Source organism: Coptis chinensis, chromosome 4 (assembly GCF_015680905.1).
Source record: "Coptis chinensis isolate HL-2020 chromosome 4, ASM1568090v1, whole genome shotgun sequence".
NCBI lineage: Eukaryota > Viridiplantae > Streptophyta > Magnoliopsida > Ranunculales > Ranunculaceae > Coptis > Coptis chinensis.
The window spans coordinates 20671438-20743526 of record NC_141459.1 but is presented as its reverse complement, the minus strand read 5'-3'; the positions used below and the strand labels follow the sequence as shown (position 1 = coordinate 20743526).

The 72089-nt window shown below is 35.9% G+C and overlaps 4 protein-coding genes, 3 long non-coding RNA genes and 2 pseudogenes across 9 annotated transcripts in view; 3 read left to right on the top strand and 6 right to left on the bottom strand.

The window, feature by feature from the left end:
• LOC147502512 (uncharacterized) overlaps positions 1 to 155 on the bottom strand; it is a 1061-nt gene extending 906 nt beyond the window's left edge. The window contains exon 1 of the long non-coding RNA XR_015221720.1: positions 105 to 155. This is a non-coding gene — a long non-coding RNA (uncharacterized LOC147502512). The remainder of the gene's footprint in view (positions 1 to 104) is intronic.
• A 21229-nt stretch (positions 156 to 21384) lies between these two features.
• LOC147502511 (uncharacterized) lies at positions 21385 to 21885 on the bottom strand. Its single transcript, XM_086604552.1, has one exon. The coding sequence runs from the start codon at positions 21883 to 21885 to the stop codon at positions 21385 to 21387; it is 501 nt and encodes a 166-aa protein (XP_086460678.1).
• Positions 21886 to 22095: 210 nt separating this feature from the next.
• On the bottom strand, positions 22096 to 25380 carry LOC147502510 (uncharacterized). Its single transcript, XM_086604551.1, has 9 exons — positions 25306 to 25380; positions 25208 to 25252; positions 24392 to 24487; positions 24180 to 24230; positions 23958 to 24085; positions 23661 to 23774; positions 23414 to 23527; positions 22497 to 22583; positions 22096 to 22388 (listed from the first exon to the last, which is right to left on the bottom strand). Exons 1-9 carry the CDS (start codon positions 25378 to 25380, stop codon positions 22352 to 22354), a joined length of 747 nt encoding a protein of 248 aa, XP_086460677.1. The 3' UTR covers positions 22096 to 22351.
• A 590-nt stretch (positions 25381 to 25970) lies between these two features.
• LOC147502509 (uncharacterized) lies at positions 25971 to 26874 on the bottom strand. The gene is made up of 3 exons (XR_015221717.1): positions 26801 to 26874; positions 26279 to 26695; positions 25971 to 26028 (listed from the first exon to the last, which is right to left on the bottom strand). It is a non-coding gene; the product is annotated as an uncharacterized LOC147502509 (long non-coding RNA).
• A 3704-nt stretch (positions 26875 to 30578) lies between these two features.
• LOC147502506 (uncharacterized) lies at positions 30579 to 42543 on the top strand. 2 transcript variants are annotated; one of them, XR_015221716.1, is made up of 8 exons: positions 30579 to 31897; positions 32160 to 32999; positions 33686 to 34033; positions 36127 to 36228; positions 36354 to 36485; positions 38190 to 38249; positions 39239 to 39303; positions 42402 to 42543. It is a non-coding gene; the product is annotated as an uncharacterized LOC147502506 (long non-coding RNA). The 2 variants fall into 2 exon arrangements; XR_015221715.1 differs by having other exon boundaries at positions 36127 to 36485.
• LOC147502508 (large ribosomal subunit protein eL32z pseudogene) lies at positions 34884 to 36133 on the bottom strand (annotated as a pseudogene).
• On the top strand, positions 40170 to 41111 carry LOC147502507 (uncharacterized; annotated as a pseudogene).
• Positions 42544 to 44455: 1912 nt separating the features above from the next.
• LOC147502505 (very-long-chain aldehyde decarbonylase GL1-9-like) lies at positions 44456 to 45354 on the top strand. Its single transcript, XM_086604549.1, is given in 3 exon segments — positions 44456 to 44931; positions 44933 to 45293; positions 45295 to 45354. Coding segments are annotated over 3 exon segments (546 nt in total). The 5' UTR covers positions 44456 to 44806.
• Positions 45355 to 69049: 23695 nt separating this feature from the next.
• Positions 69050 to 72089, bottom strand: part of LOC147502504 (MA3 DOMAIN-CONTAINING TRANSLATION REGULATORY FACTOR 2-like) — a 3404-nt gene continuing 364 nt past the window's right edge. Inside the window, exons 2-4 of one of the 2 annotated variants that reach the window (XM_086607292.1) lie at positions 71423 to 71841; positions 71251 to 71342; positions 69050 to 71072 (exon numbers count right to left, since the gene is read on the bottom strand). In XM_086607292.1, the coding sequence (XP_086463418.1) occupies positions 69243 to 71072; positions 71251 to 71342; positions 71423 to 71708 (2208 nt within the window). In that variant the 5' untranslated portion in view covers positions 71709 to 71841 and the 3' untranslated portion in view covers positions 69050 to 69242. Of the gene's footprint in view, positions 71083 to 71250; positions 71343 to 71422; positions 71842 to 72089 lie in introns of those variants that run through there. The other variant, XM_086607293.1, reaches the window with a different exon arrangement.

Below are 72089 nucleotides of genomic sequence, written 5' to 3'. Positions count from 1 at the left end.
CATTTCAAGATTAACAAGAGACAAGGAAAACAACTTCTGATTTTTCAAGAGCTAGAGCACGTGTGACATATTAGAATTTATAAGAATATTAGATCAAGGGTCACCTATAAAGGGGAAACAGGTTTTCCATATATTGAGTACTACCCTTTGTTCCCATGATTCCCGTGCATGTATGATTAGTACTAAGCCAACAAGAGAGAAACTTTGCAGAAACCGGAAAAGAAACCCGTGTATAACAAGAACGATTCAGTTTATCCACCTGATAGCAAGTATCTAAGAGAAGAAAAATATAAAAAAAAAAAACTAGTTGTCCTATATCATATCTAATAGGATCCAAGTATTTGATTATCTGCATATATGAAACCATTGCATCCAATAGATTATCGCAGATCTCTTTTTTCAAAATAAATCCATTGGATACCCGGTGATGGCTCCCTACTTCCAGTGAAATCTATATTGCAAATTGAGCTGCTACGCACATCATCACCTGAGCCATTTGGGATCCACAGATAATCATTGCAACTTTGCTGGTGTTGTTTGACCAAGTGCTTTGTGTAACTCGCACTCTGTGGGAAAGTTTAAAAATCCATGCAAACTTTTACGATCAGTCACACACCGACGGCAGACTCGCTTCAAATTGGTGATCCACCATCTCATAATAAGGGGAAATGTTCATACCCATGTTAGTGAGAGCAGAAAAACTATGTTCATTGAAGTTACAAAGGTGAAAAAACCCGTAGATTTTCCTCTAGACCCGGCCAAGGTCAGGTGCATCAAGTCCCATCATATCCAAATGGTTTTCATTCCACAACCGGTTTTGATTATAACGATCATCGCAGTAGTATCCATGGTTAGATCTCCAAATCCAAATGCCATTATGCTATCAATATTGTTACTTTGAACCTGAAGATAATCTTGACCAATAAACTGGGTTTTCAAGTTTTTCATCCAAGATCGAACACAAGTAAGAGGTAATAAGCTAATTTTGGTGAAAAAAATAAAAAAACTAGAACCACAGGACATCACTTATTCAGTGACTTGCTTTTTTCTACATTTAACATCACTTTTAAAGCGGTTTCATATTTTCTAATTTTCAAATTGTTTTTAAAGTGATCCCACTGTTTAGAGAGAATTGAATGCTCCCACTGTTTACCCAAGTGGTCAACCCACAAGTTGCCATTACTGCTATTCATCAAAATCAGGACCACAAGCTCCGGACAATTAGCTAATTAAGACTCTTAATCATCTTGGTGCGCACTAAACATTGGACAACATATTTAGGTGACGGAGAGTAAACAAGCCATTTGGGCCACAACAACTATTCGAGTAGATATGGAGTGGGGACGCACCTAGTTTGTCCAAAGCTCCTTCAGAAAATGGAGGTGGATTGTGCGGTCTGCATGCTGCCACTAAGATCATGAGAAGGATGACCAGTGCGATTGCATCAGCTAGGGATCTGTCAAAAGGTGCACTGAACACACATTTGTCACAGAGCCAATGTCCTAAAAGTTTAAAACCTCAGGTTCTTCCCCCGAGAGGCTGAATTCGGGATTCATTCTCTAATATTAAACATCAGAAGTATAACTCACGGTGAAAACAAATTTCTGAGTGAACCGAAGTTCCCGAGGAATTTGACCATAGAGTTGATTTTCTAATAGGTCTCTACAATATAATAGCATGGTTAGATTGGTTCAGAAACATTACACATGTATGTTAATGTAATAAAATAGGAAAAACTGGAGGTTCCTTACATCTCCATAACACTTCTCAGATTTCCAAACTCTGCCGGAATGTAACCAATCAATCTGTTCTTGCTAAGAATTCTAGTGGATAAACATACAAGGCATTAGCTATAACTTGATTTGCTCTTCACAAACAAAGAAGTCCAAAGTCTGTTTCTATAGGCCATTTTGTCAAATTCCTTTATTATAGATCTTATGGCGTCAAGAAAAATTGTGGGTTGACATCTAGTTACACATTACACAAAGAAGCCCGACCTCTCATTTAAAATGTAGAGAAAAGTATAGATAAACCAACAATGCAAAGGTGCATTTTGAACCTGAAATTTATAATTTCAACTTTGACATGTATCCTAAAGCAAATTACTTGTGCTTTGGCATGTATCCTCTACTTATTTGAGCTTCTTTTCAAACTCGGGTGTAATTGTTCGAAAGTCAGCCTCTAAACCTTTAAGTAACATCTCAACAGTTGGCAATGACAAAGTGTCTATTAATTCATCCAAGAAAGTCCGATAACAATCACAAATTTCTCTTGAAATGCACTTTAGGTAATAGTTTGGCTACATAAATCCTATAACCATTATGAAGAAATGAAATTGAACAAATATACTACTGTTTCAATGTCAATATCATGACCTATTTAAGCCAAGAATACATAAAGACTAAATATGGCGATCCTTCTTTGATTGGTAAACAGTGACTAGTATTTATGTATTAATGTATGTGGCATTTCCGGGATAACAGGACACGATTAATAAGCCAAGAATCAGGTAGGATGGCATTTGTAGGATGGCGAGACATATGACCAATACATAAAAAAGGTAATGGCTGTTAAAAGGATAACATTGAACTACTTAAAAAATTGTTGAATAACAGGACTCACAAGGACGTCATGCTCTCAAGTCTTTCAAAACCAGGTGGGATACCTCCACTCAATTTGTTGCCATAGAGATTGTTGCCATTAAATCATGCTCTCTATTTGAATATTCACTTAACCAATATAGGACAAACTATTCAATTCGTAATCCAGTAAATTGGAAATGATCTCAAATGAACACTCTAAAAATATTTACGATCCACTATATTAAGAGGTAATATGATATGCTAAAAAAGAGCACCCCTACTAACCTTGCCACTTTGAAAAGAATTGAAACATGTCTTTTTTTCATCTCCCTTCAAAGAAATCTGTCAAACAAAGCTTAAACTCGAGAATTGAGTAGAAAAAATGATAAAAATAAGCATAAACATGAATTGGAAAATAAACCAAAAATTGATATAAATACAGTCCTTTGATCTCGTTCTGGATCAGCCTCTGCCCTCTGGCTCCACTTCTTCCTTCTTCTCTTTATAGCGTCTGCAGGAAATGGTCCAAGGCTCCACCATCCTCCCTCCTCCTTTATCCGGGCTTGGGACCGGCAGATTGCAAAACCAATTATATTGATTTTTCACAGCGGAGTTAAAAATGGGTTAATACTTTCTTCAACCTGCTAAGCAAACAAGCATACATATACTGCAATCAAATTTAATAAATAGATATAGTACGAACATATTAAAGTCAATACTCATCCATACCAAAAAAAGACCATAAGTTTGTCAAGTCACTATGACATCCATATTAAATAAAAAACAAACGACATTCAAAACATAAAGTAACCAAACCATACTGAAAAATTCCACGTTCAAAAAGTTTGCATATCCCAAACAACTTATTAAGAAAACTGCATCCTTGACTCGAGCCAAATTAAAGGACCTCCTGCACTAAATCCATCCAAAAATCTAACTCCATCTTGGGGCCCATCGTAAACAAGAGCATCACCAACTAAGACTTCCTCTATGTAGACCTTTTTTTCACCTGCGAGAACTTTTCTGCCATTGCAATCTCCAGCTGTCTCTGTCATGACATACCCCTTAGCAACCACTACACCATCCCTATCTAATAAAGATACATTTGGTGAGGAACCAAGTGTCCCAGAAGGAGGATTCAAATTTGCAAACATATTCATCAAGTTTTGTTGAGTCGAGTGACGAATAGAACTGGAACCGACTTCAGTTTCACGGTGTTGTTTTGGCCACGGTGGTTGAGCAAATCCGATGTTCCATTGCTTTTGGACATTTTAAGTACATCCCGACACAATTTATAGTAACAATTAGTTATACATAATGATATTGTATGCAATAAAGCACAAGTGCAAACTGCAAACTCACCTTTAACACGCCCATGACATTAACTAAGGAAGACTTCATCTCATTCATTTCCCCCTTCAACTCAGAATGGATGAAGAGTTTGCTTCTTTGCAATAATGCCTTTGCAATACTGCACGTTGCAATTGCTTCTTAGACTTGTTGGAGCTGATTCCACGAAGTTCTACTCCCTTTGTCGGGCCCAAAGACTTGAGACAACTCATCATTATCGAAGTCTACTTCCCATTACTGCCCTCACCACCGCTTGCTTCTTTTCTTCTTTTTATGAGAAGCCTCCACTTGTTCCTACAATATTAACCACCGATATGAGTAATACAATATGCAACATAGTCTATATACAATACCAACACAGGGTAAGTTCAAGCTTCAATGTTATTAAAACTTACATAATGGGTCCGAGCACTCGCTAATATAGTTCCATCACGACGGCTCATGTCCTTTTTTTTCCAACTATCTACCTGTCCATGTTTTCTGCTAGGATCTTCTTTATCCTACAAAAAAAATCCTTAATAGTTGTTAGCATAACGTGATAAGAAATCGTTAGTGCAAGAATAGACACCTACCATTTTATCCAGTTTATGGGCATATGTGTCCCGCCCATTAGTATGTCGATATATATTCTTTTTGGCATTCTCTGCATTCTTTGTGTTTCTAGCTCTCACTTCAGCGGTACTCTCATTTCTAACAAACACAGCCCAATGATTTGGGTCCTTACCATCTGGGCATGTTGTAATAGCTTCTTCCAGCCCCAAGACTTACCAAAATTTCTTTCCGCAGGGCATACTTTGCTAATCTGAACTTTTGGGGAAAGTCCTTTTCAACTTCTCGGCGTGCCATTGCTTGGGGAACATTAGGCTCAAATTCTTCCTACATGACCAAAGTGACTTTTGTTTATTTCATATTAAGTAAATTTCCATACATAGGGCTGGACAACATGTAGATATAGGATTTGAAAAACATACTAATATTCAAGAATAATGGATGCTATCATCGAAATTAAAGTACATGTAAATCTTACCATTAATTTATTCCAGACATTATCCTTGAAGCTTCCATCTATTTTCCTCCAATCCTTGTAATGAATTGGAATACGAGATCGAGCATAAATACCAACCTGGGTATTCCATTTGGCATAGTTAATTAGGACCCACAGCGACGCCATCCTCATCGAACTCTATAGGTAACTTGGTAATCGTTGGTGAGTTTCCCGAAAGCTGAGATGTGTGAGAGTCTGAAGTTGAATTATGAGATGGAAGTGGGACTGAACTCGATGGCTGGGAAGCAATAGATTGAGAATGACCTAGTGCCATTATTAAATAGCCTACTATATGACAAAAAAATGTTAGAACAAATAGGTAAAATTAGCATACCACAAAAAAATGACAAAGTTCAAAAGTATACATTTATAGAGACTATTCTTGATTAAAAAAAAAGATAAAAAACAACTCAAACACACCTTTCACCCAACTACACATACAAACTTCAAAATAGAAAAAGTTTATATATCTAAAAGTAGAAAATGAGAAGTTCGCATGCAACTAAAAATCTCACAATATGATAGTGCAACTATTACAATCAGGTTAGACTTTCCATCAACGGCTGCAAATTAGGTTGGTCCTCAAGAATAGATTGGAAGTCAATTGGTGCATCTAGTTCATCAACTCGACTTGTCAATCGCCTAGGCGAATTTATGACTACCCACCAGTTAGGATTTCTCAAATCCTCCGAGTAAAACACCTGACTAGCCTCAGAAGCAAGAATCACCGGCTCATCAAAGTATTGATCAACACTCTTTAGCCTATTGAGATTAACCATCACCAAATTAGAATCTGGACAAAGTTTACAACCATTGGTCTTGTCCTCCACCCTCACCCAATTGCAGTAAAAGACAACATCTTTGGAAGGTCGATAGTCCAACTCTATTATCTGTTCGATAACCCCATACCACTTAGTCGATGCATCAATGGGATTTTTGTCTTTCCTACTCGACGTAAACGTAGTGATTGCTTTCATGCAAACACCACTATCTTGTGTGGAAACTGTTTCGTCATGCGACCTAGTAGAGAACACAAAACCATTAACACGGTACTTTTTACATGTTTTAGCTTTGAACAATGGTCCTTGGACAAATCGCCATAAGTCACAACTGCGGTCTTTTGCAACCAACAACCTGTGAAGTAAAAAAAAACGACAATTAGAAAGATAAAATTAAAATACTAATTGTAATATCCTACTAAACTAAATTATATATAAAACAATACCTTGTCATATAACCACACAATAAACTCAATCTGTATCTCCACTTCTGTCTTTGCTACCCCTTTTCTTTTGGCACGTGTAGTTGCTTGCAAGGCACGATATTCACTACAATTTGTTTATACAGTTTGACACGACTATTTATTACGACTTTTAAGACTAGTAAATGTTTGAGTCAAATCTATCAAAAACAATCAAACCGGTAATGTTCATCAAGCTTTTCGATGTCGAGTCGAAAAAGAACCCACCTACGGATTTGTATCCATTGTTCCTTGCCTAGGATCACAGTTTTACCCTTAAGTATAGGCCTCTCATCACTATACTCTCCATCTTCATCTAGAAACGCCTCACGAGTAGCTTTGTGATTTCCATCCCGAGAATTTTGCATGTACTCCATAGCATACCTAATGACTTCGAAACAATATAGGACTCCATGAATGGAGCCTTCAACATAACGTTTATTGCTCGGAATATTTTTACACTCCTTCATTGCCCTATTAAAATAAACAAAACCAAAATTGTACTTTGTAGTTTCGTCGATAATAATTGCCACTAAATAAGAAATAAAAGTTAAGGCATTTTACATACCGTTCAAATGGATACATCCACCTAGGATACACAGGTCCACAAATCAACCCTTCATCAGCCAAATGCACCAAGAGGTGGATGCTGATATCAAAGAAAGCGGTTGGAAAATACTTTTCCAATACACACAATGCCTCTGCAACCATGTATTTGGCATCTTGGATTTCCTTTCGGATTAAGACTTTCGAACATAGAAGATTAAAAAATAAGCTAATCTGATGAATAGCTCTACGCAAATCATGGTGTTTTGGAAAAGCGTGCTGAAGCAAAACTGGAAGCAAGTAACACATAATCACGTGATAGTCATGTGATTTCATTGTAAGCAAACCAGGAGGACTCAAAGTGACAATGTTTTTTAAGTTCGATGAAAAACCTGTAGGAAGCTTCAAAATTCTTCAAAATTGTGCAGAACTCAAGCTTCTCATCTTTATTCAAGACAAATGGGGCCATTGGTTTAACAGATCTCCCTGTGATTGGGTCTGTTTGCATCCATTGACCACTATGAATCCCCATTTTCTTCAAATCCTCTCGTGCCTGAACTGTATCCTTTGTTTTGTCTTTCTTGTCAAGAATCACATTTATTATGTGTTCTGCCACGTTCTTCTCATCGTGCATCACGCCAATAACATGTCGAATTTTATGCTTCGGCCAATATTCCAGTTCAAAGAGAATAGACCTCTTATACCATGCTTCAGTAACTTCATAATCTTCATCATCTTCATCATCTCTAATAGCAACCACATCCACATCATCTATACTCCGTTTGGTACCTTTTAATACTTTCCCAGGTACATAATGGACACGACTTAACATTTTCTCAATTACTTCTCCTTTTAACCTTGGCGGAGGAGGGTTTAAATCTTTTGTCTTAACTCCTAAGTACTTGCCTTGCCTAAATGGGTGATCAGATTTAAGAAACATCCGGTAATTTGTATAAACGATCTTCCTTGCATTCCGAAGATGCATAGACGGAGTTTCATCACCACAAATAGGACATGCTTTGTAACCATGTGTTACACAGCCTGATAAATTGCCATACGCTGGTAAATCATGAATACCCCACATCAACATAGCTCTCAAAGTAAAATGCTCCTGTTTGTGCATGTCATAAGTTGCCACCCCTTCTTTCCATAACTGTTGTAACTCATCAACTAGTAGTCTAAGGAATACATCGATGTTTTGACTCGGTGCCTTCAGCCCAGGTATTAACAACGACATCATATGGAACTCAGATTTCATGCACAAAGACGGTGGCAGATTATAAGGCACCACGAAAACAGGCCAACAACTATAACCGATGGATTGAACACCACGTGGATTGAATCAATCGATTTGCAATTCCAAGCCAAACATTACGCCCTTCCTTAGCAAAATCTGGCCAATCATCTTTACATGTCTTCCATTGAAGGCGAAGTCGATTGGATGCCTCATATAATTCCAAGAAGGTGTCGCTTCATCGTGCATGTCATTTCACGTGCTATCCATGATATAGTGTACAACCTTTTAAGTCTAGGAATCAAAGGGAAATGTCTCAATACTTTTCTCTTTCTTTTGTTTCTTTCTTTCCGATTTCCCTCCTTTACTTTGTACCTAGGCGTTTCACATTGAGGACACCTTAATGTCAAATCACCTTGATCTTATAATATAGCATACAATTATTTTCACATGCATCTATACACTCGGCTTTCATTCCCGGATCTTTCAACATTGCCTTCATTGCGGGGATACTTAGAAGGCAAAGTGTTTCCATCCGCAACCACGTTTTCAACATATATAAAAGTGCGGGTCACACTATTTCCGACCAATTATAATCGCTTCTTCTTCAAGTTATGGAGGTCCACAGCTGCTAAAAGGGTTGTGATAGGAGCCTCACATGAGGGGTATAATTTTTCTTCTGCTTTTTTCTTATATTCATTGTACCTCTTACCCAAATCAGGTTCTAGAACAATAGGTGGTTCAACATCTTCGGCTTGACTTCCATCGCCTCCACTCAAATCACCCACTAATTCTTCATGCATGCCATAAGCAACATCAACAAAATTCCCTATCCCTAGTCCTTCCTCACTATTTTCTTCTTCAACTCGGTTTACCATTCGATCCTTATATGGGTTCTCACCATGTAAAACCCATACACGATATGTTGATTCTATACCATTATGAATCAAATGTTTTCTAACTATATCATACGCAAACCTTTTCCTATTTCGACATTTGTTACATGGGCAAAGACACGTGGTCGACGTTTTGTCTTTGCCACTAGCGAATAGAATAAAATCGGAAACCCCCTGCCTATACACACTCCCAAGTCTGTCATTTTCATTCATCCAATCTTTTGGAATCGGTTGAGACATTCTACAAGTAGCACATCAAGTAAACACAAGGAACAAGTGACAGGGTCAATGTCATTTCCTACTAGCCTGGCTTTTAGCACTATCTGTTTATGAAAATTTGATGCATAACGTTCTATAAATATTAAACTATCTCGGTAAACAAGCTAAACGGTGCCTACATTTTAACCATTAAATTACTAAACATGATCAGATGTACTTCAATTGGTAAACACAATTAGATACGAACTACTTGGCACTGGAAGGATTAAGTGTGGACTGATTTCAAACGCTTTACTTTGAAGGCATTATAACATATAAGCACAAAATGCAAGACAAAATAAAAGACTTCTCATTCCCCCCAACACGCATACACTCTACTCAAGATATACACCTTACTTCATTGTAGTTCATTGTAGATTTTATTCCAAAGGCTCAGCCAATAGGATGCGGACTGTCAAATCACTTCGATACAAGTTTGAAAATTTTGAACTTGCTTCAAATATGAGTTTGAATTTCAAAAAGAGATACTTTGTGTGCCAGTTCAGATTTTATCTATTAAAACCCACAGTTACCAGAAACAAGACATGGGTTATTCTTTGTTTAAATATTTCAACCCATTCCAGCATGAACTCTAGAAAACCCTATCCATGCTATCAAACTAAAAAAAAAAAGGGAGTTAGATACTACTAACAATCAGTGGCGGAGCCAGGATTTTGTTCCAGGGTGAGCCAATGAATGCTACAACTTCGTAGATAGATAGCTTGTAGGAAAGTAGAAACACAATTCACAGACACACAGCTACTAGTTATCTCAGTTTAGAGTCGGATGGTGTGCATCACGATTAGCTAGTTCGATCTACATAGAGACCACATCTATTAGACGAACAAGAATACAAAAATAATATGAAAAAATGCCCAAAAATTAGAGAGCTTGTCGTTCTGCTGTCTCTCCATCGTATCTTTGTTTTCTATTTTTCAAAGAAATTATTTTGTTTGAAAGTTCTTTCTAATTTTGCATTTCGATCTCTTCTTATGATAAACTCAATTAACCCCGAAATTAAAGGTGTGTCTATGACCACAGAAAGATCCAACCATTAGTTAAATTTCTCAATTTCCAAAGATCCAAAGGTCACATTTCTCAATTTCGAAGGCAACCTCTTTTTAATCAAGTTATCGCCATTATTTCAAAAATTTGAGAGAGATGAATAAGATGGAAATAATAAATACAGAGATGTTAATGAGAGTTCCACCAAAATAAAACGAAAATACTTATATAACCCACCACTTTGTTTGTTGATTCTCCCCTCTCATTAATATTTCCACAATCCAATCTTTTTCTTTCTTTTATTCAGTTGTCACTCCATAGAAAAGAGAGAGATTGATTGAAAAAAATATTTCTAAAACATGCCTACTGGTTTTCTGGATTTCAATGTAAAGTTTGATTGAGTTTAGGGAGTTTGAATTAAAGAAATGGAATTAGATTATATTAGAGAAGCATTTGGGTTCATTTTTAATTCACTACCAAATTACTCCCTCAAACACAATATACACCATTAAATTTTTTGCTGAAAATGAAAATTATCTTATCTATAAGTGAGGGAAGTTATGGAGGGGTGAAACTGGGTTTGTTTTTCAAATCACTGCTTTTTCGGGGCTGAATATATGGAAAGGAGTACTCCAAACAAAGTAAATAAGTAAAGTTAGTACTCTCTAAAAATAACATTGATTTTTCTGCTAAAATCCAGGGTGAGCCTGTATGCACTCGCCCCCTAACTCGCCATCGCTAACAATCTAACAATCCACAAACCAATCCGACAATGGGTAGCTTTAATCTGTTATGTGAGATGATAACGGGACGGTTGTTACATCGGATGGGAGTCTATCATTTCGATTCGAGCATACCTTGTTAATCACTCAAGACAGAGCTGAGATATTGACCCAGTGTTAGAATCATTCAACCGGTGAAGGGGAGGACACTAACAGATGATTCCCTTTTATTCAGAAATTTGTCATCAACAGGACTGGTGGTATTCATTATACAGACCGTGTGTGTGTTTGCTAACATGAATATTAATCTAACAATCCACAAACCAAGAAAAATATAAATCATAACATAACTAAAATAAGTAATTACTAATTACATACAGAAGAGCAAAATCAAACCACAAAAATCGAATTTTTAAATGAATAACACAAGTAATAAAAATCGCACCTTTGGTTATAACTGTAGCCAACCAACACCCAAGTTAATTTCAGTTGTGATATCACCTAGTAGTAGTGTGAAAAATTGAAAAAGAGATATGAGATGATGAAACATAGAAAATCATAGAAGAAGAAGGCGAAGGAAGTCGTTACCTAATAGCGGCAGCGGGCGATCGGTAGTCTTGACTCCAAAACTTGTTGAGCGATGAACTTGAGCGAGAGGCGATGAAAAGAGCTTAAACTTGTTGAACGATAAACTTGTTGAACGAGAGAGGCGATGAACAATATAAAGCTTGTTAATAGTAATCTTAAATAGGAGAAAAAGAGCGCGATAATTTTGGTCTTCCCTCTCACCGAAAATTATATTCTTTCCTCTCACCGAAATTTTTTATTTAGAAATCTTAAATTCTAATTTAGTTATTATTTTAATATTATATTTAATATTCACGATTTATTTACGCTTTTTGTCCAAACAAACAATTTAAAAACGTAACAAATTAATTCTCATATTTGGCAAAATTAACGTAACACTTTATATATAATTGTAACGCTTATAAAACGTTAGGAACCTAGTTACACTTTAAAAACGTTACTAAGCAAAAAACTGGAGCGTTACTAATATCCTGTTTTGGTGTAGTGGCTGCAATTTGCAAGTATGCGGCATTACAGCTTGAGGGGGAGTATCAGAATATGTCAGTATTAGAATTTGTCTAATATGAAAAGTCCCATGTTTCTATAAGTGTGGCCATCCGTATATAGTAGTTTCTATTATTATGTTTTAGTTTAGTATAAGTATGGGTGTAATATGGGGCGGGGCGGGTCAACCGCGGGTCAAATAGTGATGGGGTGGGGCGGGGCGGGTCTAGGGGATACAAATCCAGTGGTCCCCGACGGGGCGGGGCGGGTGAAAGTGTCATGTCTTAGTACCATCACCCGACCTGTTGGGTCAGCTTATGGGGCGGGTTTTGGGCGGGTCATCCGAGTCGGGTGGAAATTATCATTTTAACCTAATTTCACCCAAAAAAAACTTTATAATTCTGCAAGTAATATATTTCCAATTCACAACATAGAGAAAAAAATGAAATCAATCAATAAAAAATAAACAAATATAAAAAAAAACTTGAACTTGAACCCAAAACCATATCTGCAAATTTGAAACTTCTTTCTCGTGATTTACCATTTGTAAATTGATTATTTTCCATAGCATGATAAAATAAATATGGGAGCGAGATTCTATGGTACAAAACAATAAAATATAAACTAAAAGAATTAAAAATTAATACAAGGATGAATGATTCATCTTCTCCAAAATTCGAGAGTTGAATTTGAACTTTTGATATTTGCCAAATGTTCAAACTTGAATATTTGAAATTGATGTTGAACTCATAAGTTTGTGTTCATATCTCTCAAATTCCTACAAAAGTTAAAACAAAATATAAACAAAATACAAAAATATTAGAGTTAGAGTATTGAAATTGTGCGGGTCAACAGGGTTGGGTCAACGGCTTTTGACACGGTGCGGGTCGGGTGGCTTGACGGGTCGGATTTGATCATAGAACCTACACCCATAGCCCGACCGCGTAAAAACGGTGGCGGGGAGGGGCGGGTCTATTTTTGGGTCGGTGCGGGTTTGGGTGGCGGGTGAAGACCGGGTACCTACCGGATGATGGGTCAATGGTTTTTTTTTACACTCCTAAGTATAAGTATGTAACTCTGGGTAGAGAACAATCAATATACAATGACTCTAACCCTATTATTGTAGCCTACTCTCTTCTAAATTCTTTTTCTTCTTGGTTTTTCTCTCATCATTAGAACAATGTCACAACTCTCCTAGTATCACCACTAATATGGAATTCTAAAGTTTGTCCATGGTGTATCTTCTTTCATATGTTCACCTTTCAGGTACTAATTACATCTCAAACTCCTATTTCTTATACTCCCCCTCCCTGTTCTCTTGTGTGTGTGTGTGTGTCGCAGGGGGTGGGGGGATGTAAATACTTTCATCTTATCATATGTACGCTCTTTGAACTGGCAGTCACCCATCTCTTACTAACCTTGGGATCTGGTAATTGAGTGAAATTGCCAAAACTACTATTTGAAGGAGGAAATGATATTTCCAGTTACTGTGTTTATGAATTACATATAATTTCTATTTGTGAAGGGTTTACGCAAATTTGAAATATGCAAGAAAAATAGTGTTTTATGATAGCTTCTAATGTACGCTCGAGCATAGTATCCTTTTTGCCCCTTCTGTTTTAAAACTATTGGTTCTTTGCTTAATCGTCTTCTTTGTGTGTTTTGCTATTACAGTTTGATTGAAATTTGTGATTCATATTATTTGTTTTGTACTTGCAACTCATCCTACCTCCCAATTTTCGGCTAGGTACAAAAATACCAATGATAATTGTAGCTTGTGCTCTGTTTGGCCTCACACTCTCAGCTGTTTTGACTGGTGTTGTACCACCGTTTACTGAGATGTTTGTGAACCTTACAAAAATTGATTGACCATGACAATTGTCTACCCGTTAGGGATGCGAAATCGCGTACAGGCATTGGGTCGGCACAATTCTCGACATTTTTATGTGAGCTGTCACTTAACAATTGAAACCCAAAGTCGCAGGAAAATTTGGAAGAAGAAGAAAAAAATGCAAAAATTGAAGAGAAATTGTGAGAGAAAAGAGAATGACAACAAAGTTTGAGATAATTTTGAGTTTTTCACAGTGAATTACGAGTGAACTTGAAACCCAATATAGCACCAATGAACTTGATACAATCAGGCATGCCCATATCCTTTTTTGTTTAAGTTTTTGGATGAATTCGACCAAACTTCAGAATACTGTGAGGGAGTTACATCGGATGATTTCTTTTGATTTGTGTATTGTTCAACAGATGGTATATTAGCACAAAACCCTTTACAGGCCCAAACATTTGGGCAAGAGGTTCTTGCTGAAGCTATAATGCTGCCTCAAATGCTTCCATTTTCCACTCAAAGAAGACACTCCCCACCCACCTTCGCAGACAAAGGCCCCTTTTGCACCCATTAATTTCCAACCATTCCAACTAGCAATGAGTTTCACCTGACAAAACTTTAATTCTTCGTATATGTAAGAATGAATTACATGTTGTATTTATATACAATGAAAACAACAGAATAACAAACTTCTAACTGAATTCTAACTGCCTAACAACCTTGACTCAGATAACTAACTCTGACTTTGTTTGTTACAGACAAACTTCTAGAACATGTTTGTTACAGAGAAACTTCTAGACCATACTTATACATCTAATATCCCCTCAATTTGAAGTATCCTTGGTAAGACCGAAAAGCTTGCTTTGTAAATATAAATGACGCCTGCGGAAAGGCCTTTTGTCATGATGTCCGCTAATTGATCCCGTGTAGAGACATACTTGACTTCAAGAGATTTTACTTGTGACCAAATCTCGACAAAGTGGTAATCCACCTCTATATGCTTGGTTTCGCATGGAAGGCGAGGGGTTTGAAGCAAGTGCTATGGCACTTATATTGTCACCACCACAAGATTGGAGATTGATATAATGGTATATGAATATCTCTAAATAGATGTTTTAACCAACTTAATTCTGCTTTTGTGTGTGCTAAAGACACGTATTCAGATTAGGTTGAAGATCTTGCCATCGTGTTCGTTTCTTAGCGCACCATGATATAGGAGTATAACCATAGAAAACAACAAATCCACTTGTTGATTTTTTCCGCGGGGAGGAGCCGGTCTGCGGTACCGCTTCAAAGTCCATAGAGTGACTTCTGAAGTTTACAAACAAAGTCTGGTCTGTCCTTGTCTATGAAACCTGGTGGTTGTGCCATATACACCTCCTCTTTAAGTGTTCCATGCAAGAATGCATTACTGACATCAAGTTGCTTGATGCTCCAATCATTATGCACTGCAATTGTTAAGATTAATCTTATAGTAGCAGCTTTAGCAACTGGACTAAAAGTCTCTGTGTAGTTCACCCCTTCTTGTTGACTGTAACCTTTAGCCACAAGTCTTGCCTTGAATTTGTCAATGTCACCATTAGCCTTTTGTTTAAGTCGGAATAACCATTTGTTTCCTACAATTACTTGATTAGTATAAGGTACTAAAATCCAAGTATTTGTCTTCTGTAGAGCATTGAACTCCTCTTGCATTGCTTTCCTCCGTTTTCATCTTTAATGACTTGATCAAAACATGTAGGAACCTCTGGTAATGGTGTTGTTGTTGTTGTTGATGAATAACATGCCGGAAGTGGATGTTTGGTAGCACAACATGAGACAATAATCTTCTTTTTCACAACTCCACATTTTCCTCTTGTGTTCATGACATGAGAGTTAAGATTGTTATCTTGAGGATTTTGAATAACTGGTTGTTCAATAATAGATTGATGATGTGAAGGGTTTGAAGTTGTGATAGAAGGAGTATTTGAATTGGATGAGATATCAATTGACACATCAGGAGTGATTGAGTTATGATGTGAAGGAGTCTTAGATGATGAGATTGAGGTAGTAGTGTTATGATGACTTGTAGCAGGAGAAGTAGAAGTGTGTTGAGTGATATGTGCTGGTAAATGTTCTGAAGAAGTAGGATGTGAAAGAGTAGTATTTGGATTTAAAGATGAGTGAAAGATGTCAAAAGGAAGATTAACAAAATTTGACTCTGAAGATGCAGGTTTTGATGAAACACTTTTTGAAATGGTTTTGAAAGGGAAGTTAGCTTCATTAAAAACAACATTTCTGGACACATACACTCTTCCAGTACAGGGGTCAAGACATCTATAACCTTTGTGGTTTAGACTATAACCAATGAAGATACATTCCTTACTTCTAGCTTGAAACTTATTTGTGGTATATGGTTTTAACCAGGGGTAGCAAGCACAACCATAAGATTTGAGGTAGGTGTAGTTTGGTGGTTTTTTAAACAGTTTTTCATAAGGAGACATGAAGTGGTGTTGTTTAGAAGGAAGTCTATTGATAAGAAAGATGGCAGTTTGAAAGACATCAAGCCAATAGGCATAGGGTATAGAACTTTGACAAAATAAAGTTCTACCAAGGTCTGTTATATGTCTATGTTTTCTCTCTACTACTCCATTTTGTTGTGGAGTATAGGGACAAGAAAATTGGTGAATAATACCGATTCAAGTAAAACGCGTTTCAAAGGAGTCACTGACAAATTCTCCACCAGCATCACTTCTAAATATTTTGATTTTTCTATCCAACAAGTTTTCTATTTGAGATTTATAATGTTTGAACACAATATAAAAGTCAGACTTGAGATAAAGTGGAAAAATCCAACAATAACTTGTATAGTCATCAACAATACTTGCATAATACTTGAATCCAGAAATAGAAACAAAGGGTGAAGGTCCCCACAAATCTGCATGAAGAAGTTGGAGAGGACCACTCGTTTTTGAACTAGAAAGTTTAAAAGGCAACCTACTACTCTTGCCAAATTGGCAGTTATTACAAAAAGTGTCATGTGACTCTTTATTCAAAGGAAGGTTGAACTGGTGAAGTACTTTGCTGAAGATAGAAGAAGCTGGGTGACCAAGCCTTTGGTGCCAGATCACAGGTACTGCTCTCTCACCAATGAAGGCTGATGGTGATGTATGAGTGTTGGTGAGAGTGATAGGATAGAGGCCATGTTTATGAGGTCCCTGAAAAAGGATCCTCTGTGTTTTGTTGTCCTTTACAATAAAGTGAGATGATGTAAAAGTTAGAGAACAGTCATTGTCTTTTGTAAACTTATGAACTGACAGCAAGTTTTGTGAAATTTTTGGGACATGTAAAACATCTTTAAGTAGGAAATTTAAATTTGACTGAGGAGGTTTAAGAAGCATATTACCAGTATTGGCAATATTCAGTGCTTGGCCATCTCCTACAGTCACTTGATCAAATCCATGATATGCATGTGGGAAGCTCAGATTTTCGTAGTCTGCAGTCATATGATTTGTTGCTCCACTGTCAGCATACCAGTGGGTATTAGACCTTGATGTTGAAGCTTCACTTCTGTTTGCAACCATAGCTTTCAAAGTCCTTGGTGGAATCTTTCCCTGATAGGCAAAATTCATCCTATCATAACAGTCTATTGCATAGTGTCCAGTTTTCCCACAAATCTGACAAATTGGCTGTTGCCATTATTGAACCCATGACCACTTTGTGATCCATTAGCTGATCCAGAATTTACACCTTTGCTGTTGTCATTTCCATTTCCGAGTTCGTTCATGGTCGATAATTTCCTTGATATCCATTGCTTCTACCTCCATATCTTCCACGGGCATTTCCTCTTCCTCTGTATCCTTGAGTAGAACCACCTCTACTAGTACTTCCTTGATGACCAGAGTAACTATTTTGATTCCAAGTTCCATAGTTATTTCCTCTTCCAGCTGCAAATGCATGTGTAACATTTTCAGTTTGAACCAAGTTAGTATGTTGTTCATGAAGCATTATTTCTTCACTTAGAAGCAGTCCATGTAATTCATCGAGAGTGACATCCTCTTTTCTTGTTCGGATTGATGTACAAAAGGCTTTGTACTCATTAGGTAATCCAGTAAATATGGTTATTAATAGATCTCTATCATCAACAATAACCCCAGCAGCAGAAAGTTGATCTGTAACTTCTTTAACTTGATATAGAAAATCAGCCATGTTCTGATTTCCTTTCTTCAATGATTGTAGTCTGAGTTTCAGCTGATGAATATGAGATCTTGAGACAAACGAGAACCTCTTTTCAAGTGTTTCCCACAAATCTTTAGAAGTTTTAGCACCAACCACATACGCAAGCAACCCTTCAGAAATTGTTGCATTCATCCAAATGAGTAAGTTTTGATCCTTCTTCATCCAATCACTATACTCAGGATTGATAGTTTCTGCTCCATTTTCATCAACAACAAACTTCACTGGACATGGTGTATTACCATCAATGAACCCTAACAGCTCATAACTTCGAAGAATTGGTAAGAATAATGACTTCCAAAGCACATAATTGTCTTTGGTAAGTTTGATAGTGACTAGATTTCCAATGTTACTGAATGAATAGGTAGTCATCTTGTTTTTGATAATGAATTTGATATAAAATCGATACTAAATGAGTTTTGATTGAATTTGAAATCAAATGCTTGATTTCATCAAATATTTGTGACTATTAATATGAATTTGACGAAACTTATCTTTGAATTGAAGATTGAATCACTTGATAGAAACAGAATGAAGAATAACCGAAGATTCTTGAATACTCATTGAAGAAGAAGCTTGCTTCACCATTAATGGAGTTTTATGCAGAAGAAGAAGACTCGTTATTTTGAGTTTTGAGGATTAGGATTTTTTCTTGTCTTTAGACATAATGGCTCCGATACCATGACAAAACTTTAATTCTTCGTATATGTAAGAATGAATTACATGTTGTATTTATATACAATGAAAACAACAGAATAACAAACTTCTAACTGAATTCTAACTGCCTAACAACCTTGACTCAGATAACTAACTCTGACTTTGTTTGTTACAGACAAACTTCTAGAACATGTTTGTTACAGAGAAACTTCTAGACCATACTTATACATCTAATATCACCGTCCCAAAAAAAGAAAAACTATACACACCGTTTTTTTTTCCTGTTTTTTTCTCTGTCTATGGGGTGTGGGTGGGGGTGGGTAAGGGTGGAATTCGAGCTAAACAAGCCGAGCTTTACCATGCTCAAGCTCAACTCACTAATTACACGAGCTTTACATTGAGCTCAAGCTCGGCTTATATAGTTAAACGAGCGAGTTCGAGCCAAGCTTAAACGAGCCAAGCCCAAACCAAGCCCGAGCCGCTCAGTTATTTACACTATAAATATGCTATCTATCTATATATATATATAAAAGCTCACACCTTACCCAGGGCCGGCTCTGAGTTCCTTGGGGCCCAAGGCGAGCACAAAATATAGGGCCTATTCAATTACAAAACCTTTAATTTGGTTTTCGGTGTAAACTTGTAATATCATCAAGATTCAAAGAAAGCGCCTTGGCTTCAGTGGGTTAGAACTTTGCATTTTTTTCATTCCAGCGTATGCATTCCTCTCCATTTTTAAGAATTGAACGAGCGATGATTTAGTTTTTGGGCTTGGACCATGTAGATCGTTGGGCTTATAATCTAATACATGAATAGATTATTCAATTATTGGGCTTGGACCATGTAAGTATTGGTTTGGGCTGGCTTGGAGGTATGTAACATACAAGTGTTTATTGTTTATCTAGGGGCCTTTTTTCTTGACCTAACTGTAGGGGCCCTAGGCGGCTGCCTAGATGGCCTTGCCCCAGAGCCGGCCCTGACCTTACCTCTCTTCCCTCATCTTATGTCTTTATTTTCCAAACCGTGTATTCTCATACACTCCTAAAAAAAACCAACTTTATATATTAGTTAGACCTCCCTAAATTTGTTACATTCTCCTCTCTTTATTTTGTATTTATTTGTGCCTCCTCAAATATCAAAATACACGTATAAACAAATTTCTAAGAAAAACCTTCCAGGCTTCCATACGAATCCTAATGAAACAAAATTCCTAAAACCTACTAAACCAAAAACTCACTCACTCTCAAACCTAGCAAACAAATTTTTTTAAAACTCTCAAACTTGACCAGTGGGTTATTGTATGGTGTCATCAATTCAGATTCCCGACCTCATCGAAATCCTGATAGCAAATGGTATATCAGCTCAAAGGTAACTCTTTCCATCATGATGTTTGACTCAATCCTTTTAAAATCTGTTTTGTTTCATCAGATAGAAATTGAGTCACATGTCCATTTCAATATTTTGGATTTAGAATCCCAACTTGGCGGACTTGAGCAGAAATTTAAGATCCTACTTAGAGATCAAGTTTCGTAGATCATACTCTCATTTACTGGACCGCCGCGTTGCAAATAATAACTGATCAACTATAAAAAAAATTCTACAAAATTGCAACTTAAAGAAGGTATTACAAACTGGTGAAACATCTGAAAGTAGAATCTGATTTTGAAAATATCAGGTGGATTAGAGATGACGATTCCGAAGATTCCACGGGATGGAATTATAGACAGGAAAGTTTCTACCACTGATTGTGTGGGTCTTGGTTTTTCGGGTATCGGATAAGAAGCAGAGTAGAGGACTTCCAGCAGGGTTGGTCCCAATGGAGAATAATTTTTCAGAAGAGGTTTTGTCTAAGGTGGAGGTGATTCTTGGAGGCACAAGCAACTTTGGGCTTACTTATAAAATATACATTTAACGATACACATTCACTATATACTACTAGCAAGATGCACGTGCTATGCACGCGATGTCAAACAAAACTTAAGAAAGAGTGTAAACATAATTTGCGTAAGCACACTTACAATTGACATTATGCCTGAGCAGACACATTGGCAGCCATTTAAACTGGCAGTCGTTTAAAATTTGAATTGAATGGAACTCCATGCCTATTTGATTTCGGACATCGTAAGCAATAAACTTCTAAGTATAGCTCCAAATCACATGTACTTTGAGCCTCTCATCCTAGCAAGGGCACGCGTTGTAAAGCGACATAAAGATAAAAGGTTAGTGCATCAAAAGCATCTATGTAACGTTATGCATTGAAACCAATATGTAAACCTTAGGTAAATAGGTAATATGCAACCGTAGGTATTGAATTGGAAGAATGGGACATACCCTCCAAAAGTTGAGTCATTTGGTTTGTTAATCAATCATCCAAAATGGAGTTACAATGGCATAATATTTAATATGGAGTTACTCACAGTCTTTTTTTTGCTCGACTGCATACAGTTCATGATTCAAACTATCCTGTTTTAGAAATTATCCATGTTTCGAGATACTTCTAGCCTTCTAGGGAGCCTAACATGCTTTCATCTTCAAGCACAAAGGTGCCCTCGAAGCTATATGTCAGAATCTTGGAATTACAGAATTTGGTTAAAGAAGGATTATCATACCTAGGTCAAATTTGAGATGAGAGCCTCCCTTCGAATTGGGTCCGGCCAAAATAGCCCCCTGGGGAAATTATGACACCGCCTCCGGCACATACCACCGACTCGGTGAAATATCTTCATCTGTACCTACGAGCGTGTACTCTGGAGGAGGTGGATAGTCTTTTCTTCGGCAGAACTGGTTTGCCGACAGAACAAAGCCACCTCATGATCTTCAGGGTTATGTAAAGCAGGAAGTATTGTTGGATTGGAAACTGTAAAATCGAAAACTTCTTTCCAGTCTCTAACATTCTTAGTATGCTCAGTATCATAATATCCCAACGGATTCTCCTCATCTCTACTCACCTTCCTTTTCTCCTCTGTTGACAAACCAAACAACTTTTTTGCTTCTAATTCAATGCGTTTCGGTAAATCAGAATGTACACCGTGGTTGATCACTTGAAAAAATCCCCAGTCCTTGCATGCATTCCCTATCTCACTAACCAATGAGCTGATGAGTTGTTGATCATTGGACAACTCTGAGTTATTCAGTGGTGATAGGTCTATTACTGGAATCCCTCCTGCCTCAGTAACATTAAGTTTTGGTCTGTGCTTGTATTCTTGAATGAAAGCTGGATCAACTTCTCCCATGTTTTTTACAGCCGGGATTAGCAGTGAGTAGAGAGGGGATCTCCGGTTTTTTTTTTTTTGGCTCTGATCTTTTTTTAAGAGAGAGAATGAGGGCAGATTTCTTTTTTGATAACTGAATGAGGGGAGATTTGAGAGAGACGTCTGTGATTCACGTGCTATTTTATTGTCATATGTCAAATATCTAAAGATCTTGATATTAATGCGACTATGTGAGTGACATGATTATATATGTAATACAATACAATTTACATAACGTACAATTGGATATACAACAGAAAAACTACAACTGAAGAGTGTTTCAAAGTTCAAACTATGCAAACTAAATGGCCTCACTACACTTGATTGTCAAAATTCTTAGGCCACTAAGCGTATCTATGGGAGTCTAAACTATGGCAATTGAGTTAATCAATCTTTGAAAAGCTTTGAGGTTTACAACTTGCAAACACAATCCATATAATGGTTCCAGTCAAGTAGAAGAAGATAGATGGAGCAAATAATGACAGCTGCAAAGATGGAAAGCAAAATAATTAAACAGCTAACTCTTAAAACTTTAACGATGTTAAGGTGGATATAATCAACAAAGTTTACTCTTAACAGATTAGACAACTTACACTCCATGAATGGGTCGAATCAAGGAGATAACCTGTGAGTGCAACACCAACAATTCCGGGTACGGCCCCAACGGTGTTCGTAATTCCCTGAATGGAAAACATAATTTGCCATGAAGTTACAAAAACTATTCTCAATTAATATTCTTGCAGCTTCTGATGTAATACTACTGCCAACTTCATCTGTGGCGTGTTTGAAAGAAAATTTCAAGTAAACCAATATACCTGGCAATATACACTGCACAAATAAAGATAATCACTGCTTGTACTGGACCTCGATATAATATAAACAACCCATAGCAGTTCATTTTATAAAAATTACAGTGGAAAAAATTCAGAAAAAAAAAACCCTGAAAAATACTTCAAGTATGAACACATTTTATGCACCGACTTTCAAGTCACGAGGAAAAAATACCTGAAAAATACTTCAACAACTTCTTTTTTAATAATATTGATTACTCTATAACCATAGCAAATTGAATGGCTTTCCCCTCCGCGAAAACAGTGGTAAATGCGTAAGAGCAACCATTCTAGATAAAAAAAAAAGTGCAAGTCTGCTGAGAATTTTTTTGTCTCACAATTAGGTGGGAAGACAAAGGTGAATGCTTGGTTGCATATCTAACATATCATAACGTGATAGTTTACGACAGGAAAGTCAGCATCACCAAATACCATAATGGTACGTTTGATTATCTTTTAATTAGAAAGATGAACATAACATAACCATCCTTATCATCAGAATATATATATATCCTTTGTAGAAAATATTCAGCTAAAAAAACATGAATCAATCGTATCACTATTAAAAACTTCATATAACATCTTCACCACCTTAAATTTCCCATAGAAATATAAACACAGAGTATATTATACCGCTGAGTTAGCAAACTATCTATTTTCACACACATAAATGTACTTACAACTCCAATAACTGAAGGAAGCCAGCCTTTATAAAGTGCCCTCGGGCCTTCTTCCCGGAGAACAATTGATAGAGCATGGAACATGCCTCTATACTGGTAAGGTGATTTCTCTGTCTGTACAAAGAGGGAAATGAATGTAAACATTAAAGTTTATGATGAAATCTGAAAAAAGAAAAAATAGTTAAAATTTTCATACACACAGGGACATAGAAATTCCAATAGATGCATGAAAGTCATAATTCATTACCTGTACAGTGAGTCTACCCCGCACCATGTCCATTGGGTAAGTAGCTGACATGGCAATGATTCCAGCACATTGCTCCAGCTCCAAGACGTAACAGAGGAGTTAAGGATGCATCTTCTGCAAAAGATAAGAACCAGCCAGAAAATTGAGATCTTCCCTCTCCGTTTCTATGCTATTTCATATCTAGCTGAATCTCGATATAAATTCATCAAATGATGTTACAACAATCAGAATACGGAGAACATGGGGATCAAAACAAAATTTTGAAGAGAAAAAACCCCAAATTCATCACATAAGTACCTTGGTACTGCCCAGTTGTGTACAACAATTCTCCTAAACAGTATGTCTTCATAACGTATTGAGAAACTTAAACAATAATAAGAAATTGACTGGAGAGGAGTCAATTTGCGACAAACAACTTCCACTATCTGCTTTGGTACAATCATAAAGAAAATATTATGACGTCTAAAACTTAGAACCAACAGTTCAACTATCAAATTAAGAGCAAAGCAAGACACATACCTCTGGTGGTAAGTGATTTGACAGCAAAGCATTCGTCCTTCTAAGTATAAACTGAAAACATATCCACAGTCACAAGGGGTAAAAATTCTTCCTCGTAAAACCTATTACAAGCTACTAATATTGTGCAATTCACAACAATAACAATTTTGAGTTAATAGAGTCACAATCTTGAACAAAATTATATGTAAATATTTTCTTTCTTATAAACTTACCTGATTCGCTTTTCCACTTAGCTCTTTAGAGCGCTCAACGCCTAACTTTCTCTCATCTTCAGAAGCCGTAGGCTCTCTTCCACTAACAATAGGTGCCTATATGTCGTAAAATCAGATACATGGTAAGAGGGTGAAGGCCATAGTAACGGTTGATACTCTCTGATAAGAAACGGTCTATTACGTACTAACACTATTAAGACAGTAGAGAAGATAAATGAAAGGGCCTCAAAAAGTGTTGGAGGAGGGTACAACCTCTTATTTGTAGTAGTAGTATATAACCATAGCCGAAGAAGAAAAGATTGTCCATAAACACAATTGACAGAATAGATAACACTTACCTTGGCCCAAAGCAACAACACACCTAAGACACCCATACTGTACAAAAACAATTTTAATATAAAAAATTGTTTCCATACACAAACCTATATGTCGTGCATAATTTAAAGTAAACCAGAAACAATTGGTGGAAAAATACCTGTAGAATGCTTTGAACTTTAAGTATCCAAAGCACTCTAAAATTCTTGGAAGCCACTAAAAAGAATGGAAATTGCTGCCAATCACATACTTAAACAACTAATTAAACACCATAGTTTCCATATCCATTTAGACTGTGGGTTCATTTTTTATACGAATTTCACAGCTAGTTGGCAAATTAATTAATCTTTTCTCCCCTGTCTTGGCCTAGTGCGTGATTTCACACCAAAAATATTTAACCTCTTTCCAATTATGAACAACTCGATAACCCCCAGTTTCAAAACTAATATTATAAGAAGCCCTATTAAGGGATAAGCTATGGAAGAAGGTAGGAATTTTTACCTCTGATACATGACGGCCTAACCTGATTCGCAAGCAACACTTGAACTAAACTGCCTTTAAAGCTTACTTCCAGCTCAATGGAGTTATAGGCAAGGCACCAGCTCTTCTTCCATCCCTTGTACATCAGTACTAAAAATCAAATACTTCATATGTGTTAGTGTTCTAAAGGACATCTTCGAAAGGGATATAAGTGTTGGGACATCTCCACCTCTCAATTTGAAGACGCTTATTTATACAAATAATGAGAAAAGAAGCAAGGGCATCAACAATGGTAAACAAAATCATCAAAATCATGTACCAGTAAAAAAAAAGCTAGAGTAATAAAAAAAGTTATGAAAGGGAAGCTATCATAACAAAAAAAAACAACACAGTCTCATTTTAATTTCACCAACAACTATTCATCAAACCAAATAATCTAATGTGTGATATTGAGAATGTACAGCGTGATAACGTACTCTTAAAAATACAACTCTTAACGTGCAAAAATTGTAAGCGGCTAATCAAGAAACCAGATGGAAGATTCAAGAATTAAAATCCCAATGTGAAGCCCATATTCAGAAGTTTAAGAAACAATTTAAGAGAACCTGTCCATTCTCAGATCGGTGACAATTGAATCGTATTTTTGAGTGCTTCAACAGATAGCATTCGGTCTTTGAAGTTGGTCTTTGTGACAACCTGCAATGAATAAAGATAAGCAATTCAGTTAATAGAATAAGATAGAACATGAATCTGAAAGTTTTAATGGTACAAAGACCATTTACATACATTGTGTAGAAGCTCATGGGCTTTCCTAAAACACTTCGTCCTATGCATATCATTCCCTTGTCAATACAAATGCAAAATAACATTTCAAATCAGCATTTTTTAAATTTAGTTCTCTAGCTGAATAGGCAAAAGTTTGTCAAGAAACCGATGCATTCTCAAAAGAACTCTGACCATAAAAAGGAATTGTAACAGTAAAATAAAAACTTTAACTAAAAAAACTGATGGTGCCAACAGCTAAGCACTGGCAATGCTCTTTGAGGTCTCTCAAGATAAAAACAGCAAGGAAAAAATGTTTTGGCCTTTCACCTTTTGGGCTTCCCTCTGTGGCTTCGATTTAGAATCCTCCGACTTATTCTCTTGGACATGGCATGTCTCATTATCCAGCTGGTGCAACTGTTGTAATGGATCTAGTGATCCAATCACATGCTTCTGTGTAAGACCAATAGTGATGTACTGCAAAGAAAAAAATAAAACTAACCATTTTTGAAAAAAAGACAAAAGGCCAGAGAGAGAAGAGACGTGCACTCATTCCTGACAAAAGCCAGAACCCATTGTTCCAGAAATGTGGCCAAGCACGCCCTACTTTTTTTTTTTTTGCTCATGAAGTTTCCATGTGATCGAAATTCAGAGTGTTTGATGAGCAGCAGAGATGAAAATCTATCTTCTTGGCATCCCACACGATCAAGGGTGTAAACAAATGCTTGTTGAAGAGCCTCCAAATACCTTTTCAACAAAGAAGACAATACCTTAAAGAGCCACCAACACGGTAAAACACATGCGACTCTAAAGTTCGTAAGCAATTGACGGCAATCAAGAATATAGGCCTACCTGAATTGTCTTGACCGTAGGCTTTTGATGGGCTCCTTCCTCGGCGACCACGCTTAGAAACCACCACGCATAACAATTGAAATTGGAAGTTGAAAGAACTGGAAGTTGAAATTGGAAGTTGAAAGAACTGAAGTCCTTCTTTAGTTCGTTCGATCTAACCAAGATCTTGGAAAGAGTTCATGAAGAAAGGAGGGAAGTTGAAAGAACTCAGTATTAATTGGAAATTAAGTGGGTATTAATGGCAAGGCAACACCGCGTACATGTCGTCAATATAGGCGTGGATTTGGTTTTTGCCCTGAATTGACATAAAACTCCTTTGTCTGTGTGTTGTAATTGAAGGGTATAAATAGAAATAAAAAATTAAATGACGAAATAGTCTTTTTTAAAGACATTGAATAATATTTTTTTGTATTTAATCAGGGGTATTAGGTGGTAGAAAAAAGGCTGGTCTAATTTAAAAGGCCAGGTTAATTATGGTGTATTTTACTAATAGAGATATATATATTTAATAGATTTTTATACCTAAAAAAATACTATACTATAATGTTTGAGTTCATCTTTGTCAAGTGTAATATATTAGTAAAATTCATATATCAAAATCATAATAATCGGTTCCAGTTTCGGTTCGGGTACCCACGGGTTTTTAACTATTCGGTTCTAACGGTTCTGATTCTTTATCGGTTCGATTTTTGAAGACCCATTTTTAATGGGTCTAGCATTTTAGGACCTGGAACTGTTCTAAACAGTTCTGGTTTCAGGTAATCGGACACCCATGCACACCCACAATTCTGTATAATTATTTTTTATTTCTTGGTGTAGAGCATATGTTTTTTATGGAGAAATTGGGACACTGGAGGGAATTCAAGACTTGAGGTGGAAGTTCAGTGGGCAATGCTACGGAGCAATTGCGCTATCAAAGTGCTAAGCATATTAAAGTGTTTATAACAAAATTATAATTAAGATCAGATGGAATAGGAGACAACATAGTGGATGACACACTAAGATTTCTTAGGATCAGGCTTTTTCTTAAACGGACTTGTCCGTTAACGAACATATTCGTGAGCAGCTTATATAGTGTCTTGAACAGCTTATATAATGTCCTCAACAATTTTTTAATTTACACTTATTAACTGTTTTGAAGACACTATATAATTTGCTCAAGACACTATATAAATTTTCATTTGGAAGAGCTTGAGAAGTTAAATCCTAAGAAGTGTACTTTGGCTACAGTACAGGTGTAGTTTTTCTATTGAATTTTCATCAATAGTTTTGTGTTGGACACCATCAGGTTTTGCTCAAGGATGGGAGGGAAACGTGTGGGCAATGGTGAGGCCTTATTTACCCATTTTGCCATTGTACATTCTATTTCCTTAAATCACAAATTGAGTTTCTATAAGCTTCCTGCCTACCTAATTTGTGTTTTCCATGATTTAAATATCGATAGTGTTCTTTGTTGAAACTCTATTTGAAACCGCCATGGTTCTATATTTCAAAACTGTAGAAATGGTTCTCTGATGGGTATTTTTGTAATTTAGACTCTATATTATTCATTTAATTAAGCCAAAGAGTAAATTAAATTTTCTATTATACTTTATATCATAGTTGATGTTAATTGCTATTGTTTGAAATGCTTCCATACCTTTTATCGGTTTATTCCCATGAAAATGTTATGTATTTTGGATTGTTTCTCACACATTATAAGTTTATGGAATAGTAGAAAGAATCTTAGTTTTACTTTTTATTTAAATAAAACTGATAGAAAGAATCTCATTATATTTTTCTATGAGATATATGCCTTCATTCCTTAATACTTAGTCTTATTGTTTGCTATTAAGAGCATCCATAACTTTGGTTTTGATGGCTTCATAAATTTTATGTATTATAATTTCATCTTCTTGCAGTTTGGTCTCATTCAACTTCTAGGATTGTGATTAGATCATTAAGATGAGTTTGTGTAGTTTTGACATATCATTTAATGCATGGATGCACGTCCTTTTCATATTTGATGCATGCCTTTCCTTCACATAGTAATTAACTTTTGGTTAAGGAGCATCTACATGTTTTTAACATGTCATATACTCCACACAAATGGAACTCGTACTTGACACCCTTATTTGGCTTTGTGCTTTTCTTTGTTTCTTATTCCTACTTTGGAAATGTTTGTTCTGTTTAACATTCATAAACACGTCATCAAACATATGTCAATGGTGATCGTGACATTTATTTGGTAAAAGAACAGCACACACGAAATCTGAATTGGCTGAGATTGATGGAAATGAGTAATGAACTCAATATGCATGCAAAACGAAAAAAAAAATGTTCTTCAGAAGGCAAGATTTTTCTGATCATAATTCAGGGGCCAATTCAAAAACATTGGATCAGATAGATATATATGTAATTGGTCAATTTTTTATTTTTATTTATTTTAAATGGTTAAGATGTGTTAAGTTCTTCCAATATATTTTAAACAACTATGACATTTCTTTCTAAACAAGCTCTCCCCTCATCAATTGAGGGAGAGTTTTGAGAGTGTCCACGTGGGCAAAGCTAATTACTATAAAATAGGGAGAGCTAAAAAAATTCATCTATTTTTTTGGTGTCGGAATCTAACCCCAACAAAAACCCCAAACTCTCTCAAAAAAAAAAAAAAAAAAAAAAACAAAACAAAACGGAAAATTGTCGAACTCAATGGAAGCACAAAGGCTGAGCGTTCTTGTAGGGATGAAGGACTTCAGTTGCCACCTCCACATGGTGGTGTATCTCTAAAACCAGAGCAAGGCAGAATCAATCATGGTGCTCTTGGCAGACGATTGAACAACAGAAGTGCTAATGACAAAGACAACTGCACTGGTGAAGGTGAAAGAGATAGGCGTTTGAGCCCAAAGGCTAAAATGGTGAGTTCAGGAGCCAAAAAATTCATCTACTTTTTTTGTGCCAGTCTTTCTCCACTAACGAGAAGAGGTAAACCCCAACAAAAACCCCAAATTCTCTCACAAAGTCAAAAAAAAAAAAAAAAAAACTAAAAATTGTTGAACTCAATATACCTTTGCCAATCAATTTCCCACCCGACTAATAACATATTACGAGAAAAGATGGCACTTCACATATTCCTTCTCCTTTCTCTAGAAATTGATTTCTATCTCTTCTCAACCTTAATGTTTAACAGATTTTGAAAGGCAAAGGGTTTTGCTTTAGTGTAGTTGAATCCATACAATTTCTCCAGTCGATGAATGATTTCAAGTTAATTGTTACTTTTTCTTCTTCGATATGTGTTTTTAGGACTTGCGTTTGGATAGTGGATTTCTGGTGTTGTATATGGAAGGAGAGAAGAGAAACAAGAAAACACCGAAAAGAGAAGAGTTTGTCTTTTGGGTGCACAAAGAAGGTCATGTATCGGATAAAGAAAGAGAAGAAAAGTCTCGCGAAAACTAAGAAGAGTCAATCAAAATTAAAACGAAAATCCCAGGTCCTCTTTCTTCTCCGCTAACTCATTCAAAACCCCAAAACCTCTTACTTCTCCTCTCACTCATTCACACGCTGAGTTGTTGTTAGACCAATTAATAATGAATTGAAGACGGCCTCCTGGATTGGTCCTTTGATCACATAGTTGTAAGATACAAGGTCTGGTTTCAATTTAGCTTTCTGTAGCCCCTTGAGGATCTCTTCTGCTTTCCAACAGTCTACGCGCATACATGTGAACCCGTATGCTAAGACTGCTAGGAGGATGGCACTTCTTGCCAAGGCGGAGTGTGTTAACTGTCACATGAGGTATATTTTTTTCAGAGTTTCTTTCTCTTGGTCTGGTTTGTCTCATCTTCGTAATTCTTTAATGAAATGGATTTGTCAAGAGTTGATTCAATATTTTCCCACAACTATCTGTATATTTCAACTTCATATTCTGATGATGCTTATTGACATGTATTGCGTATACAATGCTAGACACTTCATGAATGCATATCACATTACAGATATTTTAATCTACTAAATATACTTCTTTTATTTATTCAATTTCTATATATTTGTTCTTGGTAGTAAGGATGCAATTAGGTATATCATATGATCACACATATAACTGTGCCACCCACGGAATATCCTTTAAGGAACCAATATACCGTGTCCCCAAATCTGGCTTTCGTGGATGTAATCACAAAAATTTGTATTCAGCATCATAAACATAAATCTTAATTTTTTATAAGCTGATAGTAAGTCATTGCTACCTTTGTTCTAATTAAATCAGATTCTGAAAGCTTCATGTGTATTAAGATATGCTACAAGTTTGATACATCTGCAGGAGCCTGTTCATTCTCCTTCAATCTCTTATTTGTAATAACTTTAAGATTTTTCAGCACCCATTCCCAGTATGAACTACATATTAAGATTCTTTAGCTTTTTGCGCGCACCAATTCCTAATGACACACATGCTCCTGCAGATGTATGAACTGGAATTAACAAACATGTAACTTACATAAAGCGTCACAGACAACTTTTGGCCCCATTTGTTGATGAAAACCATCTCTAAAAAACGTATCACAGTATTATGATGTATCAAATCCAAGAGAAGACTTCTTTGATAGAACAAAGACATCAACATAGTATCTAACTACTACTAATGTATTAACTAATTGCTTTGCTTTCATTACTGTATAGCTTCAATGGTATCAAAGGGAACATCAAAGCGTGCTCTAATTGGTCATGAGATAAAAACCCCACAGCCTTTTGTTTCGACAATTTTGTCAGGAAATAAGATTGTATCTTTGAGAGGTTAAAATGAGTCAAGGACTACATTTGCTATATTTGCTATATTGGATATTTGGAATTTTGGTTTGTTTGAATGTTTCTTTGGTGAAAGCAGAGGATCCTTATAGATATTATACATGGACTATTACTTATGGTACACCTACTCCTCTTGGTATTCCTCAACAGGTTAATTTTCTATACCATTTTTTGTTAAGATTTGTGTTGTGAGATGTTAGTTTTTTCTTTGTAGGTTATACTTATCAATGGGCAGTTTCTGGGTCCTCAACTTGAAGTCGTGACGAACGACTATATTATACTGAATCTCATCAATAAACTAGATGAGCCCTTTTTGTTAACCTGGTGAGTTTTTCTCTGCTTCTTTACATGTAGAAATTTTCCAAATTATCTGTGGGCTTTACATGGCTATAAGCATTTCACATTCTGTTTTGAATCATAGGCTATTAGACTGAATAGTTTGTGAACTGATTCAGTGTCCTGTATGTATGTTGTCATTCACGTTGAAAAGACCACTAAACAAATCCAATGTTCTTGGTAATTTGATCTTTTAACTATATGCACTTAAGAACTTTTGCTTATTTAGTTCATTTTGGTGGGAAACTAGGAATGACATTAAGCAAAGGAAAAATTCATGGCAAGATGGAGTATTAGGGACTAATTGCCCGATTCCTCCAAACTCAAACTACACATACAAATTCCAGACAAAGGATCAGATTGGAACATACACATATTTCCCCTCAACTGCAATGCATAAAGCTGGTGGTGGATATGGAGGTCGGAATGTCTACAAGAGAGCCCCAATTCCACTTCCATACCATTTTCTCGATGGAGATTTCAATTTTCTTGATAGGTGATTGGTACAAGACCAGCCATAAGGTAATTAGAGCTTATCAGTTCCCCAAAGTTTGGTTGTTTATTAAATTTTGCATTTTAGCTGCATTACTTAATACAAAATTGTAACGTTTTGCAGCGGAATAACTATTTGTCTGTTGGTGTATATAAGTTTTGAAATGGCTTCTTATTGAAATTTCAGGTTTGATTCACTCCCACCCAATATGTTTGATGAAAAGATGCTTTACAATTTCTATCAAGAGTTCTCCATTATTTTGCATATGGTGGTTTAGGTGAATCAAACAAACCTACTGGGCTCCACAACATAATCTCTAAATAGCTTGAATAGGTTATAAAAACTTACCAGCTAGCTAGGAGCCTAGGAGGAGAACTGTGTTTTGTCAGAAGACTTATTTTAGTGATACTTATCAATCTCCTTTGTTATTTATTTACGCATTGACTGGATCATAATAGTACTGCAGGTAAGCTTATACTCTAATGCATTTCTTTGTTTCAGGTACTCTGAAGTCTTTGGATTCAGGGAACGCTCTTCCCTTCCCGGATGCCGTTCTAATTAATGGTCAGACTCATTCTTCATTCAATGGAGACCAAGGTACGCACCATGCTTTAATATTCTTTGAGGTACTTGAATATAATAAATTATCTTTCAACAGTCAAAAATTTAGTTAAGTTCACATTTAAATTCTGTTTTCCTATATGATTGATGTTTACTTTTTATTCAGGAAAAACTTACACGTTCAGGATCTCAAATGTCCTCACCATATCGCTCTATTTTCCAACCTAGCAATATTAGGATCCTAAAAAAAATGAAGTGCTAATAATTAGAAACACCTCCCTGCATTTGTTAGTTTCTCCTTCTTTCATTAGTTAATTACTATAACCTCCTCAAAATTAAACCAAACAAACCGATAATATGAAAAGACACCATTATTCCGCTATTCCGTATGCATCCGCTACACAGAGATCAAAACTCTATTCATAAATTGCCACTTACAAAAAGCAAAGAAAAATAGGGTATAGAGAATTAGAGATTAAAGTTAAAACTTCACATACCCCCTTTCTTGCATTCATTTTTTCACCTTTCTCTTTGTTTCCTTAAACCCACGAAATCTTAAACCTATCTTCCCTCCACTCCCATAATTATTTTCTGTTAAAATCTTCTCATACACCCAAAAAACTTGAACTCTCTTTAAGATACTATTTTTTCTTATTAAAAGTTCCATTTTTTTTAATACTAATAAATTTTTCGATTAATATGCTATTTGATGAATTTTCCAGAAAATCAAAGCTTCAAAGTGGTCTTTGCATCTCTGGCAATCTTTGGAAATCTGGTATGCCTACCGCATAATCTATAACCAGAAAAGGAGTACAACCAAATTTATCGAGATTTTTAGGTATATGGTTTTTCTTTGGATTGAGACAATACTGGAGTAATTTACTCATTTTGTAACTTATGTGCATAAAATCTATAAGTTGTCCTTACTGTTTCTTCATACTTATTGAATTTTTGCAATGGACATATATAGTGTACGTCTATTTTGAACGGAAAAAGTGAGACTCAATGGATCCAAAAGATGAGATGGAACTAATCAAAGTTGATATCTATGTTTGGATTTACTCAAGTAGGTAAGACAAGCAACTATTATAGATGGGACTACCAGATTTTCTAATCAATTATTCAACGAGATCAGTTTCATTTGCAATTCATATTGGGCATTAGAAATCGAACTAGATATGAAGGGTTAAGGACATACTCGCACCTCTGATATAGATATCATCAGTAAACGACACTTTAATGTGAGGAAATGCATGTTATTGTGCGTTTGACAGTAAATCAATGTATTTGATAGTACACATTTACTAAAAATACTACACATGCATACCTGTACGATAATCAAATTATAAAAAGGAACCATAATAAATAGTAGTCTTTACATGATATGTATGTATGTTTAACTTAGTGATAATATCTAAATCTGGGGGTGCAATTTGTATAGCATGTGTTTTTTGGTAATTTTTGTAGAATACCAAAAGTTTGAATTTGAACTCTTAGGAAATCAAAATCGTTTGGAAGGGCTCATATATGGGTGATCATTGTCTCATTCATTTAAATAGAATTGAAGCATGATGAGAATGCTTTCTTAAATTAAAGCTAAGTGTTCATGTTGATGAAAGTTTTGTTTTTTTGTTTTTTTTTTTTTTGTGCATCGAGACTTAAAGGAGTTTTTAGTGCCCTAGGCCAACCATTAATTTATTTTCAATAATATAATGCAAAAGGAGCTTAGAATTCAACAATATACTGTAAGGGGTTTAGAAGGTGTTTTCTATAAGGGATGTTGGGTTTAAAAATCACAACTGAAGTTGGGACTAGAGACTAGAATTTAAATTAAGGGCGATTCAAAAGCAAAATCTGAACGACAAAAGATAAAAATAGCTGCCACGATGTATGACCAAGTGCAAAAAGTTGTTCTCTAGATCATTCATCTTCCTAGCTACGCAACCTAGCAGTTTGTTTGTGAGAACAATATCAAGCTGTGCAACTCGCTCAACAATCTCCTTCCTCTTCTTGGTGGACACATTGTGTGCAATCTCAGCACAGTAAGTCTTGTTGTGCATCATCAGGATCTCGAGGTCTAAGACATTGTGCACCAAAAATTTCTTGAAGCCATTTGGTAAGTAATGGCAAGTTTTCTTATCTGATCCATAACCAATGTTGGGCATAAAGGTAACTCCCTTGAACTTTCTTCTGACCCGAGAATCAATACCTTTGGGCCTTCTCCAGTTTTGCTTGACACATATCTTATGGTCACTCTGTGGCCCGCTATGATAAACTTCTTGGTACGCTTCTTCACTATCTTCTTTGCCAAAAGTGGTATTGCCATTTCTTCTTAAAAGTGGATTTGGTCGTCTAGGGTTTGGTTTTTGGGTCATAGCCCCAATCATGTGAAATTGGCGAAGGATATGATGAATTTAATGTTTCTTCATTCTCTTCCCTAGAATCCCATATAAACTGTTTTCTGTCAACAAAGAAAACTTTCCAAGCAGCTTGATTGCTTTACAGCATATTGGGTTTGATGTGAAAAAAACTCTGTTGGATCGGAACTTGAAATGAACCTTTGATTTAAATCAAATGCTTAATTTTCACATAACCTCTCTTTTGTCATTTTCTTTTCCACTTTTTTGTTTAATAGTCACTTATTTTAAGATTAGTCCCATTTCTACATAAAGATTATTTATTTTACATTTTTTTTAGCAATTGGGTATCTTAATTTTTGTTTCAGTTGAATGAGTGATTATTTTTTTTGGGTGAATATAAATAAGCTAGGCATAGTAGTGAGCCAATAGAAGATTGTTGTAAGGCTTTGGCATCAGTACTGCAATTTGGCTGATGGGTCGAGTTTGGTTAGGTGCCCCTGATAAAGTGTTTGAATTATAGACACTTGATCCTAAATGAGCTAAAAGGTTGGAATTTCAAGCACTGTTGTTCTAATTGTGATGAGTGTTTTTTTTATGCTTGCAATTGGTTATTATTTATACAATGAGAAAGAGTTGAACTTTCAAATGTAGTAATTCAATATTTGGGTGATTTAGTAATACACTAACACATAGATTATTGATTCCAATAGTTGTGTAATTATTTAAATGGAATTAGGTAATTCAATATTTCATTGTTTTGTATGACAATTACTTTTGATGTTATTTTTTATATTTTGAGAAAGGTTAATGGAGCAGCAGACCATAAGTATTACAAATGGCATATATGAAATGCTCGAACATTAATTTTGGATACCCTACTCTTGGTCCATACACAACTACTGAAGGTAAAAAAGGGCTTTGCACATTTACATCATTTTAAAGACACTCTAATATCAGGGGAACTGATTTTGTAAATGTGAATTTTCTATTGTATGTGGAAATAAAAATGGCATGGATCTCTTCTTTCCAGTTCAAGTAGCCTTTCCTCCTGGTATCATATCCTATCAAAGTTCTATATGGCATATATTAAGATTGTCGAGCCATTGTGAGAATTCATCAGAAGCATAAAGACGCACTTTCTCCTGCATTGACCATTGTGCAAGTGAGAAGCGGTTCTACTTTTCATTTATCTCCATGAGTGTTTTTTTTTTTTTAATCAAGTAGAGCAACACTTGGGTGCCTCTTAGTCCCACTTGGCCTATATTTTTACCCTACGCCTTATAGTGATGAGTAGCTATAACTTAATGTAGCAGTTGGACTGCCTTTCAGTCTTTGTAAGTTACGTAATAAACTATTTAAGTTGTGAAGGACTTGACGTAGCTAAGGAATACATGTGAGGTTTAAACCGAACTCTTAATTGAAGCTTATTGATAAGCTAGATATGGTTATGGGTTGGTAAATTGCTTACTAACGTGAACATATTTATTATCAAAATGTTTATAGGAATGTCGCATGATATGTCAGGCTCTGTGGAGAATTAACACATGCATAACATTGTAAAGGCTATCGTATATAGATAATTATAGCATCTCAGTAAAATGGCCATCCAAACATTGTTTGGTTAAGATACATAAAAATGGCATTAGTATTCTTTCCTTCACTTTTTTTATTTTTTGTTCAGGCCACATTCTACATATTTGTCTTTGATGGACTTCAAATATAAGTCCATTAGTGGAGTTCTTGAATTCTTTGGGAAAATGGATCTTTGAACAATCTTGATTTATTAACGTACTATTCATATCTAATGTCATTATGATCTTAAAATTTTTTATATGATTTAATCATGTTTTAGTATAACTTGCATCATCATTGTTAACTGTTAAAGGCTCTACATTGTCTACCCTCTTTGAGTGTTTTACTTTAAAAAAAAAAAAAAAAAAAAAAAAAAAAAAAAAAAAAAAAGGTTTATCTACTTTAAGGAAGGGTTGTTAGCAGATTATGCTGATTTATTTAAGTCAATTGAATGAAGAAATACCCTCTATCAACTTAATGGTTGAATTAATTTTGAACATGGAGAAATGGATATGTCGTAATGACTTTATTCTAATCGATCGGAGTGATTCAAGAGACTCATTTTATTGTTCAATTTTGAGTTTCTTTAACGGTTTGGCAATTTATTTCATACGTGATCGAACTGGGTTTGTTTGAATTGGAAAACAACTAGATTATTTGAAGATACCATTTCCATGGATGAGCACCTACTCATGGTTGCATTAGAATGTTACTGGAATAACTAAATGAATCCATCATTTAATGAAATCAGGCTAATATGAAAAATGGTAGAGTTTAATATGGCTGCCTAATTAATCAAATTTAATCAATTACATCATGAATATTGGGCTTAGTAGGCATACCATTGATGGCAGAAAAAAACATTTTATGCTTAAAACTCAACTCAACCCATGCAAATAAACTCTCCAAGTGATCGTTGTTAGACGACAAACTGAAGGTGGTGAAGCCTAAACTTGAAAGAAATTGTTTTTTTCTCTCTCAACTAATGTGTTGCTTGCTAAGTGGAATAGCAAATGGAGCTGTGTAAGTTATTATAATTTATTGTGCACAAGCAAATAATTGATTATTTCCTATTAGTTGGTTTGCCAAGTGTTTGTTTCAATGTCTCATCACTATGTCGATTTTCTGTGATTTTCATTTTTTATGTAGGTTTCAATATCACCTCCCATATTTTTATTGAATACCTATTGCCTATTGTTAAAGTGTGCAGTGCTTATGTTCCTTGCTTGATACGTTGCTTTCTTTATTTCCTTAATACATTTTGTTTTTTTTTTTGGATTTTTGTTATTCATAGTGCTACCGAAAATGTGGAGAGCTTCCATTGGTCAAATAACTGGATTGAAGAGGTGATCAGGTAGGCTTTCTCCTTGGATATGTTACTGGAATGTTGTTGATCATGTTAGTATTTTTTTAGATGTTTTTTTTATCCATATTTAGTAGAGTTTTAATGATTGGATCCTTTTTTAAAAGATAACACATTAGTTACCGCGCATTTTATTAATTATATAATTCATAATTATGATATAGATTGCCTAACTAAAGGACTGGCCAACATGGCCATATGCTTTTTTCATGTTGTAAATGTTTTTCTTTAAGTTGGAGAGTTCTTCAAGTTGTGTGTACCGAATTTCTGGAAAAGCCTTATATGCTTCAGGGTATTGTACTATAATTAGATATGAATCTATAGAAATTTTAGTGTGTGGGACATGTCGGCTGCGCATTGGCATACTTAGTACACCCATAAAGAGTTGTATTTAGTGAACGTTACATAACTATGTAATGGCCTGGGGTGGGTAGTCCTTGGTTAAAACCAATTTAGGGTATCATTGTTCTCACTTGCATTTTTAAGTTTTGGTTGACATGGCTTTTTAAGTTTTTCAATAGGATTAACTTTTCACTTTTCACATCTTATTATTATAGTATATGACTTCTACGTGAATTTTAAATTGTAATTGGATTAAGCATGTTAATGGTTATAGCCAGTTTCCCAGTAACCCATGCGAGTTTTTTATACCACCTAATAACAATGATTGTTAAAAAAACAAACACACACACATGCTTCAAGTTGAGTTTGTGAATATGTTCCTACCTAAGAGACTTCTAAGCAGTGAGTGTTAACTTTTTATTCTTATGATTCCTTCATCTATATTTATTTATTTTATTTTATTAAAAAAAAATCATTCAAGTGTTAAGTTGGAACTCGATGTCACTAAACGACTTCTTTTCAGATGTAGTTGTAAGAACTCATATGGAAAGTTATTGTATTCTGACACTCTACCTTATTTACTTAAGTGTCATTTTACTTGATTGATTAAAAGTAATAAAGTGTTTCTTCTTATGTAGTGTAGCAATTGCTCTAAGAAAGTTGAGGAGGAGGATTTCACTTCTTTGTAGTTGATAAAATCTTGGTACCTAGATACTGTTGATTCTCTTTTATTAATTTAACTAATTATTGTTTAATTGTTTTGAAGTTTAATGTGTAGTGTATTTATGCACAGAATGGCAGATATGGACGGAATCATTGCATCTGGACTTTATGTCAAGATTTGTTGAACAAGCTTTTGATTTTTTTTTTTTTGGGTAATTTTGACTTAACCCCCCACAGATGGGTAGCGGTTTGACTAAACCCCCCATTTTTAAAATCATTTGAGTTTGCCCCCCATTCCGTCAATTTTGTGTGTAACAGACGTTGGTATTTTAGCTATTGACCATTTTACCCTTATGAAATAGATGTTGCATTGCCCCCCACATTAACACGTTAAACCTAGCTTTGCGAAAACCCCCCAAATGTTGCCATTATTTAATTCTTGCACTCTCTCTCTCGTATTTTACCTATTGACTATTTTGCCCTTTCTGACAAATTAAGGGGTTTTTTTTTTTTTTTTTTTTTTTTTTTTTTTTTTTTCTTCGTTAAAACAAATTAAGAGGTTTACTATTAGTTAGTGTAAACCCCCCAAACGTCAGTATGCTATTTGCATAAACCCCCCAATTTTTTAGTTAACCGTAAACGAAGAAGAATAATGTAAAGAAGAAGATGAAATATGATAATAGAACCTGAGATCGTTGATTTGTGTTGCTAACCTCACAAGTATAGTACCCCACTAAATGCTCCTGCCATGCTATCCAAAATCAGTACTAGATTATGATTTATTTGATGTTGAATGACAATTTGATAATTTCAGTGTTGGGCTTCCTATTTAATTAGATCTACTTCGGCAAACTTATCAAATTAAACAACAAGACACAACATTGTATGGATGCTGATCGAATGGTAATGACGGGCAACCATTCCGCCCATGATGACGGGATGGGCTTTTGGAAATTCATGTTGGCGAGCTCAGTTGTAGACATGGTTGAACACATGGCAATGTTCCCAGTTGACACTCTCAAAATCCATATGCAAATGTTCGGCACCACTTCCACCGCCTCATCATCTGCCCACCGCCACAATACTGGTAAAGTTTTTACCTCAATTATGCGAAAAGAAGGTCCATTAGGCTTTTATTGTGGCATAGGTGCTATTGGTCTAGGTGCCGGTTTAGCTCCGCGCTTTTTTATTTCACGGTTTTACGGTATCTAAAGAAAAACTAGGCAGAAATAAGCTAGGACACCACCCGTTAGCCCACATCACAGCATCAGGCGTGCTCGCGATGACTGCAAGTGATGTAGTATTGACTCCATTGGATGTGGTGAAACAAGGAGGTTGCAATTAAAGAAGAGTCCTTATAGTAGAGTTAAGGATTGTGTGACAAAGATGTTGAAGGAATAGGGGTTTAGAGCTTTTTATGCTTCGTATAGAATTACGGTTGTGATGAATGCGCTTTTTACGGCTGTGCACTTTGCTACTTACGAAGCGATGAAGAAGGTTTTGAGTGAGATATCGTTAGAGAATGCGAGTGAAGAACAAATCTTGGTTCATCTAACGGCTGGTGGAGTGGCTGGTGCTTTGGCTAGTGCAGTTACCACTCCATTGGATGTTGTCAAAACCAAATTGCAATGTCAGGGTGTGTGTGGTGCTGACAAATTTAGCAATACTTCAATCCGAATGGTGCTCAAACAGATAGTTGCAAAAGAATGGCCCCAAGCTCTGTTGCGAGGATTGAAGGCAAGAGTGTTATTTCATGCTCCTGCAGCTGCCATATGCTGGTCCACGTATGAAGCCATGAAAATATTTCTTCATCATGTTCATGAGAGCTCAGTACCCTTCCAATTGTGAGAACTTTGGAAACTGAACAAATATGTCCCAATCGTGAGATTTCTTCTTCTTGTTTACTGTTAACTAAAAAATTGGGGGGTTTATGCAAATATCATATTGACGTTTGGGGGGTTTACACTAACTAATAGTAAACCTCTTAATTTGTTTTAATTAAAGGAAGGGAAAAAAAAAAAAAAAACCTTATTTTGTCAGAAAGGGCAAAATGGTCAATAGGTAAAATACGAGAGAGAGAGAGTGCAAAAATTAAATAATGGCAACGTTTGGGGGATTTTCGCAAAGCTAGGTTTAACGTGTTAATGTGGGGGGCAATGCAACATCTATTTCATAAGGGTAAAATGGTCAATAGCTAAAATACTAACGTCTATTACACACAAAATTGACGGAGTGGGGGGCAAACTCAAATGATTTTAAAAATTGGGGGTTTAGTCAAACCGCTACCCATCTGTGGGGGGTTAAGTCAAAATTACCCTTTTTTTTTTGGAAGTTCCGCAATATTTTGTAGGAAAGTACAGACCTCTGTCTATGAAATTGTCAAAGGAAACTACTGCCCTGTCACCCAAGCTAAAAACAGAAATGGCTAAGCAGGTAGACCCGTATGAATTATAAATAAACAAATTCCTTTTTTATATTAAAGACACCACTTTGAGCTTTTGTTCCTTTATTGATACGACTTGATACTAAAGATTTTAGTTACATAAGTGTAGTAGAAATATATTAATAGTTTTTCATCCGCGCTTCCCAATATCACGTCAGTAGAAACAACTCCTATAACACTGGAAACTGTTGGTGGATTTCAAAGGTTACCCATGGTGAAGTCTCCACTTGATATTCTTTATTAAGTGGTATATATGCAACTAGAAAGTCAATTGCCTTAATTATTACACAACTCTGCCTAATTAATAAGATGGTTAGTAGATAAACCAATAGCTTTTCAAGTGGTGGTAGGAGTTACCAACACTTTGGCATGCCATGGCTGTCAATGTACGTGCAAATTGCATTGTGAAGGCCATTGCATAACTGAGAAGGCAAAGAGCTCTCCTACAAAGGACCTCATCAACATGTTATGGAAATACTAATAGCCAATTCTCCCATTTGTTGTTTGTGTGATTGTTTGCTTTGTATTACTGTTCCTTGAGTGGCCCAAAAGTATAACTAAGGGATCTCTGACAATCTACTGATAGTGATAGTGATGAGTTAAAGGGATTGAAGTTTCACTAAAAGCTATGTTATTTAACTATGAGTTGGTTTACACGCCAACAATTTATGCATCGTGATTCTTTTTTGATGCAGGAGGTTTTGAAGGGAATACATGGAAGCAACACAAGCGAGTAGGCTTAAGACGACACCAAGTACGCTTAAAGGATTAAGAATCAACAGAGATGGTGATCATAGAGATAATAAAACAGCTGATATGGTGCATAATTTTTTTTTTTTTAAAAATGAGGGGGCTGGGCCGCTAATTAGAATTTAAGTTGGTAACTGTAAAATTAAATATTATAGTAGCGTAGTATATATTGTAGTCCATTATGTTGTATGGAAGGCAACTGTAATGATATTGATTTTGTTGGAAGAGGTTAAATGTGGATACTTGAAGTCGTGAACTATATATAAGTCAGCATAATTTTTTCTTAATCTATTTTTTTTTTCCTTCTTTATGCTAAGTGAGCCAACCAAGATATCAAGTAGTGCTTTATCACGTGCATATTTCATTGAAACTTTTTTATATGTATGGCGTTGTGTTGAAGGCATGCTTCCTCTTGGTTGAATAATATGTGTTTGAGGAGTTCCAAATCTTTAATTATGAGAATAGAATAGGAATTGAATGAGAGAGGACCACATAAATAAAAAACTTAAGGTGTGCATTTATTTTGAATTGTGAATCGACAGTTTTTTGGATAGGAGACTTTTTTTGTATCGTGAAATTTGTTACATAATGCAGCATCAATTGTTGTACTGCTCAGAGATACGGTACAAATACTTGGGATCTAGAAGGGGTGAAGATTTGTCTTAGCAATGAATATAGATTCAGGCTCTTAGAGAGCTATGCAAGCCATAAATAGAAGAAAAATATCGTTCTTAGAGTTGCTACAATTTGACACAGTAACACATCACTTGGAACACGCATAAAGAATTGACACAACAATTTTTAGACATCTACGAACTAATGTTATTCATTTAATTATAAATAGTTTCAAGTCTTTTAACAAAAAAAATTATTCAATTAACGGCACCCGTCCAAGTATGAAAACACAACATTAATGAATAGTAGAAAAATAAACAACCACTCAAGGACACCAGCAGATAAACCAGCTGTAAACCCCTCAGAATACGTCAATATTTTGACAGATTTAACTCTTCACGTAGCCATTCCCAGCCCAAATGCTTTAGAAATCAATCAAGAAATGAAAAACCTATAAATTTACTCACCAACAACCTATAAATTTTAGCATTGGATTTATTTTCCGTGACAGATGAAAAACTTTACTTTACACATTACATGTACATCAATAAGCTTATCATGAACTTAGCAACAAACTAAAGATAGAAAATTAGGAAATTATAAAAAAATGAGAGCGAGTTCAAGGGATATTGGGAAAATAAAAAGTACATTTAAAAGCGACTGGATTTACTTCTTCGCTAAAGTCAATTGAAGATAGATACTCGAGAGATAAGTTAACCGATTTGCTTTCTTATAAAAATGAGAGTGAGAATACATGTGTGGAAATTTGAGATACAAGTGGTGAAAGTGAGACCACGTGTTAAAGATACTAATGGGCTAAGAATTAAGACAACATTTATCATAAAACCCATTAAAAAAATGAAAATTAAAAGACAATTCAAAATTTGGATATCTTAATACACTATAAGGCCCATTAATACAAAAAAAAAAAAAAACCCCCTCTTAGTCTAACAAATTATTGGCGTTGGGAACTTTGATTAATTAATTTACTTTCTGAATTTCAATATAGTTTGAAAGTAAAATTTTTGATACATAATAAATTTTTTTTTAAAATTATATAAAAACGATCCCCATTCGTTGAACGGGCTCAAAAACTAGTTTGAGCTAAACGAACCGAGCTTCATCAAGCTCATTTGTTACACGAGCTTTAATTTGAGCTCGAGCTCGGCTCATACAGTTAAACGAGCGAGCTCGAGCCGAGCTCCGACTCCTCGGCTCAAATTCCACCCTTTCCGCGTGGGGGTGGGGGTGTCTAATGTACTGAGGAGGGGATGATATTAGCCACCATTACCTAATAGTTGAACCTTAGTCGTCTTGAATTCTTGATTATAAAGTTTCTATGTACCTTAGATAGTTTCCTTAATTTTTCTATTATACCTAATTGAGTCGTCTAAAACGTGAATGTTGAATCTGAAGTATTCTAACCACAGAGCGTGGATGGTCGTACTGCCTTCTTATAGGACTTACCTTCTAATTTGCTCAGAGTGTGTGGTCAGATGATACTCAAAAGGGAGCCATCCACTTTATTTTTTAGTTTTAATTCTACAGGCAGCTTTATGCCTAGATCTTCCCATTCGTGTGGATAATAAAATTGAGATGCTAGAAGTGGTTACTTCGCTGTATTTTACTGCTGCATCTTCTTTACATGCCATATTCTGCAATGCATCTCGGATTTCCCATAATTTCTTATGGTTGATGGTTATCCCTTCCTTGCCTCTGGTTTTTTCTTTTACAGATGACCTCCAAGGCAAATATAAGTGGGGTCACAAGTCTGCCCTCTATTCATATTCAAGTTGTGCAAATAATAATTGCAATGCTGGTTATGGACACATGGCAGTATTTGGTACACCGTTACATGCACGAACAGGTTTTTGTATCGTCATGTCCGCTCGCAACATCACAGATTGATTGTCCCTTACACCATTGGCGCATTCTACAATCACCCACTTGAGGGTCTCCTGCTTGACACATTCGGTGGTGCCATCTCATTCCTTATCGCAGGAATGACTGCACGAACGGCTGTATATTTTTCCTGCTCTGCTGTGGTTAAGACTGTTGATGATCACTGCGGGCTTTGGCTGCCTGGCAACATCTTTCACCTTGCATTCCAGAATAACACTGCTTATCACGATATACATCATCAACTCCAAGGAACAAAATTTTACTTTTCTCAGCCATTCTTTCCGATTTGGGATAAATTTTTTGGAACTCACATGCTTTACAAGTTACAACCTTGTAAAGCGTCCAAAAGGAGGATTAGAGGCAAGACCAGTGAAAGGCTAGTGAATGTTGACGTTTGACAGGTGTATCTGTTGGTATACGACTCAGATTTGGATAAACCACACAGTTAAGGTTTTGGTTTCCTATTTTAAATAGGATTCTAATTTGATACCCACCTCTATAAATACGAGACCAGTTGGTGGGATTTGTAAGGTTCAATTTGTGAGAGAGAGTTTGTGAATTCTTCGGGATTCGTTTGTGAGTGATTGTACTCTATTTGTTTATCTCTTGATTAGTAAAATTCTCCTCTTTTGCTTGGTGGATTAGGCTAATGCCAAACCACGTAAATCTCGTCTCCACTTCTATTGGTTATTCGCTTTGCATTGGTAAGTGTTTTAATTGATTTGTTTTTTGTTGATTTCTATCACCACATTCAATCTTCTTTGTCCAATTGTCACGCTTCATTCGTTTACGTAACAAATTGGTATCAGAGCCAAGGTTCTACCTAGGGCTTCTTTTGTTGGTTTATTGATTGTTTTGTGGTATATGAAAGTTTGAGAAAGTATGGCGACGGATCCTCCATCGGGTACTACTTCTATGACGTCTAAGGAGAAATCACCTCCTACGACTTTGAATATTAACCATGCAAGGATTGATGTGGAGAAATTCGATGGATCTAACAATTTTAGTATGTGGCGTTGTGAAGTTATAAATGCACTATGCCAACAAGACTTGGATGATGTGTTAGACGAAAAACCATCGAATATAGAGGAGAGTGTTTGGGTTAAGAAAAATAGGCGAGCTTGTGGTATCATAAGATCGTGTTTGGCTAGGGATGTGAAGTACCTTGTTCTCAATGAGACTTCGGCCAAGGAAATCTGGAGAATCCTTGAAGAGAAGTACTTAGATAAGACAATAGAAGGTCGTGTCTTTATGAAATCAAAGTTGTATGATATGAGAAAGAAAGAAAGTATTTCATTGTCCCAGCATATGAACGAGTTTAACAAGTTACTTACCGACTTGTTAAACATTGAAGAAGAAACGAAGGATGAAGACAAAGCTTTCCATTTGTTGAGATCTCTTCCCAAGGAAGAGTATGGGCATATAAAAACCACCATTATGTTCGGGAAGAAAGCTTTGAACTATTCTCGAGGTGCGGTCTGGCGTTGACAAGTTGGGATATGATGAACAACAATGAAAAGGAGTCAAGAGAGTTTGACGAGCTTTGCTTTTTTGTGGTAAAGAGGGGGGTCTAATGACCGGCCCAAACTCGGTGGTGGAAGAAGTAAATCTCGTTCCAAGTCGAGGGGCTAAATCTAGCCCGTGATGAGTGTGTTTTTGTCATGAGGTTGGACATTGGAAGAAAGACTGAAAGAAGTTGAACCACAAAGAAAGATAAAGATACCGAAAGTAAAATGCCTAATGTCAACATTGCTCAAGGAGGTAATGATTCGATAGTTCAAATTTCTCTTTTCCCCGTTACATCGAAAGTATTTGTTTCATTGATTCCAGTCATTGGATTTTGGATACGGGTGCTACCTATCATGTTTGTCCCATTAGGGAGTGGTTTACAAGTTTCAATGAGCTTGAAAGTGGTGATGTGTTGATGGGGAATGATCAACCCTGTCGCATTATGAGGATGGGTAATATTCGTCTCAAGATGTATGATGAAACAGTTAAGAAAATAAAAGATGTTCGATATGTTCCCGCTTTGAAGAAGAATCTTATCTCTGTTGGTACTTTAGAAGCTAAGGGCTACAAGGTAGTCATTGACAGTGGTGTTCTGTCACGCCCCGAGACCCAACACACAACCCGAGGACGTGAAATGAATCTCGAGGCGGTCGCTATCCCGATTCTACCGAAATTTCGGCAGAGTTTCCTTTGTTTAATCGACGTTTCTTATACAAAAACCTGTCATAAAACCTGGACATCGCAAAATACCCATCCAACAACCATATATATATCCAAAATCCACTTTCTAAACAACCGAGATGTATATACACATATCCACAAAAGGTTTAAGGTAACTATTACTCCAATACATCGTTTATTACATCAAAAGGAGCGGAGCTCTCTATATATACAACCAAAATGACTAGACTATCTCTATACAACCCAAAATATGAACTTGACTCTGTCCTCGTCAAGCATAAGGGAATCCTCCCAAATCCCCATAACCATCATCGCTAGGGTTGGGAAAAGTCTCCTCCGCAACTGGCTCGTCTGAAATGTTAAGTAGGATGAGCAACAACTATGCCCAGTAGAAACGCACATAACCAATAAATAGTCTACTTATAGAAAACATTTAAAACATGCAGGGTTTCTATAAAAGTATTCAAATATCGTGACTATATATATATATACATCACTAACTAGCAGAAATCATCTCGACATGCTTCATTGATATACAAAATAGAGTTTTTCACAATCATCATACAACTATTGTGGTCGCTGCATCCTATTAGAATGGTGAGGGTATGCGGGTAATACTCCATTGATCCGCAGGCAAATCTCGGTTCAAGACTTTCCGATTGTGAACCATGCAGATTGTTTTCCGATTTTACCGTGTGGAGCTGAAATGTTGTTGTTGTGTTCGTACACACAAAATCCCCAAAGCTTTTAGGGCTCAGGTAGGCCCTGTGACCACGACCACCATTCGGGCTGTCACCTAACTTACGGTGGTCAACCGTTCGACGACTGCAGACTGCTCAGGATCCTGACACACATCCAGGAGTGGACTAAACTCTCACTCCTCGCGTCTAAATCTCATCGAGGTAGCATGTAACCTCACACAAGCTAATCACCATATCTGGTGGACATCGCATACAAACATGGTTATCTAGAAAAGTATAAAGGAATTCCCGGACTACATCCTGTGATGCACCCCTTTAAAGGTGGCCCACCACCTCGAAAGGTGTACACCACAGTTGGAATCCTAGAGTGAACTGCCGTCTCCGGAAATGCGACAACAGTTCCTTCTTTATAGGAATTCACCAATTCTTTTCCAAATCCCCTCTTGATAAGCATAATAATATATATATACTCGTATTACCGGTTATTTCCAAAATACTATAATTACATATTTAGTTTTCCTTTTAAACTGTTGATTCTGTAGGTGTGAGTTTCTGGATTTCCCACAATCGAGTAAAAACAACCTATGACTCCCAAACGGGCCAGTCATAGTAAATAACAACCGATGATTCCCAAACGGCGAATCATCGTAAATAACAACAACCATCCCGGGAACAATCCAGAACCTCACACCTAGTTACAAACAACCGGGTAATCCTTACCCGTATTACAAAATCCATCTCTCTGTCTCCTTACTGAGACAAGAGACGAGAACCCTTCCCAAAACCAGTTTTACTCTTATAACAAAGAAAATAAATCCCCACTACCCCGATTTCGCAAACTCATTTTTCACACAAAAGCTATCCGTATATTTAGTTTATATCGCGGAAAATTACAAATGAAAAACATGAATACCATATATATATGTATGGTTGATACGCAAACTATCTCTTAACAATTTAAACAAATCAAATAATGCATGAAAATAAGCATGCTATATATTGGTATGTAGGTTCCTACCTTAGCAAGCTCCGTTCTCCTCAAGCCCACTTAACCGAATCAAGCCCGCTTAGCCGAATCCACTCGTAATTCCTCCTATAACATCATATACACCCACGTCGGTTATTATAATTTATCCACTAACGAGAAATTCTTATCTAACGCAAGCCGAGAAGAAATCTCGACGTTACGAATTTGGTTTCGTAGCTAACAAAGCTACAGGCCATTGCTAGCATTGTTCCTCTGACAGGTCTCTACAGGCCTTTATGCCCACACTACTCATATCTATCAATTCCACTAACGATTACGATTTTTCCCCAACTCTAACTACAAACAAATTCCACTCTTCACTTCACATTAATTCTAACAATAAACTCGGTGGGTGCTTCTTCTCCTCCACTCAATAATCAACATGAAATGCTCAAAATGGAGTGAATATATATAATTCTTACCGAGTCAGTAAGAACCGCTCCTTTAGCTTGCTTCTTCACCAATATTGCTCAACTCTAGCTTCTCCAACTGCTACTGCCGAAATTAAACTTCCCCCCTACCATTATTTTCAGTAATACATCACAAGCTATCAAAATAAGTTTAAAAATTTGTTTGAAACGAAATTAAACTCACCCGGCAGCGGCGGTACAACGAAATTCCAATCAATTTAAATCTTCACGCTTGGTTTTAGTGTTACTAAGATTGGGTGTGAAGAATTGTTGGTTTGGATCGATTGAATTTGGGCGAATTGGGTTTCTCTCTCCTAGGTTTTAGTGGTTGGGCGAAATTGGTGCGATTTGATTTGGGCGATTTTTTTCTGTTTTCGCGATTTCGTTCTATTTTGGGTGCGATACGTTTTTTTTTTTCCTTTTCTTGTTTAAGTTGTTAAGGCCCAAGCCCAATATGACCAAATTAGGCTTAAGGTCCTAATTAACTTCTAACCACCCCCTAATTCGACTTAACGTCTTAATTATTTTTCCGGCCCAACCCGCTTAATTAATTTCCTACATTCTATCCCACCGCAGGCTATAACAATAACACACTCATGCGTGTAAGTTGTTAACTCGTGCCAGCTTCGAACGCAGAAAACCGCTAACCGACATTTTTTGTCAAATTTTCGTATGTGAGTTACTTACCTAACGTGGCTTATGAGTCGGAGTTAAGTTTTATTAAGTTATATAACCCCGACCGACCAATTACATAAATGTCCCTAGGTTTGCTATGAAATTTACGAAAATACCCTTTGATAAGCACCCAAAAGTGTATTATGAAACCCCATTGAGACATATAAATTTGGTTAATTATGTGTTTAATAATCATGAAATAAATATGTTTTCATACTTTTGCAGGTATTTGCAGTAAACATGGAAATATTGGTTAAACACGAAATAAAGCACGAGGAACGGCAGATATATCTAATTCTCCCAAATCCACACGAAGCATCAAACTTCCAAAACTCCTACCTCTCGAACCCGGGACTCGAATGCAACACGAGAGAGATGCTCAGGACAATCAAGGCGATGAACTCTACGATAGGCGGAAAGGAAATTGTAACAACGCCCAAAATCTGGGACCCCAATTTTGGCATGCACATGGATCCACTATCTTGGGGCCACAAGATTGGATGAGTCATCAATCATAGAGCATGTCAAGACAAAGATAACAAATTATTGGTGCAAAGTTGACACCTTGCATGTAATAAATTAGATTAGGTGTTAATAGTGAAAAAAAAAGGCAAGATGTCACTTTGTTTTAATGTGGTAGATAAAAATGAATCAATGTGGTTTGATAATTCACGTGGGAGGAAATGAGATTTCTCTCAAATGGAGAAGAAATTAGACAAATGTGGGGACACTCCATTTACTCCCTTGACTTATTTTCCTCACATGACATTATTTTAGTTCCTTAGTGAAAATGAGAAGTTAGTTTTAGTTTTTATAAAAAAAAAAGCTTGTAATAGTTTTAATGGAGGAACACTTGTTCTTCTAGAAAATAATAGAAGTGAGTTTGGTTGTTCATCTCTCTCTCTCTCTCTCTCTCTCTCTCTCTCTCTCTCTCTCTCTCTCTTTTGTGTTTTCTTGGTTCATAAATCTTTGTGTCCCAAGGATCATGAGCTAACTTCCCTTTAGGGAGTTAATCCAACTCATGTGAGGGTAAACAAGTTGTTGTTGGTTTGATAGGTTTAGGAAGAACAACTAACTCTACATCCTATCCCAAAATGGTAGTTGGTGTAGAGTTTAGTTAGGAATCAAGCAATGAGCTTAGAGATAAGTCATTGTTTGGTTTCACTTACTAGCATGTATGAGCTCTTTAGTGAGTCATGCATGTTAGGGATCAAATCTATTTTTCCATTAGGGACTTGTCTATGAGTCTAGGAAGAATCAAAACCTTTTTCAAATCAACACTAATGATAGTTTCACATGAGGAGGATTAACTCTCCACCTTCTCTTTCAAATCTTTATTTCGGTATTAAGTGAATGTTTTCAACGTTAATGTTTTCTTAATGTTTATGTAGGAAAGAAAAATCTAACATTTATATTATGACCTTACTCCTTAGTTTCCCTTAATTGTAAATTCCAATTTGTAGTTGTTCTAAGCTTTAGTTTAGTTGAATCTTTATTCAACTCTACTAAGCGAAGATCGTGAGTAAGGAACCTTGATTGCTTTTGCACCAATTTAGAGAGTTCAAAACTCTAAGTAGTGTTCTCCAAGCATATATCAAATGGCGCCGCTGTTGTTCTAAAGCCATAGAACTTGTGCTAAAGATCGGAAGTTGCATCAAGAGGGAACCCCCATTCTCTTCCTTCCTTTCCTTTTCGTTCGTTTACGTTTTTTGTTTTTTTCAGTATTTTTGCCTTGAAATAGACATGTAATCTAAAAAAAAATTCGTTCCACTTCCAGGTACCAAAAGTTAGGACTGGGAAAGATAAATACAGGTGATTATAAGACTTCTGAGAAAATTTGAAAGTATTCTGAATTATTGGACAAGCGTGCGTGGGTGTAGAAGTCAGCGTCTTGCGAGTGGGACCCGCGTCCGCGGGTGAATTTCTTCATTTGTTGCTCCTGTTCAACCACCATCATCTCCTGATCTACCTTGATCCATTTCCAGGCTTAAATATCTGGCCTTGTACCTGAAAATATCGATAATCCTTTGGGATTAATCGCGATCGGCAATAATTGAAACGTTTGTTTCAAAGAGGGCTTTTGAGCTTCTGAGGGTTCCAATTTTTCAGTATTATTGTAATTTTTATTATTATTATGTTTTTCTGCATGTATGCCATGTATATAGTATTAGGAAAAATTTATGGATTATTATTTAAGCTTTAGCCTCGAATTATGCATGAATCAAGTTTGTATACCGGTAAATATTTATATAAGATTACTCGGACATGATTTGCATATGAATGTATATTTACATATTAATGGTACTGTTTTGCATGGGTATATGTCTTTTTCTACATTATAAATGTTGCTTGTTCAGTGTTTGATATTTTCTAACGATTATCATTACCGCGGTATTGTCTAATAAATTCGATTTTGTCAAGAAAGAGAAGAACATTCCAACGAGGGTTAAAATCTGAGTTGGGTAAGTTGTTTCTAAACCTACGGGTAAAGCTGCTCTCTATAGGACATTCGCGAATCTCAATGAGTATTGTCGAAATCAATTTATTATGCAATACAAGAGTCGATTTTAGTTTAGGTATAATACTTTGCATGTTTAGTTTTGTCATCTCTCCTGCCGGTATAATACTGTATTCGGTATGCTAATGTATTTAGATCGTATGAGTGATTCAAATTCGCCTGTTACTGTTGATATACATTTACGTAATATCGATTTACAAATTAGCGTACATATACGTATTACTGATGTATATTTGCCTGTACGTATGGAAATATTTATCGATGACACAAGCTTGCCTATTCGTATAGCTATACGTATGAGTAGAGTACCTTCACATGCTACTGCACCTAGTATTGTATGAGTAGATCGTATTTGTATGTTTGTATTTTAAACCTTGCATAAATCTTTAAAAAATAAAATAAAATAAATAAATAAATAAATAAAAATTAAATTAATTTAAATTAAAATTAATTTAATACCACCTTTGCATAAATTTTAATTCCATAAATCTTAATCATATTCCAATGGTGTCTAGGAAACTTGAAAGATTGAGGTTACTTAATTAGAACCGTTGTTTGTAACGGAAATCCTCCCTCATATCTCTCTTGTGACACGGCCGTTGGTTTATGCACACGTATTCCTAACTTCCTTTGTTACGTTAGCGGCAGCTTTTAGGCATATGTTGTTCAACCCTAATGCTTAAGATAATAATAAAATTCGAGTCCTCATAATTCCTTACGTAAGTTAGATTTAATTTTATGCTTGCATGAGATTAAGGTCCGGGTTCCACTAAAGAAATTGAACATACCTATTGTCGAAAAAAAATACGATAAGCAATTGCGTAAGTTCTCACATAAAAATTGTTCTTTTTACGCTAATTACCTTCATCACAATCCTTAAATTAGCCATCAACTTACGTCATTATGGCCGACGATCCTACACCGCCAGAGAAGCCCCTCTCGGACTTCTATCTTGGATTACGAGGAAAAGGACCTTCTTCCCCGCATCAAACTTGAGGACATTGTCGGTGATTTTCATTATCCCACCAAACGTTTTCGGTTTGTTACCAATATATCATGGTTTGGAGCACGAAAACCGCATAATCATCTTCGTAGACTTCAACAAGTGGCAACAACATTTCATCATCCAGCAGTCTCTAAGGAACAACTCTTGCTTCGACTGTTTCCATTCACTTTAGCGGAAAAAGCGTCAATCTGGCTAGCAGGACAACAATCACAATCCATAGACACATGGAATAAACTAGTTCAAGCTTTTATGCTTCGGTTTTACACTTTCGAAAGAAAACAACGAAATGCTTCAGAAAAATTCAATTCTTCCGTCAAAATCCTCATGAATCCTTTACGGAAGCATGGAGTCGTTTTACTGATCTTCTGTTAGAATGTCCTCACCACCAACTAGAAAAAGTTGTCCTTGTTCGTTCATTCTTTAATGGTCTGTCTGATCATCAAAAAGAAACTCTTGATATAATGAACGGAGGTTGCTTCATGGACAAAGGAGCTACTGAAGCTTATACTTTTCTTGAAAAACAAGCGAAAAAAGGTACACACTGGGGTAACACTGAGTCGTCTAGATCATCAAAGGATACTGTTACAAAAGCCACATCTATTTTTGAGGTAAAACCCGATCCTGAAATAAAAAATTTGATAGAATCCCTAACTAAAAAAGTAGATGCCCTTGCGGTTCAAAGTAAACGATCAACTACCAAAACCGGTCATGAGCGTTGACACCACTCCTTGTGTCCTTTGTCTTAGTCCTCGATCATCGATGCATATTGTCCCTTGTTATATGCTTCCCTACTCAACAAGCGGAGGAGGCATGTGCATTCAACATTCCCTATGCACCGTGGAGACAACATCCAATTTCGGCAGGCCAAAATAACTAACAAATGGGGGCTCCTCCGGTTTCGCTTAATCAACTGTTCGACCTACCAATAATTTTATTCCATACCGCCAAGGAAATAATCAACAATACCAACAAGGTCAATTTCAAAATAATTCTCATGCTAATTATCGGACCAACCGCGACCTTGTTCCAAAATTTAATCCAAATCCCAACTATAATCAACAACTTCTAAGCAATAATCGAGAACTACTACCGTTGCACAACTGCGCCAACCATTACGGATAGGACAAATGAGACTTTCTTGGCTTACATGAACCAATGGGTCTCAAATTTTAACGTCTATCCAACAATCACTTCAAAGAATTGGCTAAGAAAAGAGTCGAAGGCGTGTTTCGCTGCACAAGCAGTTCCAAACCCTAAACCAGCAAAAACGACCTTTGAACCGAATTAATGCCCACTCGTACAAGCACCCCCAACCAAGGTGAGGTGCATGCAATCACTACTCTACGATCCGGAAAAACCGTCGACAATCGATACGATATGCGGATGATCAACCAAAGGAAAAAGAGGGTTCCAAGGAATCTAGTTCTAATAATAAACCTACGGAAGATTCCCCTGATACAACAAAGTCAACACCTCCGAATGTAGGAAACAAGCAAGTAGACCCCTTTGCCAAATTCCGCCCTAAGGCACCGCTTTCAGACGCTTTGGCAAAGAATAAACCCGATGACAATTTTCTTTGAAATCGAGAGACTTTTCAAAAATTTAACAATCAACTTACCTTTTCTCGATGCCTTAAAACTATTACCAAAACATGCAAAATTTCGAAAGATATGTGCACCACAAAAAGGAGAACTAATGTTCCTCAACAAGCGTTCCTCAACTGAACAGTTTCCCTCCATCACCGAACACAATGGTATAGTAAAATACAAGGACCCACGGTAGACCAGCGGTTCCATGCACCTTAGGTGACAAATACACGGCCATCAAGGCTTATTAGACCTAGGAGCTAGTGTGAACTTACTTCCATATTATTTATTTAAACAACTAGGTCTTCATGAGCTCAAACCTACCACCATGACTCTACTGGGTTAGCCCGATCGTTCCATAAAGTATCCAAAAGGAATTGTGGAAAACGCCCTTGTAAAAGTCCAAGATTTCTTCTATCCCGTAGACTTTGTTATTTTGGATACGAAGTTGCATGTGATTCCATTCCTATCATCTTAGGGCGTCCGTTCCTCGCCCATCGCTAATGCTCTTATTAACTGTAGAGATGGTTCCATGACCATGTCCTTCGAAATCTTTCGGTCGAGGTGAATGTGTTCAAGTTGATGAAACAACTTCCGAGCGACATTAATGGTGAGGTCAACGGGGTTGGACAAACATTCTGAAAAGTATTTCACAAACTCTTTTCCGAAGATGAAGTGTACCAATTTCTTTCCTTTAGCGAATCGAGTTTGATGGCGATGATTACACACAAGAAGTAAATGAGTTATTAGAGTCGCATTACCATTATTTGGGCCCTACAACAGTTGATGTCAAGTAACTTGGATGATCATCAATCTGTTTACTACATGGATGATGACCTTCCTCAAGAATCTTTAATACCCACTCCGCCCACCCCCTCGAATTAAAACCACTTCCTTCGAATTAAAATACGCTGACTTTTGATCGTCGATGGTCGTCACCCGGTTATCATTTCTTCACAATTAAGCGACGATCGAAGCTTCGTTTAATTAATGTCATTCAACAACATCGTTCGCTATTGGATGGTCCCTCGATGACATTAAAGGCATTGAACCTAATGTGTGCACCCATCGTGATACACGGAAGAAAATGCTAAGCGTCGTGAATTTCTTGGTGAACAGCGGTCGCTAAACCCTACCATGAAAGGCGTCCGAGGAAGTGTTAAAATTACTAGATGTGGGTATTATTTACCCTATCTCTCGATAGTGTTTGGGTGAGTCCCGCATTACGTGGTTCCAAATAAATCGGCATTACAGTTGTGCGAAATGATAAAGATGAATGCATTTCCGCGTGATCCCAAAAAATGGCGGAATATGCATCGACTATCGCAGAAACTTAATGCCGCCACCGTAAGGATCACTTTCCACTTCCATTCATCGATCGGGATGCTCGAACGCTTAACCGGTCATGCCTATTAACGCTTTCTTGATGGTTATTCGGGTTATTTTCAGATAGTCATCGACCCTGGCCGATCAAGAAAAGACAACGCTCAATTGGTCCATTTGGTACATTTGCATATAGACGAATGCCTTTTGGCCTTTGAATGCACCGTACTTTCCAACGCCGCATACTTCATATTTTCGGTGATATGGTTGAACGGTTTATGGAGGTATTCATGGACGACTTCTCAATTTATGGAGATTCTTTCGATATTTGTCTATCAAATCTTGAAAAAAGTCTTTACACGTTGTGAAGAGAAAACCTTGTTCTTAATTGGGAAAAATGCCATTTCATGGTTCTTAAAGGAATAGTTTTAGGACATATCGTTTCAAAGGACGGAATCGAAGTTCCACAAAGCTAAGATAGAAAAAATTGCTTCACTTCTATACCAAAACGATTCGAGACATTACAAGCATTCTTAGGACACGAGGTGTTTCTATAGAGATTTATTCAAGATTTCTCAAAGGTTGCTAGACCTTTAACCAATCTCCGCTTTTAAAGATGTCGCTTTTGATTTCAGTTTCAGTTGCAAACAAGCCTTTGAGGTATTAAAACCGCTTTAACTACCGCTCCCATAATTCAACTACCTGATTGGTCTAAACCTTTGAATTAATGTGTGACGCGAGACTATGCTATTGGAGCTGTACTAGGGCGCGCGCAGAAAGATAAGCGGTTGTCATTTACTATGTGAGTAAAACCCTTAATGAAGCTCGGCGTAACTATACCACCACCGAGAAAGAGTTTTCGCCATTTTATATATCGTTAGATAAGTTTCGATCCTTACCTAGTGGGTTCTCCAACTATTGTCTACACCCACCATGCGGACGCCGTTATCGTTGGCTAAAAAAGATGCAAAACAAAGGTTGATCCGATGGATTCTCCTTTTGCAAGAGTTTACTCTCGAAATTAGAGATAAAAAGGTAGCGAAAATGTGGTTGCATACCATTTATCAAGACTTGTCGGTGATGTTGATAATCGATGCGAACCTATCGTGATTCCTTTCCGGATGAACACTTGTACTCTATTTTTTCGTCCCTTTGGTACGCGACATAGTAAATTACTTAGTTAATGAGGAAGTTCCTTTATCTTGGTCTCGCGAATGACCGGAAAAAGTTTTTATCCACTGTGAAATTCTATGTCTGGGATGATCCCTACCTTTTCAAGTATTGTTCGACCAACTAATCCGGCGTTGCATTCCCGGACTAGGAATACAACGATGTGTTATCCTTCGCCATGAACAATCTTGTGGTGGTCATTTTAGTGGTAAGAAAACTGCGCCAAGGTTCTACAATGTGGTTTTTATTAGCCAAACTGTTTAGAGATGCACATGAGCATTGCAAAGCATGCAATCGCTGCCCGTGATTAGTCGCATTATTCAACGCAATATGATGCCCTTAAATCCCATTCTAATTGTGGAAATCTTTGATGTATGGGGCATCAACTTCATGGGTCCATTTCCAAATTCTCATGGCTTCCTATACATACTTGTAGCGATTGACTATGTGTGTCAAAATGGATTGAGAGGCATTGGCATGTCGTGCTCGCGATCATAAAACGGTCGTTTTGTTTTGTAAAAGAAAATATTTTCTCGATTTGGTGTTCCAAAAGCTATAGTTAGTGACGGGGAAAACATTTCTGCAATAAAATTTTTGAATCATTAGTAAAAAATGTGGAGTCACGCACAAAGTGGCAACTCCATATCATCCTCAAACCGATTGGTCAAGTAGAAGTCTCTAATCGAGAAATAAAATCCATTTTGGAAAAAAAGCTAATCCATCTAGGAAAGATCGGGTTCTACGATTATCGATGCCTTGTGGGCATGCTGAGCGACTTTTAAGATACCTAGGGATGTCTCGTATCGCCCTGCGTTTTTGAAAACCCATCATCGCCGGTTGAACTTGAGCACCGTGCTCTATGGGCCATCAAAAGCCTCAATTATAACACTAACGTTATGGTGCTTAAAAGAAAATTGCAGTTAAATGAGCTTGAGGAAATTGAGTGATGCCTATGATCTCAAATCCTATAAAGCCAACATGAAAAGAGTGCATGACAAGCACATATTGCTTAAAAGAGTTCAAAGTCGGTCAAAAGTTTTGATGTACAACTCAAGATTACACATCTTTCCAGGAAAATTAAAAACTTCGATGGTCCGGTCCTTTCAACGTCCTGCTGTCACTCCTTATGGGGCTATCTCTCGTGAAAACGTAAATGATGGTAGCTTAATTTCAAGTAAATGGCGGCACCTTAAACATTATCATGAGTTGCGCTCTCGGATGTCGAAGAGACTCTTCTCGATGATCCAGTCTACCGCGGACTAATAGATTCGGCTGGTGTACTTCTTTCCATGTATTTAAGGGGAAAAGTATGCCATTAGGGTAGTAGGGCCCTCTTCTATTTTCTTTTCTAACAATCCCTAGAGTGACTTAATGGATGTGCCTTGTCCATATGAAAATATTTCAAAACATTCTCGGTGTAATTAGTCTAGTGGACTAATACACCACTAGAACTTCTCTCTCAATCGCAAGTCGGAGACAAAGTCTTATTTCCCAAGGTCTTTCATCTCAAATTCCTTCTTTAGGTATTGGCGCGGTTATCTCGAGCTCTTCCGAGTTCCAATCAAATTTATGTCATTCACATAAGTGGCTAGTATTGCAAATCCATTTAAGGATTTCTTTATGAAGACACATGGGCAAATTTCATTGTTTGCATACCCTTCCTTAGACAAATATTCACTAAGACGATTGTACCACAATCTTTGGGATTGTTTCAAACCATACAATGAACGTCTTAGTTTAATTGATGCACGTACTCCTTGATTTTGTTTTGAGGGCAAACCAAATCCTTCAGGGATTTTCATGTAAATATATTTGTCTATGTCCCCATACAAGTAGTCAAATCACTACATTCATGAGTATGATTCTTCATAATCAATCCCAGGTTTCTGCAGAAAACCTTGTGCCACAAGACGTGTCTTATATCGAGAAATTTCATTTTTCTCGTTTCGTTTTCGAACAAACACCCATTTGTAACCTACAGGGTTAACACCTTTTGGGGTTTGTACCATAGGTCCAAATACACCACGTTTATTGAAAGAGTTTAATTATGCTTGAATAACAAATTCCAGATTGGCTAATCTTTCCTTTGTCGACAAAACACGTGGCTCATTTATTTTTCATCATTGTCCTTTGATGTTCCAATAGCTATACCATAGCTAAATATGTTATCTATGACAAGTGCTTTCCTATCCCACAATTCACCTGAACATGCATGAAATATTGAGATCGATCTCTTTATTTTCAGGTACCTGTGCCTCTTCAGGGGCAACCATATATAGGCATTTCAGTGAATTTTGGATATTTGCACATTATTTGTTTATGGAGCTCCAGCCATTACCTGGCTATTAATTGGACAAGATGGTTTCTCAGTTCTCCTCTCCTAGGAGCTTTGGATCCTATAGGTCTACCACGCTTTTAGCGTATAATAGATTCATTTGCCGCCATGTTTGGACCCCGTCCAAATGGAACATCAATTCTGGCTGGCACATTCATGGTTACTTTTACCATATCATTAAATGCTTAGGCATTTTCTTTGCAACCGCTTGCAAGTGTATCATTCTCCTTATCTCTTAATGAGACAGAGGACGTGATCCAAGTTGCTTCACGTCGTTCCTTAGAGCAACCATTGCTCTTCTCCCCCTAACGACGGGAATACTATCTCATTAAATTGACAATTATGTAATCTGACCGCTGTCTAAGTGAGCTTCTGGCTTCCAACGTTAGATATGATACACAATGTCTTTCTCATTTATGGGTATAGTCGACCAGACATATATCCATAATACTTTTCTCCATTTATATATCCATACATTTCAACATAAAGCAAAATAAATTTGTAAAGATTGATACTAGTGCATTGTGATAGAATAAATTCAAAATAAGGAAATTCAAAATATTAACGACAATCCTAGCCTAGACTGTCCATGAATAAAACACAATATTAACGGTAAACGTTCCATGAATTGGTAATAAAAATATAATTAACTAAATAAATCATTCCAAAGATGAAAGTTTGCTCATCAAACTTTCCCATTGCATTTGGTAGTATGACCATCTTCTGGTGATCATACCTATCCTTCAGGGATTTCCAAAGACCTGCTGGGTCTTCCTCTATTAGGTACTCATTCTTTAAGTCGTCATGAATATGATGATGTAGGAATATGAGAATTGTGGCCTTTAACATATATGATTTTAGAACTTCAAGTTCTTGAAAACAAAATAGCTATAAAAATGAATTGGGCCTACATAAATGACCACTGTAATGGGCCAAAACCGAACCAGTCCTTATGGGTTGGACCTGACCAAGTCGATATAGTCAACCAGACGATCTTAGAACTTCAGGTTCCTAAAAATTCGACCTTAGAACTTCTGGTTCCTAAAAATTAGATCTGGGAACGCCAGGTTCCTAAAAATAATAGATCTTAGAACTTCAAGTTTCTAAAAAAAATAGATTTTGGAACTTCGGGTTCCTAACAATTTAATTCTTTAAACTTCAGGTTCCTAAAAAAATAGATCTTGGAACTTCGGGTTCCAAATATATCGTAGAACTTTAGGGTCTACATCATTGTTCAATAGTATACATAAAAAAAATATGAAAATGAAAAGAATTGCATGTAATTCTATGTTTTAATCCATCTCACAATATAAAACAAAGAATTGCATAGATTTGGTAAGGAATACGATACCTATCCGATTGAAAAATCAGATTACCACGTTTCGCTATTCGATGAGAAATTGGCCCATAAAGAACTGTAAAACTGAATCAGCTCTGGACAAATTAGGCTTAAATCCATACACCGTTGGAAACATCTTTGAGTTAGTTTTCTAATGCAATAAGCGGATTGCAAAACCGATCACCAAGTAGAAAGTTATAACTATTTTCGTCAGAAGTGTCTTTCTATTCCGAATTTCGAAGCTAATGTCATGAGCTGGGTTTTATTAACTTAAGGCCCGTAATCAATAAAACATATGGGCTTTGACCTTTAAAAGTTATTAGGCCCTTTATCCAGTAAAATATAACATGTTGTCATCGTCTTCTTCACTGGAATAGCCGACCATAAGTTTTTTTAAAGGAATCACCGAATCAGGTACTTAAAGCTTGATTTAACTTTATCATAATAGATGCATAACATTTAACAACCAGTCATTATAAAGCCCAATTAAAAAAAAAAAAAAAAAAAAAAAAAAAAAAAAAAAAAAAAAAAAAAAACCATGATGAAATTAAATATTGCATGCCCCATGCCTCTCTAGAAGGTTGTTATCTTGCTTTACAGCATCACAAGTCATACCTAAGTATGGCATAGCTAATAAATTGGTATTAACCCTTTTCTTTTATCAAACTAAAAACAAAAGAAAAATTTAGAAGTTGATCCAGGAAATATAAATGATCCGATGAACATTAGGGCTCTTTACTTCAGCTACCAAGGCACAATGAAATTTAATAGACTTGACCTGGATAATCTATAGTCAATCAGTCCTTACAGTAGAGCTTATATTTCTTACCACATTTATTTATTTATTAATTTGCATGTTTATTGGTAGATAGGTATTGCACATTTTGCACAGAGCTTAATTATCGTACCACATGCAGATCATTCATCGACTCCCTTGACTGAAAAACAAAAACACCTCTTATATTACATTACCGGAATTCGGCGCTAAAGACTACCAATAATAGCACCTTCGTCTTCTGTTTTACGCGACTCCAGTGAAACAAAACAGTTTAAACATGCACTTACAGTAACAAGCCAGAGAAAGACGTTAACAGTAAAGTTAAATTCGACAGTAACGAATTTAATACCAAAATACAAATTTAAATTCAATAGAATATTAATCACTATTCATAATAACAAGTTAAACACATACCATTAATCGTAAGTAAAACACATACCTTTAATCCAAAATTAGAGACTATCGTGCTGATAACGTGTTAGAAATTAAACCGATTTGGAGAGAACACCACACTAACTTAACATGTAGATTGAATCAATAAAAGAGAGAGAGAGAGAGAGAGAGAGAGAGAGAGAGAGAGAGATTCTTATTTCTTGAGGTAAAACTAAATGGGAGGAGGTTACCTTTATATACAACTAGGTAACCTCCTTTCTAAGATAAGGGATTAACATGATAAACAGTAAGATAGAGGATGATCAGGATAAACATCAAGATAGAAGGTTATCAGGATAAATACCAAGATAGAGGATTATCAGGATAACACATATCAATGGTGGGCATCCACATAAGCCCATGGATTTCATAACAAAAAGCAATATTTTCAACCAAAAACGATTTTCCTAAAACCCTTACGCCACAAATAATAGTTTCCACACTAATCTAAGGTGAAGTTTAACATAACAAAGTTTCTTTCTAGAAAATGATAATGAAACTATAAAGAACAAATGAAAAAAATGAATTGAGTTGCTTGAACATTTACTTTATGCATTTGTTAACCACACATGTGACTGGGAAAAAAATAAAAAAATAAAAAACTAATCATAAAATAAGTAATAGTGTACACCAAAAACAAATAAAATTGTATTATATGCACTATATATATGGGTCTAACAAATAAAGTTGAATCAATTTGAGGTGTAAAATTTAGTCATAGTTAAGGATTTCAAAAACCACATGCCACAATAATTACGACATATTCTAATTAAATTTATGAATTTTATAATTTTCAATTTTAGCGGAATAACGAGATTTAGTTAAAACGAACGTTGGCTTAAATAATTTATATAACTATTGATTTAGTTAAAGTAGACGTTGGGCTTAAATAAATTATATACCAAACCAAACCAAAACAAATTACATATGGAAAATTAAATTATACAAAAAATAACATCACAAAATATATAATAGCAATTGGAAAAAAAAACCCCCCAATAATAACAAATATTTTCAAATATATATAATATTGCATGAAACTAACGTCAAAGAACAATTAATGAGAAATAGAAAACTAGATGCAAATACATCGAACTAACCTCAAATAATATTTAACGAGAAACCGAAAATTTGATGCACATGCAAACATTAAACTAATCTTAAAAATTAATTAATGGGCAATTAGAATATTGATACAAATGCATTAAACTAACCTCAAAGAATAAATAACGGGAAATCAAAACTTGAATGCACATACATCAAACTAACACCAACAAATAATTATCGGGAAATCATAAACTGGATGCAAATGCATTGAACTAACCCTCATATATTAAATTACCGGGAAATCAGAAACTGGATGCAACTGTATTGAACTAACCTAAAAAAAATAACTATAAATTGGAAACATGATGCAAATGCGTGAAACTAATCTTTACAAATAATTAACGGGAACTCGGAAACTGGATGCAATTACACTAAACTAATTTTAAAAAATAAACTTGATGCAAATGCATTGAACTAACCTCAAGAAATAATTTACGGAAAATCAGAAATTGGATGCAAATTCATTGAACTAACCTCAAACAATAATTAACGGGAAATCAGAAACTATATGTAAATACAACCTCATCGAATAATAAACGAGAAATCGAAAACTGGCCGGATGCAAATGTATTAAACTAATCTAAAAAAATGATTAACGGAAAATCTGAAACTAGATGCAAATGCATTTAACTGAGCTCGAAGAATAATTATCAGTAAATTGGAAATTGGATGCAAATGCATTAAACTACAGCAAAGAATAATTAACAATAAATCGGAAACTGGATGCAACTACATGCATTGAACTAACCTCAAAAAATAAATAACGGAAAATCATAAATTGGATGCAAATGCATTGAACTAATTTCAAGATATAGTTGTGTTATATGTTGTGGGAATGTCTCGATAAGTATAGTTTTGCATTTAAACCGGTGTTTATATAATCTTTTTTCGTATAATTGAGAACACCTTACTATTCAAGTAGTTTCAATATGAACTTTATCTTATTAGACAATTTCATAAAACTTCGATCAAACTTCAATTATTAAACAACAAATGAAGTTGAAGGGTTTTATCAATGGCGAATTATTATTTTTTTAATAGAGAGTACGTGAAATTTTTATGTTATAAAAAATTTGGATGAGTGAGCAATATAATATATGTATATAATAGTTATGCATATATAGTTAAATATATTTTTCATAATAATTAATATGACAGGACCCGTTCATAGATAATATTTGAAAATCCCACATAGTAAGTCAGGTATATAATTTAAATAATAATTAACGGAAAATCAGAAACTGAATAATGTTTGATAATCCAATATAGTAAATCAAGCATAATTTATTTTTATGTCATGTTTGCAAGGACACTATATATGGATAAGTAGAAAGTTGGTATTACACACCACATTGGATAATTAAAATAAAATCGAAAACTGGATTCAAATATATTGAATTGAGCTCAAAGAGTAATTAACGGAAAATTAAATTTTTTTTATCCAAATGCAATAAACTAAACTCAAAAAGTAATTAATTAGAAATCGGAAACTGGATGTAACTGTATTAAACTAACATCAGAGAATAATTAATGGGAAATTAGAAATTGGATGCAAATACTTGAAAAATATTTAACTATAAATTAGAAACGGTATGCAAAAATGCATCAAACAAACCTCAAATAATAATTAACGATGAATCAGAAACTGGATGCAAATGCATTGAACTAACCTCAAAATATAATTAACAAGAAATCAAAAACCAAATACAACTGCATTGAACTAACCTCATAGAATAATTGCCGGGAAATCAGAAACTACATACAAATACATTAAAATAACATAAAATAATAGTTAACGGGAAATCAGAAATCGGATGAAATTGCATTGAACTAATTAAAATCTCAGATCATAAATAAACATAAATCACTAGATGCAGATGTATTGAACTAACCTTAAAGAGTTATAAATAAAAAATCGAAAGTTGTATGCAAATTTAATGAACTAATTTAAAGACTAATTAACGAATATATAGAAACATAAAAAAAATGGATGCAAATGCACTGAACTAACCTCAATGAATAATTAACGGGAAATCATAAATTTGATGCAACTGCATTGAACAAACCTCAAAAAATAATTAACGGGAAATCGAAAACTTGCTGCAAATGCATTAAACTAACCTCGAAAAATAATTAATGGAAAATCAGAAATTGGATGCAACTGCATTGAACTAACCTCAAAGAATAATTAACGGAAAATAGAAAACTAGATGTAACTGCATTAAACTAAAATCATATAGTAACTAACATGCCGGGAAAATCAGAAATTGGATGCAATATTCTTGATGAATATTTAACGGAAAATCAGAAACTGGATGCAAATGCATTAAAATAACCTTAAATAATAATTAACTAAAAATCGAAAACCAGATGTAACTACATCGAACTACCCTCAAAGCATAAATAACCGGAAATTGATTGGAAACTAGATGCGAACTAACTTCGCAAAGTAATTAACGGGAAATCAGAAACTGGATGCAGATGTATTAAACTATTAAACTAACCTCAAAGAGTAATTAACGGAAAATTGGAACTTTAATGCAAATGCAATTAACTAATCTCAAATAGTCATTAACGAAACATTGAAAACAATATGGAATTGCACTAAATTAATTTTAATGAATAATTAACAAAAAATCATAAATTTGGTGCAACTGCACTAAACTAACCTCAAATAATAATTAACGGGAAATCAAAAACTTGATACAACTACATTGAATTAATCTCAAAGAATAATTAATGGAAAATCGGAAACTAGATCCAACTACATACATTGAACTAGCCTCAAAGAATAATTAACGTAAAATTAAAAACTTAATGCAAATGCATTGAACTAACCTCGAAATATAGTTGTATTATATATAGGGAGAATATAATATCTCGACAAGTATAGTTTTGCATTTTAAGTAGTACTTATTATAATTATTTTATTATGATTGAGAATGTCTTGCTATTTAAGTAACTTCAATATCATCTTCGCCACATTAAACATTATCACAAAATTTCTATCAAACTTCTATTATTAAACATAACAACCAAAATAAATCGACGGATTTTACCAAGATTTGGTGCTTTCGTTTGATAGAGAGTGGTGCAAAAAGTTTAAACAAGTGATTAATATAATTTTCATATCTCATAGTTATGAATAGTTGCTAATATTTTTTAGAATAATTTAATATAACGACATCCATTCGTAGGACGGGTTTGAAAGCTAATTTTTCTTTGAATGAAACACTTTAGGTGCTAAAGGCAAATGAACTCTCCGGATGTTTTAGACTTTAGTGATTTATGCCACGATATGCCAAAATATATCGAGAAACATAATGTGAAATCTGATTTGATAAAATAACTTTTAAGAAAAATCACAACCAAATATGTTTATTAAAAAACTGGTTTTAGAATAAATACTTTTTCATAAAAATGTTTTTTAAGAAAAAATGAGAACCAAACACCCACTTAGTGTTAGGAAAAAAAAAAAAAAAACCCTTGGACCAAGGTGAAGTCACTGAACCGAGCCAAAACAGCGGCAAGGTTGTCGACAGTCTCTACTTAAGGTCTGCCAAAATAATGGGATAAATGTGTTCGCTGCTAGATTTAATTCTTTGATGCTGGTCCAGACTCAACTTTTTTTATTTTTGGTGGGGTTCGACCCCCCAGACCTCTCTGTATTGAGAGTGGGTCTTTTCCATCAAGCTAGCTCATGTGCAGATTTTGATGATGGATTAAACACTTAAAGCAATGCCTCTCGCAATGCAGTGAACTGTCTTTTTATTTTTTTGGTTCTCCCTATACATTCACAGATTCACTCATTTGTCTTCTTCATATTTGCATGGTTAGTAAAGGCTCTCTACATTTGATGACCGTTAATTGCAATTTCTTGTGTTTAAAAAAAAAAAAAAAAAAAATCAGTCCTTGTGAGGTTGGTCCACTGTTAAAGTTGGAAAGTGTTGAGTGAAGACTAGTGTCAAGCGACACTCCTTTTACTCGGGGGATTGATGTTTATAAATCTTTTCTGTGTTTCTAAAGTCTAGATTTCTACTAGACTTTTCTTTAGTAAAAGGATGATTTAGTGCCCCCAGGAATAGGTAGAACCGTAGAAGACAGAGGTCCTGTAGGATGGGGGAGGGAATAGGGAGGATATGGACAGGGTGACAAGCATATTGGGAATGTGTTAATTTGTTAAGAAATTCTATCTGGCGATATGAACTGTTAATTTAATTATGCTTGCATATCAAGAAAGATCTTCCATTTGCTTTTTTTGCCTTTGTTAAATTTAGCAGCATTACAAGTTTTGGCAAGTACAGTGGCAAACTTAATTTCCCAAAATATAAATATACTCGAAGAGTCAGATTTTTCAAATACTCGGACAAATTAGTAATACTCATTATATGTTCTTCCTGGTAAAAAAATCCATTGTTTTGAACCTGCCCAAGAATGAGTCTCCCCAAGAATAGCTTTAAAATTACGCATACATTCTCTATAAACAAGGTGGTAAGATTCATTGAAACCAAAAAAGGCAAGTTAATCTCTACTTGTTTATAAAGGAAATGGCGTTGGTGAGATTCTAACTTGAATTTTCATTTTTCTTCAATGGAGTTGGCTTTCCTTGTTCTTAATCTTCTTTTAGGGTCATCTCTTGTGCTTGCTTACGATCCGGCATCAGTTTTTGGTTCCAATCGCTTCTTCTTAAAAGAAGCTGGGATTGATAGGCGTGTTCCTAAAGGCCCCAATCCTCTTGAGCCTCCTCCAACACCAGTTGTATTCAATCCCAGTAAATACTCTGATGTTGATATTCCTAAGGAGTTTCTATCAATTCCAGACGCATTCAGATCAAATCCTGACGGAACTCTGAAGGAAATCAAGCCCACGTGGTTTCAAGGATGCAAAGATAAATTTTATTGTGATCCTCCGCCTGCAGCAGATGCACTCCCATCAGATGACGGTCTGGATACTACAGGGCCCAAAATATTAGTTCCTATTGGAGCACCTCCTAAATCCGCCTCCAATTACCTGGGATGAAAGGGCTTGTTCCAAAAAGCCATGATCGTATTCCTGATCATTCTAAATTATCCCTAACAGCTTAGCTGTATTTTCAGTGATGCCAAGTGCAAAGTTAATTGTGTTCAATCCTATTCAATAAGATGTGTAACTATTATTCCATTTAGAGTTTGCTTTTCTTTTTCATCCATTAGTGTCTCCGGATAAAGACCATATGTCCGTATATCAATCTAGTTTGGTAGTTTCCATATATGCATTATTATTAGGATTCTAATGAAGTAATCGAAAAGTCTAGTTGAAATTTTAAGTAAACTGGTTCCAATCTTTACACTTTATAAGTCACAAGAAGTAAATCGTGTTCTGGTAATTACTAAAGAATATTAGTGCTGTGTATTGGATTGAATTTGCCATTCTATATTTTGGGCTTTAGATATGAACAAACAAAATCATCGACTAAAAGTTGGAGAAAGATCCTCGACAGTTTTTCTTGCAGCAAAGTTTAGAATGGATTTAAGAAAGACAAATGTAGTACATGCATTTCGTCCATAAGTAGCACAGTAGTGAAACAATATTATAAAGGTACATATCGAGAAATATTACAATCGCGTGGATACTAATACTACTATAGAGATCTAATTCCTCTTTGCCAAGCTAGGATGACTCAAGCTTAGATCTCAAGAAGAAGAGCCATTTTCACCTATATGTACTGGTCTGTCTGAAGAGAACGAAGAATCCAACCACCCGGCATCTTTAGCCCCATTAACATATTGAACGAACTGTTGTTCAGCATCTGGGACATCCAAAGCCAAATCATCGAGATAGTCTGCCACTCTCCCGAAACCTTTCGCCATCTGATTCGTGGTGATGAGTCCGACCGAAAAACACTGCCCCAACAAATCCCACAACCTTCCACTCCTCTTTTCCATGACTGTCACCAATGCCTTCTTGACAACCTCATGGTGGAAAAATGGCATGCCTAGTTCCTTTATGCAGCGGAATGCTTCATGTACCTCTCCACCAGATTCATACTCCTCCAACAACTTCTCAATTTTGTCTTTGACATCCTCAATTGCCCATCCAGGCTTGCTGCTTCCTCCACCACCCCAACATCTTAGAATCCGCTCACTAGAAAGGCGGGGTTGAAGCAATGACCGTGCCATTTGGAATACTTTGCTTCGTATTGAATCTGTTCCGGTGCAACGAGTACCTATTTCCTCTAAATGTTGCGGAGGGAGGACTTCATCTACCACAGCTCTAGCCAAAAACATTGCAAGATCTTCGACAACTGCTGGATTATCCAAAGAGGTGTCATCTGCAGCATCAATCAACATGACAAACCCATTTACAATACCATCTGAGGGAAATGAAAGAGATGTGAGCAACATAGAAGCCATTTCTTTCTCCCTGTTCTTACGATCCATTGCCATAGTTATCAGCTTCTTCACAAAAAGAGCACTTAGTTCTACAGAAGAATTACAGTTTTCTGATTCTAGACTACTAACAACCTCTAATATATCACCGGCCAAGAAATACTCCTGAATTGTTGCTTCAACCTGGATCTTGAAGAGCCTTATAGTGTCATTTTCTATCCCCCTCTCTTGTTGGAAAGAAAGTGACTTCAGAGACGAAGCACACAACCAGCCCTCTGATGCTGCCTTTGAGATCAATGACTGCAAAAGCTCCCTTGCGCTGAGGATATCAAGCGACAAGTCATCAACCATGTCAATTAGCCGACTAAATCCCTTGGTTATTTGACTTGAATTAATAAGTCCTTCCCCAGACGCTTCCTTCAACAAGTCCAGAAGTCGGTCTTCAGATGCTCGGTTTTCCATTGCCATTATAAGCACCCGCTTGACTATCTCATGGTGGAAAAAAGGGACTTTCAGATCTTTGATGCACCTGAAAGCCTCCTTCTTATCACCGCTCAGGACATACTCTATCAGCAGATTTTTAATCTTTGTTTTCATATCGTCATATGTTTTGTTTTTGCAACCACTCCACTTGCGCTCAATGATCTCTGCATGAAGTGGAGCAGATAAGTAGCCCTTCTCTGCTCTTAATAAAACCTCTGCCCCTTTAGAGTCTTTCACTAATGAGGCCATTTGGTTTTTCAAAAATGCTGGCGGAAGTATGTCATCGACAACAGCACGGGCTATAAAGAGTGCCAGAACATCCACTGCGTCTGGAATATCTACAATCAAATCATCTGCTGATTCAATCAATTTGCTAAAGCCTTTATACACATGTGGAGGGGCAAGCACATTTGCGTAAAGTGAAGATAACAGAACAGCAGCCATTTCTTTCTCTTTGTCATGCCTATCCATTGCCATAGAGAGAAGCTTCTTAACAAAGTAGTAGTTATAGCCTGGCATACCAAGTTCTTGTAATTCATTCGCAGTCGACAGGACATCATCATTAACAAAATATTCCTCTACTATTATCATAAGCTTTTTCCTATACTCCGCAAATGCTCGAACAGATTCTGTTTCAGTTAACTGCTTACCCTGAAAATTTCTACACAAATTTGAGTCATCATGAAATATTCAATCACAAGTATCATTTTGTAATAGCTACACTTTAAGCAACCAGATCGATATGCATTGCACATCAAAGAAAAAACATCATGGTTAAAAGAGTGTTCATAAAAATGAGATATCAAACACAAATTATCTAGTGTTTTACCTCATTATTGTCATAATTTGGATCATTTGGATCAATGCAGTCCTCTTCTGTATCAAGCAAACCTCCCCAGGTACCTTTTCCTCCATAGCCAGCTGTATCGACATTATGTTACAACATGATGGAAATAGCAATACATTTCAATCTATGGCGTGTAGTTGTGCTTGTGCATTACCTTTTTTGGGACGACCATCTCGTCCAGAATGCGTGTGCCTGTCATTCTTCCTTGGGCTCCCCTTGCTTGGACTCCACTTGCTACTAGGACTTCCTTTGCTACTAGGACTACCTTTGCTACTGGGACTTCCTTTGCTTGGTCCATGCTTACCATGATGCGGCTTTGGCAATTTTGGAGATCTAGGGGTAGTGTTAATTTGCAAGGGAGTAACAGATAGTTGGTCGGTACTCTCTGAGGCAGAATGGAACTGTTCTGGATGCTCTTTGGATACTTTGTTATACTCCATAACACAATTTACACCTAATATCACTATTACTTCACTAATTCAAAATCGCTATTGCCATGAAAAGATCCTTGAGACCAGCACCCTTGCACAAAATATGCTCTTACTCCAAATGTCAGTCGCGGTTATGTCCAAACTACATTATTAACAAAAGCAAAATAAACAAATAAATAAAAAACAGACAAATAAATAAAAATGAGTAAATTAAATAATCAAATTGCTATGATCTAAAAAGTTATCTCTGACATCCAAAATAACATAACAAAACAAATGCTTACGAAATACTTTACTGCAACAACTTTCACTACAATCAAATGTACTGTGGCAAAAATTGTAAACCTTAAATTCCAAAAAAAAGAATTTGAAGGTGAGGTTTCACAAGCG

Coding starts and splice junctions, on each gene's coding strand:
- LOC147502511 (XM_086604552.1), bottom strand. CDS start 21,885: ATGGGAGAAGTTGATCCAGCTTTCATTCAAGAATACAAGCACAGACCA.
- LOC147502510 (XM_086604551.1), bottom strand. CDS start 25,380: ATGTCCTTTAGAACACTAACACATATGAAGTATTTGATTTTTAGTACT. Junction 24,231..24,391: donor TAAGTGGAAAAGCGAATCAG/GTAAGTTTATAA, acceptor ATATGTTTTCAG/TTTATACTTAGAAGGACGAA. Junction 22,389..22,496: donor ATTCGACCCATTCATGGAGT/GTAAGTTGTCTA, acceptor CCATCTTTGCAG/CTGTCATTATTTGCTCCATC.